The following is a 67,309-nucleotide window of genomic DNA, read 5'->3' as shown; positions in this document are numbered from 1 at the left end:
ATTATTGATTTTGTATGGAAGTAGTCACTGGTGCAGAGATGGAAAAAATGTAAATATGTTTTTGCTTCTTTGTTAGCATTAGCTGTGCTTTAAAAACACAGTAATGCTTCCTGCACACGTGTTGGAGAGTTTCTGTGTGTTTGCACATTAGCTGTAATTATCTGGTTGATCTAGATGTTCAGATAGAACTAAGTAGAGGTGCCCAAGGACACTTTTCAAATAATAGAATACCATATGTCTCAAGCAGTTGATTTTTCTCAGTGGTCATGCATTTAACAGTGTATACCAGTACTATGTAAATGGTAAATGGCCTGTATTTGTATAGCGCTTTACTAGTCCCTAAGGACCCCAACGCACTTTACACATTCAGTTATCCACCCATTCACACACACATTCACACACTGGTAATGGCAAGCTACATTGTAGCCACAGCCGCTCTAGGGCGCACTGACAGAGGCGAGGCTACCGGACACTGGCGCCACCGGGCCCTCTGACCATGTATATCATTACTTTCTGCCCATGGCACTGGGTAATCATTGGCATTAATAGTTGTTTGTTTATAATTTATTGATATGATCCTGCTATTTCTTTTGTAATTTCTGAACTCTGCACTGAATACTTGACTTCAGTAATATCATTGAAAAAGATGACATAAATTGTCATATATCAAAATCATTGCCACAAATGTCTATTTCAGGATTCTACTACCACGGTGCCATCCTAAATGACAGCTTGTTACAGGAGTGCATTTTTATGATGTTCTTCTGTTTATTTATTAATTTATTAGTTTTGCTTTTTTCTTAATCACATATTCAGTTATTCTTATTTCTTAGTAAATTTGTTACTTTCTACCAGGGGGATTGTTAGGGTTTTGAAACACTGAGCCCTAAGCCCAGCCCTGAAATGTTTTGGATTTTCCTTTGATAACAACACCTCTTTAAAGTTTTTTTTAAAATTACATTTTATAGTAAAATTTATATAACATATCAAACATTATGAACACTAAAGGTTGAATTCTTATAATGATTCAGAAATAAACAGTAAACAATAAAAAGTTCAATTTGAGTTCTTCTTGTTTGATGCAATAAAAATAAATTAAGCAGCAGGAATAAAACTTTAAAAAAAATGTTAGAATGTCGATGAAGTATTCATTTGTGAAAGTATTTATCTAGTTCAGTTTTTAAATTTTACCTGCCCTGGTCTCATAACTTCTTTCCTGTTATTTTGGTATCTCGCTGTTCAGCTCCTCTGCTCTCCGCACCTTCTCTTCTCTCCTCTGTCCTGGTTATAAGAAGAATGTAATATAAACCGTATACTAAACAGGTTTTCTTTTAGTGGATGGGAGGAGCTGTTAATGAGGAAATTAAAATAGTAAACAAAAACATGCCCACCAATCAATAACAAGGCCGGAGCCATCATACCTATTATTTATTTTTTGCTTTGCAGTTCTACATCTATCCTTGTGTAAGAAAAACGTGTTTAGTAGCCATTTTTTTTTAAATTCTTGACTTAATTTTATTTTTAGTCTCAGAACGAATAGTGAGGCAATACCATTTTGATTTTGCAACAACCACAAGTCTTAATTGAGAAGGGCACAGCTCATCCGTGCAATAACAAACCTATAATAAGCGGAGGCTATCTCTAGTTCTTTGACTGTATTTCATAGTTTAATAGCCTATAAAAATCTAATGTGTTAATCTGCTGGTTATAATTTGAAATAATTTATTTACATATATATATATGAGGATTCCTTTTATTTTTCAACTTGCATAGTGTGTTCAATACTACACTGTGACGTAAAGTATACAGCCTTATAAATATCCAGTGAAATAAAAGAAGAGTAAGCAGAGTGTAAGCCAGTTTTGTCATGCAGACAACATCAGCATGTTTTTATTAACAGGTTGATCAAAAAAACCTTAATGATCAATAAAAAGACACGGCTCTCGTGTAAGAGTATGATGAATATTGTTTAAACATGGTTAGAAACTTACATACAAAAAAGTGAAAGTAATTTAAAATTAAATGTCATAATGTTATTTCAAATCATAGAAATTGACAGCATGAAAGAAAAAAAAAGAAACTCTCTGGAGTTTGTTTGATGGTTCTCTGGAGTTATGAAACACGCTTCTCAGTCTGGAAATCTGATGGATAAGTCTGGGTTTGGTTGTTGCCAGGAGAATGGTAATTTTCTGACTGCATTGTGCCATGTGAAAGGAACTGTAATGAATATTTAATCCTCCCAAATTTTTTAAAACAATTTGGGGATGGCCCCTGCCTGTTCCAATATGACTGTGCAAGAATGCACAAAGCACTGTGTCCATAAAGACATGGATGTGCGGGTTTGGTGTTGAAGAACTTGACTGGCCTGCACAGGTTCCTGACCTCAATAGAACATCTTTGCTATGAATTAGAGCCGAGACTGCGAGTCAGGCCTTCTCATCCAACATCGCTGTCTAATCTCACAAATGGTCTTCTGGAAGAATGGTCAACATACTCCTAAACATCTCAGATGAGTTGAACGGTGGGCTGACATCATCTTAAACACTATACATTAGAATGGGATTTCATTCAAGTTCATATACATGTGAAGGCAGACGAGCAAACACTTTTGGAAATATGAGTGCAAATTTGTAAAACAAAAAACAATGATTCATTTCAATATTCATTGTCTGGTGGTGCACTCTTCTTCAGGTCTAGGAATCCCCTCAGTGATGATTACTGTGCTTTCTGGGATGTTTTCATAAATGGCTGGGTCGATCCGATCTAAAGTGGCAGCAGTGTCTGACTTTTGGGAAGCTTTTGAAAAGGTTGACGACATGGAGCGGGTGGACAGAAATGACAAATGGTCTTCTGCCAGTGCACTCTCGAGTACAAAACAAATGGACTGTCGAAATTTCTTCTGGAATTCTTCACACATGAAAACATAAAGGATGGGGTTCAAGCAGCTGTTCAGAAAAGCCAGACTCACAGTCAGAGGACCATAGATTCTAGCAATACCCTGGAGCTCTAACCTCAATTCTATGAAATTGAAAATGTGGAAAGGCAACCAACAGATGAAGAATGCAAAAATGATGGAGAAAATGACCCGGCGAGATCTGCGTCTCCTTGTTCTCGGCATGCGCATTGCACGGATACCAATGGACACATAAGAGATCACTATTATCAGGAATGGAATCACAAAGCCCATAACAAAGCGAAAAATGCAGAGAGTCAATTTGTGTTCTTTGATTGTTGCAGAATAATCACAGGAACTTTTCCCTCCGTTCCCCACTGATACAGTGCGAAAAGTGGCATAAGGAGTGCTGAAGACGCCAGCGATCACCCAGATCCCAGCTGATATAAGCTGAGCTTTGCTGACTGTGCGTTTGTTGTGTGCCCACACCACCACACAGATACACAAACAACGATCGAAACTCATGGCAGTCAGAGTAAAGATGCTGACAAACATGTTGACTACATTCACAAAGGTGTTGAGCTTGCACATGAATGTTCCAAAAGGCCATTGGTGACTCTGAGAGAGAGAAATGATCGAGAAAATAAGGAAGGCCGTGAAGAGGAAGTCAGCTATGGCCAGGTTGAGAAACCAAACCGAGTCAACTGTTTTCTGCATTTTGAATCCTGCCACGTAGATAACAAGGCCATTGCCCAGAGTTCCAGCTATAAATATCACACAGTAGATGACAATGGAGGCTGTTTGTATGTGTGTGAAAGCTGCATCTTGTTCAGGTGACTGAGTTGCATTGAAAGTGATGTTATCTAAAAGCAAAAAATGTTTTATTAAACAAATCATGTTTCCACAATATATTATATGAACAAAATAAGAGGATTTCATTACATTTGTTGCCAAATTATACACATGTAATTTTTAATTAACAAAATACAGCTATGCATTTTCATAGTTGGCTCCAACACATGTTCTATGCAATACTAACTTCTACTTTTGTGATGCACATACAGAATTCTTTGTGCAAGTTGATATTTGCATTTATCTAACTCAGTTTCTTTTGTGATTAATAACAGAACTAATAACAGGTATTCACCGTTTATAAAAGAACTCAAATAACCTTTCACAAAATGCAGTTTAAAGAGAAATAGTAATATATGTCTAGACTAAATTAACTTACCCGTCCCCATGTTCCTTTCAGCTGAGAGAGTCTGTCGTGGTTATAAGTTGATCTCTATCAGTTGCTGCTTCTACTTGCTCTCTGTCTTTGATAACGCTGCCCTCTCAGTTTCTGCAGCTGCAGATGAAGCAGTATGCACATACAGAAATGAGCAGATAATTTAATAGTAACGTCTCAGAATATGCTAATGTAACAACATTTGCCTGAACTGAATGAACATTTTTGTGATGACGCTCAAAAGGTTGGACAAATCTTACAAGAGTATTATTTATATCTGTATATTGTGCCAATGTTGTACATATATCCCTGTAGACAATCACCGATTGTGGTTAGCTACATTGTTCTTGTGCTGCACTGTACTCACATTCATGCACCCTTTTCATAGTTGGCTCCAACACATGTTCTATGCAATACTATTCAATTCAATTCAATTCAATTTTATTTATATAGCGCCAAATCACAACAAAAGTCGCCTCAAGGCGCTTCATAGATACAGAGAAAAACCCAACAATCATATGACCCCCTATGAGCAAGCACTTTGGCGACAGTGGGAAGGAAAAACTCCCTTTTAACAGGAAGAAACCTCCGGCAGAACCAGGCTCAGGGAGGGGCGGCCATCTGCTGCGACCGGTTGGGGTGAGAGAAGGAAGACAGGATAAAAGACATGCTGTGGAAGAGAGACAGAGGTTAATAACAGATATGATTCAACACAGAGAGGTCTGTTAATACATAGAGAGCGAGAAAGGTGACTGGAAAGAAAAAACTCAATGCATCATGGGAATCCCCCGGCAGCTTCTAGCTTCTACTTTTGTGATGCACATACAGAATTCTATCTAACTTTTTTTGTGATTAATAACATAATTAATAACAGGTATGAGTGCTCATTTTGAACAGTTTAACAAGAACTCAAATAACCTTTCACATATTGCTGCTTAAAGAGAAATAGTAATATATGTCTAGACTAAATTAACTTACCCGTCCCCATGTTCCTTTCAGCTGAGAGAGTCTGTCTTGGTTGTAAGTTGATCTCTATCAGTTGCTGCTTCTACTTGCTCTCTGTCTTTGATTTCTCCTCCCTCTCAGTTTTTGCAGCTGCAGATGAATCAGTATGCAAATACAGAAATGAGCAGATAGCAAAACAGTAATTTCTCAGAACACACTAATGCAGCAACATTTGCCTGAACTGAATGAACATTTTTGTGATGACAAGTCTTAAAAGAGTATTATTTTATAGCTAACTATTGTACCCTTCTTGCATATTTTTCTGTAGAGAGTCCCATTTGCGGTTACCTACATTGTGCTTGGGCTACACAAAAAGTCACTTGACTTATCAGATGGACATGAAAGACACACATATGCTAATAGTTTTAGAGATCATTTAAAAATCTTTCATAGATTTACCAATTAACATTATAGTGTATGTTTGGTATGTTGTTAACAAGTGTCAATACAAACAGTAAAATTCAGTTAAAAAAATGATGCTATTCAGTTCAATCTTATATTTATTGTCAAGGCTGAGTGGCCGGTGTATGGATTGGACCCTAATGCACACAAAATAAGATGTGTATAAAACTTAATTTGAACTAAAAGTAAGTATTATTAAGGTTAAAATTTTTTTTAAAAAGTAAACAAAAGGCAAAAAGGAGCTAAACAATAACTAAACTGGGAAAACTAACCTTAACATTTCAATTCTGCAAGTGAAAACTTCTGCAAGTTCTTGTTAGGATTGGTATGGCATTATTTTTGTGCCACTATTTTGAGCGCACGTAAAAAAAATTGAGCGCACGTAAAAAAAATTGCAGGTGCAAGTGTTGCATTTTGAGGAGAAATTTATTTTGAGTGAAAAAAAAGCTAAATTCGAGTGAAAAAAAACCTCATTGCTGCGTGCAAAAAATGTATTTCAGTGTTTGCTATTATCCACACACACACAATAGCAGCCCCTCTCGCTCAGTTTTTGCATTTGCGCTTGCTCGCAATGTGTTGCTTGCGCTCTCAACATTTCTGCCCGTTCACGTTCAACTCTTTCTGTACACCGTTATATTTGTGCCACAAAACCAGCCAATCACAGACTTGGATGCAAAAAAATCTGATTGGCCGTTTTCGTCTCCAATCAGCTCAAAATGACGAAATGCAATATCCCAGAATCCATTTCGTCCAAAGCTCAAACGAGGCAGTGGCGGAGGAACACAGAATGGCAGAGTTTAAAATATTATTCTTTCTGGGTCACAAAATAAACTTTTAAGATATTTTTATGCGAGAATGGTGCTGTGTAAACTTCAAATATTTGCTCGATTTATCAAGACATCACATATTTCCATAAGTGCTCTAAGGTTTTCGAAGTAAATCCCAAAGGTTGAATCTGTTCATCTGGACATAGCGTTTTCAATGGGAGAAACGTTTAATCACTCATCCAATTGACTTCTTCAGTCTCAGCTGACTGCTGGTTTCCACAACCTTGTAAACAGTACATTTGCACAATGACAGAAACTAGCCCACTGAATGAACAATGGGCTGTGAGGTCAGTTCCTTGATCATTAGTATGCAAATTGTCATGACCATTTTTTCAACAACCACTGATCAATGGCCGTGAGTACCATTCACAAAGAGTACGGGAATGGCTGCAATCACAGCATTGTAAGATGGTGACAGATGTACCTTTAGTCCTCCTCCTGATTCAGAGATGGTCTTTCCCTTTTCACGTAAGTGGCCTCCTTGACTCCACGCTCAAACCAGCGTTCCTCCCTGTCCAGGATGAGTACATCCTCATCCTTGAAGCAGTGTCCACTGGCCTGTAGCAGCTTTCCTTTGGTGCCGTCCCAGCTTTGACAAAAGTCCAGCTGGGATAACTACATTTACTCATGATGTGAAGGCCCTGAGTAAATGTGGTTATCCCAGCTGGACTTTTGTCAAAGCTGGGAAGGCGCCTAAAGAAAGCTCAAGCCGATCCAGGAGAGGATAACCGATGCCCAAGTGAAAACGTGTAGTGATTCCGTATGTGTCAGGAGTATCGGAGCAGTTGAGACGCATTTTTTCTAAACACCGGGTCTTTGTGGCTTTTAAACCCCAAAACACGCTGCGCCAAAAATTGGTCCACCCCAAGGATCGGGTCCCCCGACACAAACAGAGTAACATAGTGTAAATGCCAGGAGTATTGCCAGGATTTATACATCAGGGAAACCAAACAACCTCTGGCGAAGCAGATGGCACAACACAGAAGAGCTACCTCGTCAGGCCAGGACTCTGCAGTCTATTTACACCTACAGGCCAGTGGACACTCTTTCAAGGATGAGGATGTACACATCCTGGACAGGGAGGAACGATGGTTTGAGCGCGGAGTCAAGGAGGCCATTTACGTGAAAAGGAAAAGACCATCTCTGAATCGAGGAGTGGGTCTAAGGGTACATCTTTCACCATCTTACAATGCTGTGATTGCAGCCATTCCCCAACTCTCTGTGAATGGTACTTGTTGCGGGAATTGCTGTCTTGTGTGTGACTGGGTGCAGTAAGGAGTGTATGTGATGTGTGTGTGAGCATGCGCGTGAAGGAAACGCGGGAAGCGAAAGAGGGAAAAGGGAGAGTGAGTGTGTCATGGGTAGAGAGGGCGACCGGGAGCAGCGTTCTAACGGGCTACAGCTTATGCAGGGTGTTTTCGAAGTGTGCAGTACTGTTATTAAAGCCTCATCTCTTCAGTACTCTCCGGTGCCTCGGCTGATTTCTGTCTGCCTCACTACTCCACGAAAGTGGAGGGAGTTAACCCCGAAGGAGAACAAACTTCGGCCCTGGAGGAAGCATCTCCCCTCGTGTCTCCCGACCACGGTCAGGGGACTGATGGCGAGGAAAGGTTAACACTGGCGACCACGAAGGGACCCTCTCACGTTGTTAAAGGAGTGGTGAGCACTGAGAAAAACCGACAGGCTAAAGCGGCTAACGATAAAGCCGAGTGACCGTAATTACAAGTGCATTAGCCCGTAGCTAAGCTAACTCGCGATGGCCGCTGCTCGCCATTCTCGTGAAAACTACGGACTTGAGACCAATTACTCCAACCCGTTCATATCGCTGACCAGTGTCTCCGAGGGTGCCGCGAGCATTAGGGAAGCTAACAGAGACAGAGCTGTGGCTGAATGTGAACATATGAACCCATTTCTGTGTGCCGAAAGTTGTGCTAACACACACGCTAATGGAGAGGGCGTATTCGCGCCGCCCGGTGGTCCTGCCCGGCCGCAGTTTTCCCGCACGAATCCCTTCGTTGACGCTGAATGCCGCAGCTACGGCAGTGAGAGAAACACAGGCAGCAGCATGAACTATTATCCAGCTCCTACTCCCCAAACGAAAATCCACTATCCAGACTCAAACCCATTTTCCTCCGCTCACATGGACAGTTTTGTACACAGCACACCGGCTCAATTTAACGCAATGTTAAATACACCCATGCAATGTATGCCTTTCAGTAGCCTTAATGAAGCCATAAGCTATGGGCAAACCACTGCACAGCATAAACCCCGCTCGAAACCAGGCAAGACCCGCTGTGTGCCCCGTCAGCCCCCATCTGACAGTGAAGAGGACGGTGACCCTAGAGAGAGAGTCCCCACCCTACGTCCGGGCCAATATGACGGCACCACACCGTGGAAGGAATTTCTGCACAGGTTTGAGAGCTGCGCTGAAGCCAACTATTGGTCAGAAAAAACAATGACAACTCAGCTTAAATTCTGCCTAGTTGGAGCAGCAGGGGCTATTATCCACAGAAATCCCCGCTCATCCAAATGGGATTACCGCCGCCTGGTGGACGAACTGGAAACTGCATATGGCCCTTCTTCTGACCATGCAGCTGCTGTTGCTGTAGAACTGAGGCAGCGAGTGCGTAAACCTGGTGAGGCCCTGCATGTTTTCAGAGATGACATTTATGGAAAAGTGGCTGTTGCATATGGTGATAGAGCAGAGATTGAACAAGACTCCATAGCTGTTGAAGTTTTCACCAATGGGCTGGGTGATGCAGAAATAGTACAGAAGTTGCTAGAGAGGCACCCAGCCACACTTGCCTGTGCATACGAAATAGCCCACCGACACGAAACCACTAAAAGGGCTGCGTCTTATGTAACCAGTGCCATGCAGCAAGGAGCCCGTAACGCAGCTGAACGCCGGCCCCGAGCTGCCGTCGTCAGAGAAAAAGACAAAGATGAGAATGTTGCTGAGCATGCACCTGCAGCTAGCCCCACGCCGAATCGTTTTGTCCCACACACACCCTCAACAACACCGAACAATCACAGAAACTTTAAAAGGAGTGGGATTCGCTGTCATAACTGTCAAGGTTGGGGCCATGTCCAAAAACAGTGCCCTTCTCCTCACAAAACCACCAAGGCCTTAACATTGAACAGTAGCCCTTGGGACAGCCCAAAACCCACCGTGCTCCACCTTAAGTGCCAAAGCCAAGAAATGAGTATCCCCATGCGCCTCTACGAAGTGGAGGTAAGTGCTGTTTTGGACAGTGGGGCCCGGAGGAGCATGCTGCCACTGCCCTACTACAACTCCATCCACCCAGATGTGAGGCCACCACTACAGCCCTCAGTTGTTGAGACCTTACTTGGTGTGGGACCTGGGGACGTGCCGGTGCTAGGTGAAGCCCAGATACCTGTCAATATCAACAATCGACAGGTGAATGTTGATTTCCTGGTGGCAGATATAGAAGGAAATGAGGTGCTGCTTGGGCATCCCTTCCTCACTCAAGCTGAAGCACGTCTTGATTTCGGCAAACGCCGCATCATCCTGTTCGGTGAAGAGGTGCTCTACTACCAAACCGAAGCCAGTACAAAGTCACACGCAGTGAGAATAGCTAGAACTGTGGTGGTGGAACCGGGGCAAGAATATATGGTGAAAGCAATGTCGGACTCTGTAGTTTTCTCTGGTCCCCTCCCCAATCAGACCAGGAGTGACATGTTTAGCCGCATGTTCTCCTTAAATTGCTGGCTGTCTGAGTGGTGTCCCAGAAACGATGTGGGCTTCATAGATAATTGGCAAACCTTCTGGAGGAAACCTGGTCTTGTTAGGAGAGATGGCATCCATCCCACTTTGGATGGAGCAGCTCTCATTTCTAGAAATATGGACAAATTTATTAAACCCCTCAAAACATGACTATCCAGAGTTGGGACCAGGAAGCAGAGTTGCAGTCTTACACGCCTCTCTGCAGCTTCTCTCCTCCTGCTACCCCCCCAAAAACCCATCTCCATAGAGACTGTGTCTGCTTCCAAAAAGACAAAAAACAAACTAAAAACCAGCAACAAACAACTTAAACATTTACAAAGAAAGAACAATACAGTATCCACATCTGAACCAAAGAGTAAAACAGTGAAATGTGGATTATTAAATATTAGGTCTCTCTCTTCCAAGTCTCTGTTAGTACATGACTTAATAAATGATCAACAAATTGATTTACTCTGCCTTACAGAAACCTGGTTGCAGCAGGATGATTATGTTAGCTTAAATGAATCAACACCCCCGAGTCATTCTAACTACCAGAAATCTCGAAGCACAGGTCGAGGGGGCGGTGTGGCAGCAATTTTTCACACCAGTCTATTAATTAATGAAAGACCAAGACAGACTTTTAATTCATTTGAAAGCCTGATGCTTAACATTATCCACCCCAGCTGTGAAACTCAGAAACCAGTCTTACTTGTTATCATCTATCGTCCACCTGGGCCTTACACAGAGTTTCTGTCTGATTTCTCAGACTTTATATCTGATTTAGTTCTGAGCTCAGATAAAATAATTATTGTGGGTGATTTTAACATCCATGTAGATGCTAAAAATGACAGCCTCAACATGGCATTTAATCTGTTGTTAGACTCAATTGGTTTCTCTCAAAATGTAAAAGAACCCACCCACCACTTTAATCACACTCTAGATCTGGTTTTAACATATGGCATAGAAACTGAACATTTAACAGTGTTTCCTGAAAACCCTCTCCTGTCTGATCATTTCTTGATAAAATTTACATTTACAATAATTGATTACGCAGCAGTGGAGAGTGGACTTTATCAAAGTAGATGTCTTTCTGAAAGCGCTGTAACTAAGTTTAAGAATATAATCCAGCCACTGTTATCATCGTCAATGCCCTGTACCAACACAGAGCAGAGCAGCTATCTGAACGCTACCCCAACAGAGGTCGATTATCTTGTTAATAATTTCACCTCCTCACTACGTACGACTCTGGATACTGTAGCTCCAGTGAAAACTAAGGTCTCTAATCAGAAGTACATGACCCCGTGGTATAATTCTCAAACACGTACCCTCAAGCAGACGACTCGTAATCTGGAGAGGAAATGGCGTGTCACAAATTTAGAGGATCATCATTTAGCCTGGAGAAATAGTTTGTTGCTTTATAAGAAAGCCCTCCGCAAAGCCAGAACAGCTTACTATTCGTCACTGATTGAAGAAAATAAGAACAACCCCAGGTTTCTCTTCAGCACTGTAGCCAGGCTGACAAAAAGCCAGAGCTCTTTTGAGCCAACCATCCCTTTAACGTTAACTAGTGATGACTTCATGAACTTCTTCACAAATAAAATTTTTATCATTAGAGAAAAAATTACCAATAATCATCCCACAGATGTAATATTATCTACAGCTACTTGTAGTTCCATTGATGTTAAGTTAGACTCTTTTTTTCCAATCGATCTTTCTGAGTTAACGTCAATAATTACTTCCTCCAAACCATCAACGTGTCTTTTAGACCCCATTCCTACAAAACTGCTCAAAGAAGTTCTGCCATTGATTAATTCTTCGATCTTATATATGATCAACCTATCTCTAATAATCGGCTATGTACCACAGGCCTTCAAGGTGGCTGCAGTTAAACCTTTACTCAAAAAGCCATCTCTAGACCCAGCAGTCTTAGCTAATTATAGGCCAATCTCCAACCTTCCTTTCATATCAAAAATCCTTGAAAGAGTAGTTGTCAAACAGCTAACAGATCATCTGCAGAGGAATGGTTTATTTGAAGAGTTTCAGTCAGGTTTCAGAGCTCATCACAGCACAGAAACAGCTTTAGTGAAGGTTACAAATGATCTTCTTATGGCCTCTGACAGTGGACTCATCTCTGTGCTTGTCCTTCTTGACCTTAGTGCAGCATTCGATACTGTTGACCATAATATTCTATTAGAGCGATTAGAACATGCTGTAGGTATTACAGGTATTGCACTGCAGTGGTTTGTATCATATCTATCTAATAGACTCCAATTTGTGCATGTAAATGGAGAGTCCTCTTCACACACTGAGGTTAATTATGGAGTTCCACAGGGTTCAGTGCTAGGACCAATTCTGTTTACATTATACATGCTTCCCCTAGGCAGCATCATTAGAAGACATAGCATACATTTTCACTGCTATGCAGATGACACCCAGCTCTATCTGTCCATGAAGCCAGATAACACACACCAATTAGTTAAACTGCAGGAATGTCTTAAAGACATAAAGACTTGGATGGCCACTAACCTTCTGCTTCTCAACTCAGATAAAACTGAGGTCATTGTACTCGGCGCTGAAAAGCTTAGAAATTTGGTATCTAACCAGATTCTTACTCTGGATGGCATTACCTTGGCCTCCAGTAACACTGTGAGGAACCTTGGAGTCATTTTTGACCAGGATATGTCCTTCAACGCACATATTAAACAAATATGTAAGACTGCGTTCTTCCATTTGCGCAACATCTCTAAAATTAGAAATATCCTGTCTCAGAGTGACGCTGAAAAACTAGTTCATGCATTTATTACTTCCAGGCTGGACTACTGCAATTCATTATTATCAGGATGTCCAAAAAACTCACTGAAAAGCCTTCAGTTAATCCAAAATGCTGCAGCAAGAGTACTGACAGGGACTAGAAAGAGAGAGCATATTTCTCCTGTTTTGGCTTCCCTTCATTGGCTTCCTGTTAAATCCAGAATTGAATTCAAAATCCTGCTCCTCACATACAAGGTCTTAAATAATCAGGCCCCATCTTATCTTAATGACCTTGTAGTACCATATCACCCTATTAGAGCACTTCGCTCTCGCTCTGCAGGCCTACTTGTTGTTCCTAGAGTATTTAAAAGTAGAATGGGAGGGAGAGCCTTCAGTTTTCAGGTCCCTCTTCTGTGGAACCAGCTTCCAGTTTGGATTCGGGAGACAGACACTATCTCTACTTTTAAGATTAGGCTTAAAACTTTCCTTTTTGCTAAAGCATATAGTTAGGGCTGGACCAGGTGACCCTGAATCCTCCCTTAGTTATGCTGCAATAGATGTAGGCTGCCGGGGGATTCCCATGATGCATTGAGTTTTTCCTTTCCAGTCACCTTTCTCACTCACTATGTATTAACAGACCTCTCTGTATTGAATCGTATCTGTTATTAATCTCTGTCTCTCTTCCACAGCATGTCTTTATCCTGTCTTCCTTCTCTCACCCCAACCGGTCGCAGCAGATGGCCGCCCCTCCCTGAGCCTGGTTCTGCCGGAGGTTTCTTCCTGTTAAAAGGGAGTTTTTCCTTCCCACTGTCGCCAAAGTGCTTGCTCATAGGGGGTCATATGATTGTTGGGCTTTTCTCTGTATCTATGAAGCGCCTTGAGGCGACATTTGTTGTGATTTGGCGCTATATAAATAAAATTGAATTGAATTGAATTGAATTGAATTGAAAGGCAATGTGCATCCTGGTGCAGCAGCTCGAGGTGACATGATGCTTAGTCCCACCAAAGGTTTTGTTGAGAGGCACAAAGTACTTATCGCCAGAGTCCTAGTCAACGCACAGCCTTCTAAAGCTGTCCCACTTCGCCTTTTTAACCTCGGCAATAAAGCAGTAACAATTAAGGCGGGATCCATTGCCGGGCTCCTCCAGCCAGCTGAGGCCGTGGAACCCTCCGTGGTCTCCCCAGCTGCAGACTCTCTGACCAGCCCTCCTGTGGTTCCTCAGCACCTGGAGGAGCTCTATGCCCAGAGCTCCACAGACCTAAATGACTATGAACAGCTCCAACTTAAACGCTTGCTTTGCACTTATGGACATGTGTTTTCTACAGGGCCTGCTGACCTGGGCCGAACCAGCCTTGTGCAGCATGACATCATAACCCGTCCTGGTGCCCCAGTCAAACAAAATCCACGAAGAATGGCAGGGGAAAAGCAGCAAAATGCTGATCAGCAGATCTACGACAGCCTACAGAGCGGTCTCGCCCAACGCAGCTGCAGCAGCTGGGCCTCGCCTATCGTTATGGTGCGTAAGAAAGATGGGACATACCGCCTCTGCATTGACTACAGGGCTCTCAACGACCGCACCATAACAGATTTCTACCCGCTGCCCCGCATCCAGGACACGCTGGACACACTCTCAACTGACAGATGGTTCAGCACATTAGACCTCGCCTCAGGCTACTGGCAGGTTGAGCTGACGCCTAGAGCACGCAGGGCCGCCGCTTTCTGCACTAGGACAGGCCTCTTTGAGTGGAACGTCATGCCATTTGGACTATGCAATGCCCCGGCAACGTTCCAGCGGCTGATGGACCGCGTCCTGGCTGGCATGCAGTGGGAGACCTGCCTGGTCTACTTGGACGACATCATCGTGCTGGCTAAGGACGTGTCGGGGATGCTGCAACGGCTTGGCCAGGTATTCTATAGACTTCAACAAGCTAACTTGAAACTGAAACCTGCCAAATGCTGCCTCTTTCGCCGCGAAGTTGCTTATCTTGGCCATGTGGTATCCGAGCACGGTGTGGCTACCGACCCCAGCAAAGTTCAAAAAGTTCAGATGTGGCCCACACCTACATCCATCCAGGAGGTCAGACGCTTCATCGGCCTGGCCTCATATTATCGCCGGTTCGTGAAAGATTTTGCCTCTATAGCCGAACCCCTACACAACCTGACCAAGAAGAACGCACATTTTCAGTGGCATGCTGAGCACCAAGCAGCTTTCGACAAGCTGAAGTGTCGACTCACCTCTGCCCCTGTTCTCGGCTATCCACTTGACCATGGAGAAATGACACTAGACACTGATGCCAGCGACACTGGCATCGGCGCGGTGCTGTCACAGATGCAACAGGGCGTGGAGCGTGTGCTGGCATATAGCAGTCGTAAGCTATCAAGAACTGAACAAAACTACTGCACCACACGACGTGAACTACTAGCCGTCGTGGATTTCACGTCCCATTTTCGCCAGTACCTCCTTGGACGGCCTTTCAAAGTGCGCACAGACCACAGCAGCCTGCGGTGGCTAACAAAAATGAAAGAGCCAGAGGGACAGTTAGCTCGATGGCTCGAGAAGCTTGCCGAGTACGACTTTGAGATCATCCACCGCCCAGGTCGAGTGCACACCAATGCTGATAGCCTCTCCAGAAGACCCTGTCGCCAGTCCTGTCCATGCAGAGTGCAGGACCCTCCCAAACATCTCGGGGGGACCAGTCATCAGGCAGTCCAATGCGAGTTGGACTCTGACACCAGCTCCCTGTTGCTGAGTCCGGTGAGGGTGGAGGGACAACCGGCTACTACAGCGGTGTGTCTAGTGGGGGTAAGTCATAACACCACTACACCAGAAACAAAGACTTTAGACCAAACTGCTCTTACAAAGTCAGACATTTTATGTCAAAACGCTCCTACCAACACAGACATCTCAGAACAGACAATTCACACTAGAACAGACATATCACACCAGAAGATTTCCACTAATACACACACTGTAAAGCTGACTGAGAAAGTATATGTGGCTAAAACCCTTGATACTGCTTCTCTGTTTCACGGCTGGACCATGGGGGAGCTGAGCCAAGCCCAGGACGCTGATGCAGACATTGCACCCATACGCGCCTGGATGGAGGCCAGCAGTGAGCGCCCCCCATGGACTATTGTTTCACCATGCAGCCCAGCCACTAAGACATACTGGGCTCAATGGAAACGGCTCTACTTCAGAGATGGAGTTCTGGTCCGTCGCTTCTACTGCCTTGACGAGACCCAGTTCTATCCACAAATCGTACTGCCACGCAAGCTACAACCAGAAGTGATGGACCAGATGCACGAAGGGCCAGTGGGTGGACATTTTGGTGTCGAGAGGACTGTGGCCAGACTACGAACCCGATTCTATTGGTATCACATGAGGGAAGACGTCGCTCTTTGGTGCCGTACTTGTACCAGCTGTGCATCCAGGGCCCGACCCCAGAAGACACCGCAAGCTCCGATGGGAACTGTCCGGGTAGGAGCCCCTATGGAGCGCGTTGCGCTGGACATTATGGGACCACTGAATGAGACGGAGCGCAGAAACCGATATGTGCTTGTGATACAAGACTACTTTACAAAGTGGACTGAAGCCTTTCCTATCCCAGATGAACGGGCTGCAACCGTTGCCGAGGTCGTTGCATCTGAGTGGGTGTGCCGCTACGGGATACCTCAAGCACTGCACAGTGACCAGGGGCGCAATTTTGAATCTGATGTGTTCCAGGGGGTGTGCAGTTTGTTTGGCATAGACAAGACTCATACAACGCCATTCCGACCCCAGTCAGATGGCCAGGTTGAACGTTTCAATGCCACTCTCCAGAAGATCCTGGCCTCCACAGCAGAGCGTTGCCATTGGGACTGGGACCTGATGATCCCGTACGCTGTCATGGCCTACAGGGCGACCAAACACAGTGCTACAGGTTTCACCCCAAACTTCATGATGTTTGGCCGAGAACTGAGTGAGCCAGTGGACCTTGTCGCAGGTCTACCTCCTGATCCAGACAACCAACCATCAGCTCCAGAGTATGTGCAGCAAATGCGTGAGCGGCTGGAGCTGGCCCACCTCATCGCCAGGGAAGCCCTGGGTGAGTCAGTCAAGCGCGCAAAAAGGCAATATGACAAGAACTGTTGCCACACACAGTATAAGACTGGAGATCCTGTGTGGTATCTCATCAAAGGAACACGTCACATCAAGAACAAGGTCAGAAAGTTCCTCCCATCGTATGAAGGACCATTCTTTGTCCTGGGGCAATTGGATGACCTAGTTTATCGGATCCAGAAGAACCCAAGGTCTAAAGTGAAAGTTGTCCACCATGACCAGCTAAAGCATTATCGCTGCCGCGAGCCCCTGGACAATACCTGGGTCCTTGATCAAGCTCATCAGTGGTCCCCTACAGAGGTCCCACCACCAGCTTTAGAGGATGACCCAGCAGACCGTGATCTGGGTCTGCACAGTCTGTTCTCTACTGCAACTGGCAATGGCCCCAGCTCCTCTCAGCCATCTGTCTCAGTTGTAGCTGATCCCGCTCCAGTTGTGGTTATCCCATCATCCCCTCCCCATGTAGACCATGAGAATGGTGGGGGTGTGGTGGGTGAGCCAGACCACCTGGGCCAGCAGTTTCAGCGACCAACTCGTCGGCGCAGAGCTCCACACCGGTATGGAGTGTGGATCACTTAGCTTGGTTTACTTACCATAGACAGTTCCAAGTAGGACTGAAGATTCAGTTCAAGTTTAAATCGTTTCAGCCTTCTACATTGTTAGCTACAATGGTGTAAGAGAGACCTATATTTTTCATTGTTCCAGTGTTTACATTTTTTAAAAAAAAAGTGAGTTATCGGGGTTATCTACATGCACTTATCCATTTGTATTTGTGCCTTCCTAGATGCTAGGATAAGTTAGTTATTCCCGGTCGCCATGTAATAGTTACAATTGTGTAATTTCTTTTCTACTTAACAACACTTGCAATGCTTTATTTTGCACATGTATGTACACCTTACTTAAGTCAATGTCTTTGTCACTGAAGTGCATTAGTTGATACTAAACCTCACCTTATATGCGGTAATGGCTAACACTTTTATCTCCAGTGGGCTCCAAGTGGTAAAGGGGATTGTGTACCAGTTTTATGCATTACAATGCTGGAGTGGAATTATTGTTTAATTGCCATCCAGAGTGGGGGTAGTGTTGCGGGAATTGCTGTCTTGTGTGTGACTGGGTGCAGTAAGGAGTGTATGTGATGTGTGTGTGAGCATGCGCGTGAAGGAAACGCGGGGAGCGAAAGAGGGAAAAGGGAGAGTGAGTGTGTCATGGGTAGAGAGGGCGACCGGGAGCAGCGTTCTAACGGGCTACAGCTTATGCAGGGTGTTTTCGAAGTGTGCAGTACTGTTATTAAAGCCTCATCTCTTCAGTACTCTCCGGTGCCTCGGCTGATTTCTGTCTGCCTCACTACTCCACGAAAGTGGAGGGAGTTAACCCCGAAGGAGAACAAACTTCGGCCCTGGAGGAAGCATCTCCCCTCGCGTCTCCCGACCACGGTCAGGGGACTGATGGCGAGGAAAGGTTAACATACTCATGGCCATTGATCAGTGGTCTTTGATCAATGGCCATGAGAATCTGCATAATTAAGATTAAGGAACTGACCTCCCAGCCCATTGTTCCTTCAGTGGGCTGGTTTCAGTCATTATGCAAATGTACTGTTTAAAAGATTGGGAAAAACTGCAGTCAGCTGAGACTGAAGAAGACAATGGGATGAGTGACAAAACATTTCTCCCACTGAAAACGCTACGTCCAGATGAACAGAATCAAGTTTTGGAGACTTTATCAGAATGTTTTTATTCTTTTATTTTATATACAAGTGTAACAAAATCATAATGCTCTATAAAGTTCAGTGTCTTCTGACATCATTATGAATTCTGATCATTAAGAAAAAACTGGTTGATAAGCAGGAGTATTAAAAGCTTACTTAGAAACATATATAACTTTTCTCAAAGGAAATTTAATGATGGCAATCCAATTTCTAGTTTAAAAAAAGAAACAAAAACAACCCCCCTCTCCAAAGAAAGAAAGAAAAAAAAACGCTCCATGTAATACTTTGTTTTAATCAAAAACTCAATAGCTATGTTACTCTATCTAACTTCAGTTACTCTGACTATTTCTTGCTTGTCTAATGATATGACAAGACAAAAACATGTGCTTTGTGTTTCTGTGCATGAATGTACGTTATGTTATAATCTGATGTGAAAGTTTTGGATTAAAAATCAATTAATTCCTTTTTACATTGCCTTTTGTTACATTGTTTTTTGTTGCTGTGTGTTGATTTTACTCGGAGACCGGAATCTCCTCAGTGATGATCACGTTGCTTACTGGGATGTTTTCATAAATGGCTGGGTCAATTCTTTTTAAAGTTGCAGCAGGATCTGATTTTTGAGACATTTTTGAAATGGTTGATGACGTACAGTGACTGGACACATGGTCCTCTGCCAGAGCACTCTCAAGTACAAAACATATGGATTGCCGAAGCTTCTTCATGAATTCTTCACACATGAAAACATAGAGGATGGGGTTCAGGCAGCTGTTCAGAAAAGCCAGACTCACAGTCAGAGGACCCATGATTCTAACAATGGTCCAGAGGTCTGGGTTATTCACAGCCTTTAATTCTATAAAGTTAAAAACATGGAAGGGTAACCAGCAGATGAAGAATGCAAAAATGATGGAGAAAATGATTCTGCGAGATCTCCTTCTCCTTGTTCTCTGCATGCGCATTGCACGGATCCCTATGGCCACATAAGAGACGACTATTACCAGGAATGGGATCACAAAGCCCATAAGAAAGCGAAAAATGTGGAGACTCCATTTTTGCTCATGTGTCATAGAATAACCACAGTAATATGTCCCATTATGTTCCAACAAAGTTCGAAAAGTGGCATAAGGAGTGCTGCAGATCGCAGCAGTCACCCAGATACCAACACATATGAGCCGAGCTTTGCAGACTGTGCGTTTGTTCTGTGCCCACACCACCATCCCCATGGATAAACAACGATCCAAACTTATAGCTGTCAGAGTAAAGATGCTGGCAAACATGTTGACTAAAGTGACAAAGTTGTTGAGCTTGCACACGAATTGTCCAAAAGGCCACTGGTGACTCTGAGAGAGAGAAATGATCGAGAAAATCAGGAAGGCCGTGAAAAGGAAGTCAGCTGTGGCCAGGTTGAGAAACCAAATTGAGTTGACAGTTTTCTTCATTTTGAAGCCCGTCATGTAGATAACCAGAGCATTGCCCAGAGTTCCAAATATAAATATCACACAGTAGATGACAATGGAGGCTGTTTGTATGTGTGTGGAAGCTGCTTCAAGCCCAGATGACTGACCTGTTGCGAAACAAAAAAACATGAAAGCATCACAGACATTAGTTGAAACTTATAAACGCTTCTTTAGTTAAGTGTACATGGCTATGTAATTGTTATAGTTATATGTTATAGTGCTTGATTCTAACACATATTCTGTGCAACACTAGCTTCTAGTATAGTATCCAGAATATGTGACATACATACTTCTTTTATCATAAAAAAAATCACATAAAATATCAGAAAAACAAGATAAAAAAAGAAACAAAACAACAAAAAAGGTTTGATTGTGTTAGCAGGTTAAAAACATTATATATATATAAAATATATATATATATATACAATTTTCAAGTGCATATAATTCTATATTACAGTGCTACATGGGCTACAGTAGTTGCTCAAGATAGAGTACCAGATTATGTGAAGTACTCACAGAATTCCTTGTGCAATTTCACATATTTATTTATTAATTTCTTAATTTCTGTTGTGATCAGAACTAATAACAAGCAGGAATACTCATATTAATCATTTTAGCAAGAAATCACATTGACTTTCACTTAATGCAATTTAAAAGAAATGCTCATAGATGTTTAAATTGTCTTACCTGTCCCCATGGTTCTTTAGCTGAGAGAGTTTGTCTTTATTCCAAGTGGATTTTATCTTCTTTTTGCTTGCTGTCTGTCTTTGCTTAACCCTCCCTCTCAGATTATGCAGCTATAAATGAGGCAGTATGAACATGCAGAAAAGAGTTGGGAAAAGAAAACAGGAACACTCTAGAACATGCTAATTCAGCAAAAAAGAAAAGCAAACTTAAATCAACAAAAGAACTCAACAGGTGGAATAAGCCTTACAAAGGTAGCATTCATATCAAAGCAATCAAACCAATGTGATTATGTTGTTTACTTCACCATACTGAGTAACTTTTTGTAGCAAGGTCTTGAAGACCGGACCTGAGTATTTCAGAAATTACTGCAGAAACTGCTGCATATTCTACAGGAATTTTCCCACACAGCCATCTTTAGGATTTACAGAGAATCATCTGAAAAAACATAACGTGAGTTTTCATTATGTGGTTTGGAATCACCAAGATGGAGAGGGACAACGTTCTCAGCAGCACGTTTACTCTCTGCACCTCAACAACAAAAACAGTTCCTGTGTAAAGCCTTCATGATACTTCACTGGCCACTCAGAAGCCAAAAAATCCTATACTAGGAGAAATGCAGGAAAACCAACTAGGTAGATTCAACACATACATCAACACATTACTGCTTTGAAAGTGCATGTGTAAACATTCAGATATGTAAAGATGTAAATATCAAAACATGTAACCACCAAATGGGTAAATAACTAGCTCTATAACCCTCATAAACACCTCTTTGTGTATCAAATGACATATACGTTTTCTTCTACACTTTACAAAAATACAAAATCCAACGTGCTGTAGTTCCCCGGGGGGGAAATGCCTCATTGATGCCAGTTCAGTGGAGAATAGCCAGACTGCTTTAAACTGATAGGGAGGCAAAAGGAAAAATAGCCATTCATTACAACTAAGGTATGCAGAAGACCATCGAAGAATGCGCATGAAATATTGAGACAGTTGGGTAACATCAGCGAAAACCGACACCAAGTGCCATTCCTGTCAACTAAGAATGGGAATCTTAAGGCACAATTCACCTGGGTTACCAAAATTTAACAATAAAAGACAACAAAGCTTTGCCAGGTCTGATGAGCCTCAGTCTCTGTTATAGGATCAGAATTTGGTGTGAATATTATGACAGAATGGACCCATTCTTTTGCACACTTAAATACACTAAGTACCAACCGAGCATTGTTTACATACCACAGACTACTGGAGGATTGCTGTAGTTTCTTGAACTAGTTTAACATGAGTTCACTGTACTCAAATGGCCTCCACAGTCACTAGATCTCAACCTATGCCGACAGATTGGATGTGTAAGCATTATTAAAGGTCATAAAACCTGTCTTGGTGGATAGAAGGCTGTCACATTATATTGGTCAAATTAATGTGGGAGGTACCAAATGACTTGGAAGAAATATTATTTTATTTTCACAATACGATTAATCTTTTATTTACAGATTTTTCCTGGAGATTCTTTAAAAGTCCCACAATTTCATTTTCTCAATAGTTAACACAAACGTCTCAAAATAATCTGTGCATGTCTGAGTACAATTCCAATCCAGAAAATGAGTGGGTGACAAAGAGATGTTACATCTAACAAATACTGAACTTACTGACCAGCTAGAGATAGATCCCAAGAGGACAGCTCCAATACCACAGTTTCAAATGTGTCTGCATTCATTTTTAGTATTTGTGCTTTTCTTTGTTGTCTTTTGTTGTGGAATTTTGTAAATAAAGTCTGCAACACTGAAAGAGCTGTGATCAAACTGTCACGGACTGTAGTAGGACTCAGGCGCAGAGCAGAGGTCAATGCAAGGAACAATGTTTATTTACAAAGTCACCAGGTACATATATATACAGTGAGGGAATAGCGGGGGTCCAGGGTCATAAAGGAAAGTCCGGGAAGGGAATCACGTTCACAAAGCTGAGATTCACTAACGTGTCTCACACAATCATCCAGCGATGAGACTGTCTGCGTCCCGGCCTTAAGTGTCCAACCCGTAATCGGTGCCTGATGAGACACAGGTGTGTACGCCGAGGGCGGGAGCCCGCAGTGAGCTCCGCCCTGGCGGGGAGGCGAGAGGATAACGTCCACAAAAACACGTGGCCTTGTCGAGCCGGCCGGGCAGACACGGGGACCATGACACAAACTATCGTTTCAGTTACAACAGTCTTTTGTCCAGTCTCGGCTGTTGCTGAACAAACAAGACTCCCACTATCCTTTCCCAGGCCACCACCTGGCGCTGGCCTGCACTTCATCCTTGTGAGCAAAACAGTTAGCAGATAACAAAGTGAAACATCGTTAAGCCTAGCTAAGCAGTTTTCACAAGCTCATGCTGACACATACTTACTTCATCTTAAGCAGGTTATACAAAAGTTTATACAGAAATCATACAGTGAAGATCTACCAAAAGCAGCATTAGAGCTTGTGAAGCTTCAGATACTTTAGACACAATAGCCTGCAGAGACCTGGCCTGATGAAGTAGCTCGCCAGAATCGCAATCATAAACAAAATTATATTTATCACGAAGGTTTTACCCAAATGAGGAATTTGTCTGCTTGTCATAGTGCAACCAGTGGTACAAAACTGAATACATCTCTCTCTCTCTCTCTCTCTCTCTCTCTCTCTCTCTCTATATATATATATATATATATATATATATATATATATGTCATCAAATTCCTGTAACATTTCTTCCTAGAAAGAAAAAGGCCCAGTCAGCATTTACTCACATTTGCACAGAAGCCTTTTATATGGTGTTGTTTTGTTTCCATGGCCACTGTGTCTATGGAGATGGTGTTTGCTTGGTATTGCAGTTCTGTGTGTCTCAGTGCATATTGAATCCTTAACCAGATTCTAAGCAGTACCAAACATTACAGTGATTTGCTGTCATGTCATTGACTGGTTAGAAATTTGCCTTAACACGCAGTTTAACAGGCGTGCCCAATAAAGTGGCTGATGAGTCTAGGTTGTTGGCTTTCCAAAATCTAATTTTACTGACACTTCAGATCCTCCATGAATGCCATCCATTAACTTGCTTATATAGAATTAAAGAAACATTAGACAAAGAAAAGTCTTTGGCATTTCGAGTTTTTATATACACCTATTTCATTTCTAAACAGCTTGACAAAGGGAGTGATCACAGATGACCAGTTTTGGGACAATGTGTTCAAAAGGATGGGTTGTCAGGGTTGAGCTTGTTAGCCAACTCTGAATACACTGCTTGTCCTTCTTCTAACATTTTCACACTGGAGAATGGAAAACTGGGTGTGAATGTAGCATCTGTGGAATTGTTTTTCTTGAGCAATATTGGATTTATTGGAATTTTAACAATGACTGAGTTTAATGTGCTAAAGGGACAGATAAATATTCTATAATTTTACAGTTTTTGAATCTAATAATGTAAATCATACAGCCGTCATTGTAGGATTGCAGTTTTGCGTTTAGCGATATTGCAAAATGTTTTTCAGTAACCTTGTGGTAAGAAAAAAATGTAACAATGCTTTTATTGCTACTGAGTTCCATTTTTAGTCTTAGCGTGAATAGTGAAGCAGGTGTTGTTCTGATAATAAAAAAACCACAAGAAAAAAGAAGCGAGCACAGCACATCTGTGCAGCAAGATAAGATAGATGCTGTTTAAATCTCAGGTTCATGTACCACACTTCATAGTTTAATAGCTTACAAATAATATTAATGTTGGTCATTTTTGGGGACCTGTTTTCATTGTTGTTTTGTTTTAAAAGTGATGTTTTTTTGGTTTGTGGTGTACTTTGATTTACGCAATGTGTTCCATTTTGCAAATGCAAGAAGTATACAGCACCATGATATCCTGTAAGATAAAACAGCGGTTGCCAGGGCGCAAGTAAGGTTTGTCAGTCAAATTCACCCTTTTATCATGTTTTTCTTCACCAGACAAAAGAAAAATGCAAAAAGCTCAATCACTGTTCAGTCACTTGTCACAATTTTATAGATGTTGATAGTAATTTACATGGTTAAAGAAGCTAGAGCAATAAAATGTAGACATATATATATATATATACAAATATAAAAATGACGTAAAGATTTTGACATTCAAATGATAGAAATCCAAGATCTTCAAAACCACAGCATAGAAGTCTTATTTTCTTTTTTTTTTAAAAATTGTGTTATATGTTACATTAATTGATTAATCAAGAACTTAATCTTACTGATTTGATTTGATTATTGTTTCATGCATAATTATATTGTGCCTTACCCTTGTACGACTCCCATAATAATTAGAGCCAGGGTACCAACATTACATGTTTCAAAGAGATGAGATGAACATCTTGCATTATTGATTTATTTCATCATCTATTGGTGAGATCTTATTAAGTGCTCAGTGTCTTTTCAGTGATTACTACTTTGCTTTCTCTGCAGGATTCAAAAGCAGCTGGGTTGATCTTCTCTAAAGTTGTGGCAGCATCTGACTTTCAGGAAATCCTTGAAAATGTTGATGACATGGAGTGAGTGGACATAAATGACACGTGGTCCTCTGCCAGAGCACTCTCAAGTACAAAACATATGGATTGCCGAAGTTTCTTCATGAATTCTTCACACATGAAAACATAGAGGATGGGGTTCAGGCAGCTGTTCAGAAAAGCCAGACTCACAGTCAGAGGACCCATGATTCTAACAATGGTCCAGAGGTCTGGGTTATTCATAGCCTTTAATTCTATAAAGTTCAAAACATGGAAGGGTAACCAGCAGATGAAGAATGCAAAAATGATGGAGAAAATGATTCTGCGAGATCTCCTTCTCCTTGTTCTCTGCATGCGGATTGCACGGATCCCTATGGCCACATAAGAGACGACTATTAGCAGGAATGGGATCACAAAGCCCATAAGAAAGCGAAACATGTGGAGACTCCATTTTTGTTCATGTGTCATAGAATAAACACAGTAATATGTCCCATTATCTCCTAATACGGTGCGAAAAGTGGCATAAGGAGCGCTGCAGATCGCAGCAGTCACCCAGATACCAACACATACGATCTGAGCTTTGCAGATTGTGCGTTTGTTCTGTGCCCACACCACCACCCAGATGGACAAACAACGATCCAAACTTATAGCTGTTAGAGTAAAGATGCTGGCAAACATGTTGACTAAACTCACAAAGTTGTTGAGCTTGCACACGAATTGTCCAAAAGGCCATTGGTGACTCTGAGAGAGAGAAATGACTGAGAATATCAGGAAGGCTGTGAAAAGGAAGTCAGCTATGGCCAAGTTAAGAAACCAAGTTGAGTTGACAGTTTTCTTCATTTTGAAGCCCGTCACGTAGATAACCAGAGCATTGCCCAGAGTTCCAACTATAATTATCAAGCAGTACATGATAATGGAGGCTCTTTGTATGTATGTCGAAGCTGATTCCAGTGTAGATTGACCTGTGAAGTATTGTATTATTATTTTAACACATAATATAATATAATATAATATAATATAATATAATATAATATAATATAATATAATATAATATAATATAATATAATATAATATAATATAATATAATATAATATATACACGCACACACAAAATAAGTGCTTTGCAGATTTTATATATGTATATTAAAGTATTGGCACATGATCTATGCACCATATTACAAGATCATGTGAAGTACTTCTTTGTGTAACTTAACATGTGCACAGCTTTAACTAAATTTCTGTTTTAGTGAGAACTGACAACAGGCATGTAAGTATCTTACCAGTCCCCATGTTTCTTTTAGCTGAGCGATTCTGTCTTTTCTCTAAGTTGGTCTGAGTCTCCTGCTGCCTCTTCTAGAAGTCTTTGATTACTCTTCCCTTTTAGTTTACGCAGTAGCAAATGAAGCAACGCACGCAGAAATGAGCTGATAAAAAACTAGGAACACCCCAGAATATGCTAATGCTGCAACACTTTTGTAATTATGCTTCAAAAGTGGGAGACGCCTTACATGTGTAATACTGTACAAGGTCTGTCTTGTATAGTGTGTGATTTCCTACATTTTAGTTCTGCTATGCAGTACATTGCAACCACTTTCACTATCCTACCCAATCACCCTCACTCTCTGGCTTATCAGATGGGAATGAAAAACAACAAACCAACAGTAGCTGTTTTAGAAATCTATTGTTCTGTTTGTCACAAATTCACCAAACATCAGTATTGTGTGATTTGCTAACATCAAATGTCAGTTGTAATAGTAATAACTAGTAAAATACTAGTGCGATTGTTATTCATTTACCGATAATATTGTAATCATTGATGGAAAGATGGGAAACGTGGTGTGCTCTTATTTATTTTGCTAGCAGTATATTAAAGGGAAGCCTACACATGTGTGTTTTGCTGATTTATTTATTTTTTTCTTAAGCTTCAGTTATTAGCATATAATAATCAATAATAAGAGCCAGGGTACCAACATTACATGTTTCAAAGAGATGAGATGAACATCTTGCATTATTGATTTATTTCATCATCTATTGGTGAGATCTTATTAAGTGCTCCGTGTCTTTTCAGTGATGACTACTTTGCTTTCTGTGCAGGATTCAAAAGCAGCTGGGTTGATCTTCTCTAAAGTTGTGGCAGCATCTGACTTTCGGGAAATCCTTGAAAATGTTGATGACATGGAGTGAGTGGAGATATGTGGTCCTCTGCCAGGGCACTCTCAAGTACAAAACATATGGACTGCCGAAGCTTCTTCATGAATTCTTCACACATGAAAACATAGAGGATGGGGTTCAGGCAGCTGTTCAGAAAAGCCAGACTCACAGTCAGAGGACCCATGATTCTAACAATGGTCCAGAGGTCTGGGTTATTCATAGCCTTTAATTCTACAAAGTTCAAAACATGGAAGGGTAACCAGCAGATGAAGAATGCAAAAATGATGGAGAAAATGATTCTGCGAGATCTCCTTCTCCTTGTTCTCTGCATGCGCATTGCACGGATCCCTATGGCCACATAAGAGACGACTATTAGCAGGAATGGGATCACAAAGCCCATAAGAAAGCGAAAAATGTGGAGACTCCATTTTTGTTCATGTGTCATAGAATAAACACAGTAATATGTCCCATTATCTCCTAACACGGTGCGAAAAGTGGCATAAGGAGTGCTGCAGATCGCAGCAGTCACCCAGATACCAACACATATGATCTGAGCTTTGCAGACTGTGCGTTTGTTCTGTGCCCACACCACCACCCAGATGGACAAGCAACGATCCAAACTTATTGCTGTCAGAGTAAAGATGCTGGCAAACATGTTGACTAAACTCACAAAGTTGTTGAGCTTGCACACGAATTGTCCAAAAGGCCACTGGTGACTCTGAGAGAGAGAAATGACTGAGAATATCAGGAAGGCCGTGAAAAGGAAGTCAGCTATGGCCAAGTTAAGAAACCAAGTTGAGTTGACAGTTTTCTGCATTTTGAAACCCGTCATGTAGATAACCAGAGCATTGCCCAGAGTTCCAACTATAAATATCACACAGTAGATGACAATGGAGGCTGTTTGTATGTGTGTGGAAGCTGCTTCCAGCCCAGATGACTGACCTGTTGTGAAACAAAAAAACATGAAAGCATCACAGACATTAGTTGAAACTTATAAAAAACACATCTTTAGTTAAGTGTACATGGCTATGTAATTGTTATAGTTGTATGTTATAGTGCTTGATTCTAACACATATTCTGTGCAACACTAGCTTCTAGTATTGTCATGTTCCTGGGTCTGTTGACCCAGCGTTTTAAGTTTTAGTTTATTTGGATGTTGTTTATGTTTAAGTTCATTAGATTAGCGAAGTTCATTTGGTTATTAGACTCCTTGTGTTTTCTTCCCATGTATTTAAGTTTCCCCTCACCCTTTGTGTTTCATGCTGCGTGTCTTATGTTATCAAGTTTGTATTATCGTGTCTGTCTCATGTTTCCTGTTTTATTTTGAAGGAGTCATATGTTCTTTGTTCATTGTATTTAGTTTCACTTCTCTTGTCCTGTCATTAGGCTCATGTCAGTCAGCTGTTCCTCCATGTGTTCCCACTTCCCCTAATCACCTCCTGTGTATTTAAGTCCTCTGTTTTCAGTGTGTCATTGTCAGGTCGTCTGTTGTCCACGCCATGTTTCCTATGCCATGCCATGCTTCCAAGTTTCTTGTCTAGGTTTTTCTTATTGTTTGTTTAGATTTCCCAGTTTAGGTTTGTGTTAATTTTGCTTCAGTTTGCCTTGCCCTTTGTTTGTACCTTTTTTACCAGCCATATTAAACGGCTCGCTTTTTGTTAACATTTCAAGTTCTGTTCCCTGCTCCTTGGAGTCTGCGTTTTGGGTCCTTTTGTCAACCCCTACAGTCTGCCCTCGCCAGACAGTGACAAGTATAGTATCCAGATTATGTGAAGTACTCACAGGATTCTTTGTGCAATTTCAGATATTTATTTCTTAATTTCTCTTGTGATCAGAACTAATAACAAGCAGGCATACTCATATTAATCAGTTTAGCAAGAAATCCCATTGACATTGGTAAATGGTAAATGGCCTGTATTTATATAGTGCTTTACTAGTCCCTAAGGACCCCAAAGCGCTTTACATATCCAGTCATCCACCCATTCACACACACATTCCCACACTGGTGATGGCAAGCTACATTGTAACCACAGCCACCCTGGGGCGCACTGACAGAGGCGAGGCTGCCGGACACTGGCACCACCGGGCCCTCTGACCATCACCAGTAGGCAACGGGTGAAGTCTCTTGCCCAAGGACACAACGACCGAGACTGTCCGAGCCGGGGCTCGAACCGGCAACCTCCGATTACAAGGCGAACTCCCAACTCTTGAGCCACTGTGTCGCCCTCAATTCACCCTGAGCCCTAGCTCAAGCCCAAGCCCTAACATTCACTTAATGCAATTTAAAAGAAATGCTCATAGATGTCTAAATTGTCTTACCTGTCCCCATGGTTCTTTAGCTGAGAGATTCTGTCTTTATTCCAAGTGGATTTTATCTTCTTTTTGCTCGCTGTCTGTCTTTGCTTAACCCTCCCTCTCAGATTATGCAGCTATAAGTGAGGCAGTATGAACATGCAGAAAAGAGTTGGGAAAAGAAAACAGGAACACTCTAGAACATGCTAATTCAGCAAAAAAGAAAAGCAAACTTAAATCAACAAAAGAACTCAACAGGTTGAATAAGCCTTACAAAGGTAGTATTTATATCAAAGCAATCAAACCAATGTGGTTATGTTGTTTACTTCACCATACTGAGTAACTTTTTGTAGCAAGGTCTTGAAGACCTGACCTGAGTATTTCAGAAACGTAACGTGAGTGTTTATTATGTGGTTTGGAATTGGCAAGATGGAGATGTCTTGATGCATTCTCAATCATCCAGGAAAGTAAATCTCCAAAAGTTGAATCTGTTCATCTGGACGTAGCGTTTTGGTTTTTTTTGTGGGAGAAACGTTTTGTCACTCATCCAAGTGACTTCTTCAGTCTCAGCTGACTGCAGGTTTCCCCAAATCTTATAAACAGTACATTTGCATAATGACTGAAACCAGCCCATTGAAGGAACAATGGGCTGGGAGGTCAGTTCCTTAATCTTAATTATTCAAATTCTCATGACCACTGATCAACAACCACTGACCAAAACCCACTGATCCTATGATTGAGAATGCATCAAGACGTTTTAACCCACTTTGGCAAGGACTGCCTAAAGCTTGTATGTCAGTATGAGCAAACAGCATGTAAGATGGCGGACTACGGGAACCACCGGAGATTCAGCCTCAGATGCAGACAAAACAGGATTACTCCTAAAAGTCTGCAAATGAGCTCTTCAGTTAAAGGCTTCCGGGCAACAAAAATCCTCCAGAAGGCACAGCATCAGTTGCTTAATGAACGGGTGAGGCAAACAAATTTTACCATCGACATGCTAAAATCTCAAGAGGAGCGGATCCGACAGAGACTGACAATGCTTTAAGATGAGAATACTCTTAAAAAGGTGTTTGACTTTACTGAGAAGGCTTGTCTAGCACAGCACAAGAAGTCTAAGACCAGGCAACAAAGGAAGTTTGACTTACTTGTTGTACGTCGGAAACCACCGCAAACCACCGACACAAGAGTGTCCTCAGTGACCAGAAGAGACAAGGAGGCAACACGGAGGATGTGGATAAGTGGGTGAAGAATTTGTCTGACAGACAGCTCACCCAAACAGAGAAAAACATCCTTGCTAAAGGGTTGAATTTTGCTGTCACACCGAGACAAATCCCGCTAGTGGAGCTGATCACAGACACAGAAACAGCAATTCGTAACAACAATATTGCAGAAGTGGAAGCAGAGCAACTACGGACGAAAATTTCAGCCTGTCTCAGCAATGCAAAGCCCCCAGCATCCAACATCACCATGGAGGAGAGGAAGGCACTCACATCACTTAGTGATGATAACAACATTATCATCCTTCCGGCAGACAAGGGTAGGTGCACAGTATTGCTAAACCAGAAAAACTATCATGAGAAGATTTTGTCACTACTCAGTGATGAAAATACTTATGAGCCACTGAAACGAGACCCAGGAAGTGGCTACAGGAAGAGGGCGATAGACTGTCTGAAGCAGTTAGAACAAGACAAGGCTATTGACCGGACCTCATACCACAGGCTATACCCAGGGGAGTCTACACCAAGTCTGTATGGTTTACCAAAAATACATAAACAGGGTGCACCTTTAAGACCAATTGTCTGCATGATCAACTCTGTCACCTATAACATCTCCAAGTTTCTGGCTTCGATCCTCAACCCGCTGGTGGGCAGCTCTGAACACCACATCCATAACACCCTGGATTTTGTTGAGAAGGTGAGAGATGTCATTATGGAGACAGATGAAACCATGGTCTCATACGACGTTACATCTCTCTTCACTTGCATCCCTGTCACAGAGGTAGTCCGTAAGAGATTACAGGATGACACCAACCTCAGCAACAGGACCACTCTCAGCATCGACCAAGTGTGTTTGCTTTTGGAACTGTGTCTTCATTCCACCTACTTCACATACAAGGGTCAGCTGGACTTTTGTCAAAGCTGGAAATGCACCTAAAGAAAGCTCCAGCCGATCCAGGAGAGAAGGACAACCGCTGCCCAAGTGAAAACCTGTAGTGATCCCATACTTGTCAGGAGTATCGGAACAGTTGAGACGCATTTTTTCTAAACACCGGGTCTTTGTGGCTTTTAAACCCCAAAACATGCTGCGCCAAAAATTGGTCCACCCCCACCACAAACAGAGTAACATAGTGTACGCTGTTAAGTGCCAGGAGGATTGCCAGGATTTATACATCGGGGAAACCAAACAACCTCTGGTGAAGCGGATGGCACAACACAGAAGAGCTACCTCATCAGGCCAGGACTCTGCAGTCTATTTACACCTACAGGCCAGTGGACACTCTTTCAATGATGAGGATGTACACATCCTGGACAGGGAGGAACGATGGTTTGAGCGTGGAGTCAAGGAGGCCATTTACGTGAAAAGGGAAAGACCATCTCTGAATCGAGGAGTGGGTCTAAGGGTACATCTTTCGCCATCTTACAATGCTGTGATTGCAGCCATTCCCCAACTCTCTGTGAATGGTACTCAAGGCCATTGATCAGTGGTCTTTGATCAGTGGGTTTTGGTCAGTGGTTGTTGATCAATGGTCATGAGAATCTGCATAATTAAGATTAAGGAACTGACCTCCCAGCCCATTGTTCCTTCAGTGGGCTGGTTTCAGTCATTATGCAAATGTACTGTTTATAAGATTTGGGGAAACCTGCAGTCAGCTGAGACTGAAGAAGTCACTTGGATGAGTGACGAAATGTTTCTCCTACAAAAAAACAAACAAACGCTACATCCAGATGAACAGATTCAACTTTTGGACAAGATGGAGATGGATAATGTTCTCAGCAGCACATTTACTCTCTGCACCTCAACAACAAAAAACAGTTCCTGTGTAAAGCCTTCATATACTTCACTGGCCACTCAGAAGCCAAAAAATCCTATACTAGGAGAAATGCAGGAAAACCAACTAGGTAGATTCAACACATACATCAACACATTACTGCTTTGAAAGTGCATGTGTAAACATTCAGATATGTAAAGATGTAAATATCAAAACATGTAACCACCAAATGGGTAAATAACTAGCTCTATAACCCTCATAAACACCTCTTTGTGTATCAAATGACATATACGTTTTCTTCTACACTTTACAAAAATACAAAATCCAACGAGCTGTAGTTCCCCGGGGGGGAAATGCCTCATTGATGCCAGTTCAGTGGAGAATAGCCAGACTGCTTTAAACTGATAGGGAGGCAAAAGGAAAAATAGCCATTCATTACAACTAAGGTATGCAGAAGACCATCGAAGAATGCGCATGAAATATTGAGACAGTTGGGTAACATCAGCGAAAACCGACACCAAGTGCCATTCCTGTCAACTAAGAATGGGAATCTTAAGGCACAATTCACCTGGGTTACCAAAATTTAACAATAAAAGACAACAAAGCTTTGCCAGGTCTGATGAGCCTCAGTCTCTGTTATAGGATCAGAATTTGGTGTGAATATTATGACAGAATGGACCCATTTTTTTGCACACTTAAATACACTAAGTACCAACCGAGCATTGTTTACATACCACAGACTACTGGAGGATTGCTGTAGTTTCTTGAACTAGTTTAACATGAGTTCACTGTACTCAAATGGCCTCCACAGTCACTAGATCTCAACCTACGCCGACAGATTGGATGTGTAAGCATTATTAAAGGTCATAAAACCTGTCTTGGTGGATAGAAGGCTGTCACATTATATTGGTCAAATTAATGTGGGAGGTACTAAATGACTTGGAAGAAATATTATTTTATTTTCACAATACGATTAATCTTTTATTTACAGATTTTTCCTGGAGATTCTTTAAAAGTCCCACAATTTCATTTTCTCAATAGTTAACACAAACTTCTCAAAATAATCTGTGCATGTCTGAGTACAATTCCAATCCAGAAAATGAGTGGGTGACAAAGAGATGTTACATCTAACAAATACTGAACTTACTGACCAGCTACAGATAGATCCCAAGAGGACAGCTCCAATACCACAGTTTCAAATGTGTCTGCATTCATTTTTAGTATTTGTGCTTTTCTTTGTTGTCTTTTGTTGTGGAATTTTGTAAATAAAGTCTGCAACACTGAAAGAGCTGTGATCAAACTGTCACGGACTGCAGTAGGACTCAGGCGCAGAGCAGAGGTCAATGCAAGGAACAATGTTTATTTACAAAGTCACCAGGTACAGATATATACAGTGAGGGAATAGCGGGGGTCCAGGGTCATAAAGGAAAGTCCGGGAAGGGAATCACGTTCACTCTTGCTCCTCTCTTCACAAAGGTTCACACGTCGGGTTGGTCACGGCTCCGAGGAAACTGTGCACAGAAAAAGGTGGGTTACGCTAACGCAGAAATCACAGACAAACTTCACAGACAAACTTCACAGAGCTAGAGATGACAAAGCTGAGATTCACTAACGTGTCTCACACAATCATCCAGCGATGAGACTGTCTACGTCCCGGCCTTAAGTGTCCAACCCGTAATCGGTGCCTGATGAGACACAGGTGTGTACGCCTAGGGTGGGAGCCCGCAGTGAGCTCCGCCCTGGCGGGGAGGCGAGAGGAGAACGTCCACAAAAACACGTGGCCTTGTCGAGCCGGCCGGGCAGACACGGGGACCATGACACAAACTATTTATTACTGTGCAGGAGAACACACATACACACTCCCAAACATGACAGGTTCGTAGTAATGAGCATTCTAACCTCGGGACACGCACGTTTATAACATCCCACAAACTGTATATCATTTCAGTTACAACAGTCTTTTGTCCAGTCTGGGCTGTTGCTGAACAAACAAGACTCCCACTATCCTTTCCCAGGACACCACCTGGCGCTGGCCTGCACTTCATCCTTCTGAGCAAAACAGTTAGCAGATAACAAAGTGAAACATCGTTAAGCCTAGCTAAGCAGTTTTCACAAGCTCATGCTGACACATACTTACTTCATCTTAAGCAGGTTATACAAAAGTTTATACAGAAATCATACAGTGAAGATCTACCAAAAGCAGCATTAGAGCTTGTGAAGCTTCAGATACTTTAGACACAATAGCCTGCAGAGACCTGGCCTGATGAAGTAGCTCGCCAGAATCGCAATCATAAACAAAATTATATTTATCACCAAGGTTTTACCCAAATGAGGAATTTGTCTGCTTGTCATAGTGCAACCAGTGGTACAAAACTGAATACATCTCTCTCTCTCTCTCTCTCTCTCTCTCTCTCTCTCTATATATATATATATATATATATATATATATATGTCATCAAATTCCTGTAACATTTTTTCCTATAAAGACAAAGGCCCAGTCAGCATTTACTCACATTTGCACAGAAGCCTTTTATATGGTGTTGTTTTGCTTCCATGGCCACTGTGTCTATGGAGATGGTGTTTGCTTGGTATTGCAGTTCTGTGTGACTCAGTGCATATTGAATTCTTAGCCAGATTCTAAGCAGTACCAAACATTACAGTGATTTGCTGTCATGTCATTGACTGGTTAGAAATTTGCCTTAACACGCAGTTTAACAGGCGTGCCCAATAAAGTGTCTGATGAGTCTAGGTTGTTGGCTTTCCAAAATCTAATTTTACTGACACTTCAGATCCTCCATGAATGCCATCCATTAACTTGCTTATATAGAATTAAAGAAACATTAGACAAAGAAAAGTCTTTGGCATTTCGAGTTTTTATATACACCTATTTCATTTCTAAACAGCTTGACAAAGGGAGTGATCACAGATGACCAGTTTTGGGACAATGTGTTCAAAAGGATGGGTTGTCAGGGTTGAGCTTGTTAGCCAACTCTGAATACACTGCTTGTCCTTCTTCTAACATTTTCACACTGGAGAATGGAAAACTGGGTGTGAATGTAGCATCTGTGGAATTGTTTTTCTTGAGCAATATTGGATTTATTGGAATTTTAACAATGACTGAGTTTAATGTGCTAAAGGGACAGATAAATATTCTATAATTTTACAGTTTTTGAATCTAATAATGTAAATCATACAGCCGCCATTGTAGGATTGCAGTTTTGCGTTTAGCGATATTGCAAAATGTTTTTCAGTAACCTTGTGGTAAGAAAAAGATGTAACAATGTTTTTATTGCTACTGAGTTCCATTTTTAGTCTTAGCGTGAATAGTGAAGCAGGTGTTGTTCTGATAATAAAAAAACCACAAGAAAAAAGAAGCGAGCACAGCACATCTGTGCAGCAAGATAAGATAGATGCTGTTTAAATCTCAGGTTCATGTACCACACTTCATAGTTTAATAGCTTACAAATAATATTAATGTTGGTCATTTTTGGGGACCTGTTTTCATTGTTGTTTTGTTTTAAAAGTGATGTTTTTTTGGTTTGTGGTGTACTTTGATTTACGCAATGTGTTCCATTTTGCAAATGCAAGAAGTATACAGCACCATGATATCCTGTAAGATAAAACAGCGGTTGCCAGGGCGCAAGTAAGGTTTGTCAGTCAAATTCACCCTTTTATCATGTTTTTCTTCACCAGACAAAAGAAAAATGCAAAAAGCTCAATCACTGTTCAGTCACTTGTCACAGTTTTATAGATGTTGATAGTAATTTACATGGTTAAAGAAGCTGGAGCAATAAAATGTAGACATATATATATATATAAAAAATATAAAAATGACGTAAAGATTTTGACATTCAAATGATAGAAATCCAAGATCTTCAAAACCACAGCATAGAAGTCTTATTTTCTTTTTAAAAAAAATTGTGTTATATGTTACATTAATTGATTAATCAAGAACTTAATCTGACTGATTTGATTTGATTATTGTTTCATGCATAATTATATTGTGCCTTACCCCAACAGACTTATACGACACCCATAATAATTAGAGCCAGGGTACCAACATTACATGTTTCAAAGAGATGAGATGAACATCTTGCATTATTGATTTATTTCATCATCTATTGGTGAGATCTTATTAAGTGCTCCGTGTCTTTTCAGTGATGACTACTTTGCTTTCTCTGCAGGATTCAAAAGCAGCTGGGTTGATCTTCTCTAAAGTTGTGGCAGCATCTGACTTTCGGGAAATCCGTGAAAATGTTGATGACATGGAGTGAGTGGACATAAATGACACGTGGTCCTCTGCCAGGGCACTCTCAAGTACAAAACATATGGATTGCCGAAGCTTCTTCATGAATTCTTCACACATGAAAACATAGAGGATGGGGTTCAGGCAGCTGTTCAGAAAAGCCAGACTCACAGTCAGAGGACCCATGATTCTAACAATGGTCCAGAGGTCTGGGTTATTCACAGCCTTTAATTCTATAAAGTTAAAAACATGGAAGGGTAACCAGCAGATGAAGAATGCAAAAATGATGGAGAAAATGATTCTGCGAGATCTCCTTCTCCTTGTTCTCTGCATGCGGATTGCACGGATCCCTATGGCCACATAAGAGACGACTATTAGCAGGAATGGGATCACAAAGCCCATAAGAAAGCGAAACATGTGGAGACTCCATTTTTGTTCATGTGTCATAGAATAAACACAGTAATATGTCCCATTATCTCCTAACACGGTGCGAAAAGTGGCATAAGGAGCGCTGCAGATCGCAGCAGTCACCCAGATACCAACACATATGATCTGAGCTTTGCAGACTGTGCGTTTGTTCTGTGCCCACACCACCACCCAGATGGACAAGCAACGATCCAAACTTATAGCTGTTAGAGTAAAGATACTGGCAAACATGTTGACTAAACTCACAAAGGTGTTGAGCTTGCACACGAATTGTCCAAAAGGCCACTGGTGACTCTGAGAGAGAGAAATGACTGAGAATATCAGGAAGGCTGTGAAAAGGAAGTCAGCTATGGCCAAGTTAAGAAACCAAGTTGAGTTGACAGTTTTCTTCATTTTGAAGCCCGTCACGTAGATAACCAGAGCATTGCCCAGAGTTCCAACTATAATTATCAAGCAGTACATGATAATGGAGGCTCTTTGTATGTATGTCGAAGCTGATTCCAGTGTAGATTGACCTGTGAAGTATTGTATTATTATTTTAACACATAATATAATATAATATAATATAATATAATATAATATAATATAATATAATATAATATAATATAATATAATATAATATAATATATACACGCACACACAAAATAAGTGCTTTGCAGATTTTATATATGTATATTAAAGTATTGGCACATGATCTATGCACCATATTACAAGATCATGTGAAGTACTTCTTTGTGTAACTTAACATGTGCACAGCTTTAACTAAATTTCTGTTTTAGTGAGAACTGACAACAGGCATGTAAGTATCTTACCAGTCCCCATATTTCTTTTAGCTGAGCGATTCTGTCTTTTCTCTAAGTTGGTCTGAGTCTCCTGCTGCCTCTTCTAGAAGTCTTTGATTACTCTTCCCTTTTAGTTTACGCAGTAGCAAATGAAGCAACGCACGCAGAAATGAGCTGATAAAAAACTAGGAACACCCCAGAATATGCTAATGCTGCAACACTTTTGTAATTATGCTTCAAAAGTGGGAGACGCCTTACATGTGTAATACTGTACAAGGTCTGTCTTGTATAGTGTGTGATTTCCTACATTTTAGTTCTGCTATGCAGTACATTGCAACCACTTTCACTATCCTACCCAATCACCCTCACTCTCTGGCTTGTCAGATGGTTATGAAAAACAACAAACCAACAGTAGCTGTTTTAGAAATCTATTGTTCTGTTTGTCACAAATTCACCAAACATCAGTATTGTGTGATTTGCTAACATCAAATGTCAGTTGTAATAGTAATAACTAGTAAAATACTAGTGCGATTGTTATTCATTTACCGATAATATTGTAATCATTGATGGAAAGATGGGAAACGTGGTGTGCTCTTATTTATTTTGCTAGCAGTATATTAAAGGGAAGCCTACACATGTGTGTTTTGCTGATTTATTCATTTTTTTCTTAAGCTTCAGTTATTAGCAATTGTTTGGTCGACCCAGCTGCGCAGGTAGGACACACGAGAATACACAGCAGGGGTGTTGACATTGCAGTTAGAGGTTCCCCAGGACACAATACCAGTGAGGTACCATACACCACTGCTCTCACAGACCAGAGGGCCACCAGAGTCACCCTAAAGTAGACAAAGGGGATGTTTTTACTTTGTTGATATAAAAGACAAAAATATATTTTTATCATGCTCTTGATATTATTCAGCAGTGATGCATTTAATTTCTGCATTTTCTGAAAATTCTGAGCTACCCCCTAAAATTTGACCTTCTAAGAGTATTTCTGATCATTGTCACAATCATTTTGAAGTGGTTGTTACCTGACAGGAAGACACTCCAGAAGCACCAGCACAGATCATGGCATCAGTGATTCTGTTGTAACCCCAGTAGCTCTTGCACTGTTGAGGGCTGATCAGAGGCAGGGCAGTCTGCTGGAGGAAGCGAGGGCTTGCTGAGAAAAACAAAAAAAGAATAGGAAGAAAAAGAATGAGTCTAATTGCAAAGCAAGTCTTTCACATTTTTCTCCGGGAACTATGCAGCAGTGTATATTATTCATTTATTTATTTGCATTACCTTTTTGTAAACTAAGTTTTTTACAGCAGTGTATTGTTAAATGATTATCTCAATTTACCCTTTGGAAATAAACTCACATGTTACTCCAGTCCGGCCCCATCCAGTGGTGACACATTTGGTTCCAGAGGGGAGGCTGCTGGTGGAGGACATCAGGCACACAGGTGACACACGGGAAGTATACTGTGCTGGGGAGGACAGCCTCAGAAGAGTGATGTCATTGTTAAAGTTCTGGGAGTTGTAGTAGGGGTGAGTGATGGCCTAGATGAAGAGGTGAGGATAAACCACACACAAATATAATACGATTCAGACAAGGGCTTTGATGAAGACAACTTTCATTTGTGTTGTATTATAGCTCACCCTAGAAATGTACATGACCTGAATTGGCTCGCTATTGTACTGCCGATCATGTTCTCCCAGGATCACACGGTGGCGTGATGGACTAAAAAAGAAAGAAATAAATCAGGAGGATGATCAAAGTGTTGGAAGACTTATTGTGTTGTTACAGCACTCAAGTGACTTACTTCACACCGCAGTGAGCAGCAGTGACAACCCAGTACTGGTTGATCAGTGAAGCTCCACAGAAGTGGAATCCAGTGCTATCCTGCAATAAAGAAAAAAAATATCTGTAATAAACTTCTACATTTTAATTTAAAATGAAATAAGTTGTTGTAAATTGTGACTGTAGCAAAACCACATTGTTTGTGAGTAGTAAATAACTGAAACTACCTGAAGCGAAACCTGCCAAGGCCAGGAGCCAGACACAGCATTTTCCCCGTTCACAATCTTGTTGTATCCACTCACTTGGGGCTTGATAGCAGGCACTCCACACCCTGAGACCCAGTGACATAAAAAAAAAAGCTCAAAGTTATTTGACAAAAAGTGTCAGAGTTCATTCTGTGTGTATTTTTGTACTTGTCTTTTTTGGTGGTGCACAAAACGCTTAACTGTGTTTCCCATTTACGCACACAGCTGACCAGTGTGTAAAGTGTTTACTTTCCTTTTGTACAGCTAGTCAAACAGCAAGACCACAGATCTCAGAGTGTGGTAGCAAATGTCTTTGTCATGAAATCACAAATCACTCACCCAATGCAGAGGCCACAAGAGCAAAGCAACTGATGATCAAGAACATGTTTGTGTTTCGGTCGTGATTCCTGAGTTTCAGATGTGGGGCCCACTTGCTTTTATATGCACATCCAATATGCTTGACCCTGAACTGCATGTGTAGGTCTTCATGCCCCACCCACAATCCCCCCTTCATCTGCCCACAGTATGGGAAAATGGCATCTGGTGATAAACTCAACGTTTTTGCTGAATTCTAAATTCATTTTGCTAAAAGGCAAAAGCACCAAGTTGTCATGTTATAGACAGGAAAAACCTTTCATTGACTTTTGATCAAGATGTTCCAAGGTACATGCTCTTGCTTGCATCTTATCTTTCAAACTCACACATTTGCAGTCAACATCTCACCTCTTTTTAACACCAACCTTCTTTCATTGTGGCAATATTTCCTGTAAATATTTCTTATTAATAGGCAGGAAAAAGATATTGATAAGATCACATGTGGTTTGTTTACAGGAACCAGTTTTATCTGCACATTTCTACAGCTGCAAGTTGAGTGTCTCTGTGCATACCTTAGTTTCACCATAAATGAGAAGATACACACGTTACAGTTTTCAAATCAGAATTTTACTGTTGATATTTATTGATTTTTTGCATAAAAAAGCATTGATACAAAGGTGTGACTTTTAAACTATCTAAATATGCATCTGGATATTGAATGTGATGTGTGCTTAGATATTGCAAAACATTTGTTATAAACTTGACTAGATATTTATCAGATGTGTACTAGGTAAGGTAAATATCTATTGGCAAATAGTAAAAAACACTGATTTCAGTCAACTTCCTCGATAGTTGGGCCAGAAGAGGAGCCACCTCCTGCACCGCCAGGGAAGCCACCGGGCATTCCTCCTGGCATTCCTCCTGGCATGCCCCCTTGATATAGTTTGGAGATGATAGGGTTGCACACCTTCTCCAGTTCCTTCTGCTGGTGATCATACTCCTCCTTCTCTGCCATCTGGGGAAAGAAAAGAGCAAATATATTTTATGACAGAAGGTTTTGTGGGTCAGGAGTTGACAGGAAGCATATGACAGGAAAAGGAAGAAGGATATTGATTCATAACTTTGATACAATGTAATGCTTACTGCTTTCACAATTTTAGATAAAGAGGAACCTCGGTCTGCTTTTAAGGCATGGCTTTTTACCTGGTTTCTGTCCAGCCAAGCAATGACTTCGTTGCACTTGTCCACAATAGTCTTCTTGTCCTCTGGGCTGATCTTGTCTTGGAGTTTCTCATCCTCTACGGTGCTCTTCATGTTAAAGGCGAGAGATTCAAGGGAATTCTTGGCTGTCACTTTCTCTCTCTGGACTTCATCCTCAGCCCTGAACTGCTCTGCTTCCTGCACCATGCGCTCAATGTCTTCTTTGCTCAACCGGCCTGTGACAGAATTACATTTTTTTTCCTGCATTCATGAATAGGATTTGATTTTTTCATAATAAATTTGCTGCTGGATATATGAATTAGTATGTATTTTTTCGTAATTATACCTTTGTCATTGGTGATAGTTATTTTGTTCTCCTTTCCAGTGCTTTTGTCCACTGCAGACACATTGAGAATGCCATTTGCATCAATGTCAAAGGTCACCTCAATCTGAGGAACCCCTCTGGGAGCAGGTGGAATACCAGTCAGTTCAAACTTCCCAAGGATGTTATTGTCCTTAGTCATGGCTCTCTCACCTTCATACACCTGAAAACAATTATTCATATTGTAGCTTAAGGTAGCTTGTAGCTCAGAGTCAGGTTTTAGTGTACACAAGTACCTAGAATGCAGCTGGGCATAAGGGTTAAACAGTTACACAACTTTAACCCTGATGTACCTGAATGAGCACACCAGGCTGGTTGTCTGAATAGGTGGTAAAGGTCTGGGTTTGCTTAGTGGGGATGGTGGTGTTTCTCTTGATAAGGACAGTCATTACTCCTCCAGCTGTCTCGATTCCCAGGGAAAGGGGTGTGACATCCAGCAGGAGTAGGTCCTGTACATTCTCAGACTTATCCCCAGCCAAGATGGCGGCCTGCACAGCTGTGGAGATTTTCCACAAAGTTAAACTGATTATGGTTTCAGTCAGCAGCTCTGTTTTATTGAGCCATAGCTGAAATATATAGTGATAAATGCTGCAGAGACCCACCTGCACCATAGGCGACGGCCTCATCAGGGTTAATGCTCTTATTGAGGTCACGACCATTAAAAAAGTCTTGGAGCAGCTTTTGAATCTTAGGGATACGTGTGGAGCCGCCCACCAGGACAATATCATGGATCTGTGTTTTGTCCATCTTGGCATCCCTCAGGGACTTCTCCACAGGCTCGAGGGTTCCACGGAACAGGTCTGCATTGAGTTCTTCAAAACGGGCCCTGGTGATGGAAGTGTAGAAATCTGTACCTTCGTAGAGCGAGTCGATCTCGATGCTGGCCTGGGTGCTGCTGGAAAGGGTACGCTTGGCGCGTTCACAGGCTGTGCGGAGGCGACGCACGGCTCGCTTGTTGTTGATGATGTCCTTTTTGAACTTGCGTTTAAACTCAGCTATGAAATGGTTCACCATGCGGTTGTCAAAGTCCTCACCGCCCAAGTGTGTGTCACCAGCAGTGGCCTTCACCTCAAAGATACCGTCCTCAATAGTCAAGATTGACACATCAAAAGTACCACCTCCGAGGTCAAAGATAAGCACATTGCGCTCTCCACCAACCTAAATTGAGAGGAGAGAATTACAAAGAGGAAGCCAAAATAGCAAAAGCTGAACATTTTAAGATTAGCTTACCTTCTTGTCCAGTCCATAAGCAATAGCTGCAGCAGTAGGCTCATTGATGATGCGCAGTACATTAAGGCCAGAGATGGCCCCAGCATCTTTGGTGGCTTGACGCTGGGAATCGTTGAAGTAAGCTGGAACTGTGATAACTGCATTGGTCACAGGCTGTAAAGAGAATAAGACACTAAGTTAATATTGCTTCTTTTTTTTTAGATCTGAAACTGCAAACATGAAAACTGTAAGGAATCACTTTATCTAACTATAATTTACTATACAGACACCACTAGATAACCTGGAGAACCTGCCTCATGTCAAAGTCATTAAACTTCAGTGCTATTATATTTTCGAGAAGTATTCATATTTAGAAAGATTAGCCAGTTTAGTTTGCTGATAGTTGCAGGGTTTTTTTCCTGCATAAAATGCAACTTTTCCACCTAATTTCAACGATCCTGTTATCCATTCACTTTTATCTACCTTGCCAAGATATGCTTCAGAAATCTCCTTCATTTTGGTGAGGACCATCGAAGATATCTCCTCTGCGTAGAAGGTTTTGATCTCACCCTTATATTCAACCTCCACTTTAGGTTTGGATGACTCATTAATGACTTTGAAGGGCCAGTGCTTCATGTCAGATTGTACCACGAGATCGTCAAACTTACGACCAATCAGACGCTTTGCATCTGGAAACAGATTTAATAGAAAAAATTTGAATTGGTTAATGTAATGTTCAGTTTGGAGTGTATCGACAATATTTACGTGGTTATAAAGTGAGGACACAAAGAATACTTTTATTTGATCACTGCTTCAACTGATTTGTTGGTTGGGTATTGGAGTTCTTACCAAATACAGTGTTGGTTGGGTTCATAGCCACCTGGTTCTTGGCGGCATCTCCAATAAGTCTCTCTGTGTCTGTGAAAGCCACATAACTGGGTGTCGTCCTGTTTCCTTGGTCATTAGCAATGATCTCCACTTTGCCGTGCTGGAAGATTCCCACACAGGAATATGTGGTGCCTAGATCAATACCCACTGCTGGTCCTTTAGACATCTGTGACACAGAAGAGAAACGTAGTACTGCAATCCCACATTTTTGCACATACTCAACATTATTGAGCCAAGGATTATAATCCGTTTGTATTTTTATAGTTCTAACATTTTCTGTGTGAAAATGTTATTTAAAATGTTACTGTAAGCATCTAGAAAGGTGAACCTGGTGCTGTTACATAAGCCCAGACACCACTACCACGTGAGGTCCGGTTTGCGGTGGTGTGCTGTCACAGTACCACAGTGACTTAAATGACCAGCTGACACTTGAAACACATACTACTGCTCTTCTGCCTTGGCAACATAATACTAGAGTGTCTTACTCAAGCTTTTAAATGTGCTACACTAATCCTGCAGTAGTGACCGGTGTATCTATTTTCCGACAGCTGGCTTTAAATAGCTTTCACTTATTATATAGAGTATCCTCATGTCTGCATAGTAATGAATGGACTGTGACAAAATTTTTTAGGGATCAGTTAATCAGAGTCTCAAACCTGGCCTGGTTCCTTTTAAAACTAATGATGTGAAAAAAGAAATGGACAGCATTGACATTCAGAAGCAAAACTACTGGATTAGCAAAGTAGTCCTCTTATTATCACAGTTCTTGGAGTCGTGTTTTGAATTAACTGCCAAACTAAGGGAGCAAGACTCTTTTAGGAGCTGTGAAAATCACAAACACCCAGTTGATTATTACACTAAATCATAGAGCATAACGTTTCTTGGCTTATCTCCTGTTTTTTTTCTGTAAATGTGTCAAACATTGTTCCTCCAAGGCCCCAGATCTGTTGCAAACAGAACTTGTTATTGAATTATCACTTGTTATCCAGTTGGGTAACACAGAGCAGAAAAGGCTGACAAACTGTTGTGGCAGCACCGTACCAACATCTGAAACTTGTTGCAAGACTGTTTTTTTTACATGGAAATTAACCACCCACACAGAAACCACCCATGACCTTTGTGGAAATTTGAGAAACGTGAGCACTTTTCTTCATAGAAAATTAGATTTATTGTCATGCGATTGTTTGAAAGGAACCATGCAAGCCTCACTTGTTTGTGAATTTGACTTCTGCCAGTTAGACGTTGAAAGCAGTAAGCAAGACAGACTATGAAGCAAGGCCAGAAAGCAATTTCTGCTTTTTATTCTTGTTACCTTTGCTGTTGAATTTTCAGCGCTTGACAGTTTACAGAATTAAAATGATGCTTTTTTTTCGCTCAACACCCAACACGGCCGTCTGAGCTTCTCTCCAGCACTTCTTTCCCCTCTTCTGGCAGGCAGACTAAGAGGACGAGTGTCAGTTCCCCAGTCCCCAAAGAGCACCGTGCAAGGAGAGAGGGTGTCAGGTGATCCCATTGAGGAAAGTTCTCGACCCACGTCTTCTCTCTCCGAATCTCCAAATAGATTTCTATGTAAAAGCCTCTTTCTATTTTTAACTCTGCGGTTCTCTCCCAGTTGTACAGAACATGCTCTGTAATGAAGAAAGGTAGTTCCTGAACATTGATAATTAGGTTGACATACTCCATAAATGGTGATGAGTGAGGACACCGTTTTTATTAAAAATAGCTAGTAAATATTGCAGAACTCCCTCAGCTATTAGTCAGTTAAATCAGAAGCAAATGGTGCACATTAACTCACTTGAGCAGAACTATTTTTTTTATAGCACTGACCTCATTTGTGATAATCGTCTGTAAAGTCCATCTTTTTTATGTGTCTGAAGTTGCAGAGTTATTCAGATTTGATGTTAAGGCTTCTTAGAGGATCTTTTTTTGCATTCCTACATATCAAATGACTTTAATTCAGCTCAATCAATTCACATAGTAAAACAGGGTCTTTCAAAACACAAGGTCATCTTTTATTTTAAAAAATTCAAAAATGTAAATGAAACAGGCTTATTCACCAGCAGAATAAAAATCTTCAACACTTTTACTGAGGTACGTTTTTTTAAACATTCATAGTGTAGTGTGCATGTTTGTCATTCTCTATTTAGGACAGTTATGCAATGTGGTTTCTTGGACACTTGTGGTACACATGCTGTAGGCCCCTCTGACACATGTATCATCTAGCATTAAATACAACTGCCAGCGAAGAGACCGGGCCTATTTATAAACTGCTAACAACCTGGGAAAAAAAATAAAACAAAGCTCCTACTGTGAAGTAATAAAAGATTAGACCTTACATAAAAAAATAAAATAAAATAAAAAAATCACCGCACAACAACTCGCACCCAGTGTTGGTCAACTATAAGACAATAAATAGTGTACACGTACTCATAGTGATGAGTGAGCAAATTTAAAGTGAGCAGCAACCAGCAGTACATTAGTGTTTCCCTCAGACAAAAAAGTAAGTGGCATCAAAAAGTGCATGTAGGGATCAACTGTCAGCTACAGATTACAACCTGTGAGATCATTAAAAAAATAAAATCATTTTAAAACAAATAAACTACGGAGATGATAAAAAAAGTCCTCGTGCTTGCTCCGATCAGGCCTGCAACGACCGTTCGTAAAATCCCAAGCACAGCGCTTGCAGTAGTTGTAGAAATGATGCTCTGCTTTCTTCAGTATACTGTTCAGGTCCAGTGTCCCCTGAAGGCTGCACAAAGCACACACACACACATTAACTAACACATGCACATCTTATTTGTGATGAGCCGTGTGATGCAGCAAAAAAACAAACCCGTTAGTATATTGGAGGAGCTGAACGTCATCTGGGCACTGCAACAGAGACTCTCTGTGCTCTAAAAGGATGGCGGCACAGATGAAGAGCTCAAAGGTGAAGTCAGTGTTGATCGCCTGCAGCTCTGACTCTGAACCATCTTCTGGCAATATCACAAGGCAAGGGCATAATAAGAAGTAGCAAAGAGGTTTGTGTTTTTTGTGGGGTTTTTTCTACTTTTTCTTTTGTGTTTCCGGGCTTTACCTGTGCTGAATTTCTGAGCAACTCTTTCCTGGTAACGAGCTCGGTCGACTTGCTGTGAGATGAGCTCCAGGTGGTCACAACTCAGGATCTCGAACAAGCGTAGTGCTTCGCTGTGTTCAAACTCCCTCTGGAAACCAAGCAGCAGCCACCTTAAAGGAGGGGCAACACGTGCTTACATGTAAATAAGACGTTTGTGTGGGGGGAAAACAAAACAAAACAAAAAAAACCTTGCAAAACTGCATTTGAAAACTCAAAAAAAATAAAATAGAGCACAGAAAAACAAAGCTTTGCAGATCTACCTGTGACAAAACGTAAACCTCTCCATGTTGTCTTTCACCAGATGAGCATAAAGCGGAGGGTCCAGTTCCTTCAGCAGAGCTGCCTCCAACTCTAGATGTTAAACAAAACTTTTATACTTAAACTATTAATTACTACAAAACATTTTTTTTTGTTTTTATAGAGACTTAATTCTATTTTAATTGGATTTTGGGCTAATATGATTTTGTTCTGCATATCTGACCTACCATCAAATTTCTACTCTGGAAACAAGGTTACAGTGTCTTTGTTTGACCACTAGGGGTCATAAAGTAACATATTACTTTTTAGATAAAAGGAAAAAAAGCAGGCAGTGCTTGACTAAACTATTAAAATAAGGGTGCATATGAGCACAACGGTGCCTAAGCTGAATGAAATGTATTATCTGAAACAGAAAAGGAAAGTTTAATTTACAGATCTTACACCATGACAACAGTGGGTGTGGCAGATATAAACAAAACACTATTTGGTGTCAAAGTATTTTTTTTAAATATCTGTTTTGTTATCGCTACCTATTTTCCTGTGTAGACCATCGGCCCTGAAGTCCCTGGAGAATTTCTCCATGTAGCACGAAAAACTCCAGAAAGTGTCAACCTCACAGTCGAGGACCTCCAGGAATCGGCTGCACAGGTCATTCATCCCCTGGGCATAACTGACCTCTGGATTTACAGCAAAGGGAGCAATGCATAAACAGTTAGCCTCTTTTTATGGCTCAACAAACAACCTTTAAATCCATCTGATCCAGACCGAGTCAGCAAACCTGACACAGGGTCGTTTACCTGGATGAAAAGCAGCATAAGTGATAAGGATTTCTCGCAGAACCAACAGATTGCCTAAGCCTTCATTCCTGCAAACATGCACAGACACAATCAATATTAGTATGTTATAAATAAGCAGAATTAGTTCAACACAGCTGCCAAAACTTGTTTTGATGCGTAACACTGGTGATGCTTTATGCCCCAAATTAAACCTTCACTCATGGAGAGATTGTCAGATGTGACATTTAACTATTAAGTCTTCAGTTGAAAGTCAGTTAAACAATTTTAAGTTTCTAAGAAAGTAAACAAAGTGAGGGGTTTTTATTCAGTGTTGTCCACTTAGTCATCATTTACCCAACTTCACTTTTCCTTAATAGAGCAAGCTGGATTCCTACCCAAAATTTAAATGTTTAAAATGATTAAGCTTGTCCAGAACAAAATGCAGGTGACAGAAACTGCAAAAAAGGCAGTTTAATTATGAACATTAAATGCTATTCATACCCAGTAACACTGATTTGGGTCATTTGCATAGAAAAGAGATAAAATTTTGTCAAAATGCATTAAAAATGTACAACCACATTTTTTAAAATCATCTGTTGGTTAACAGCATTTATTGGCTGTATTTAAAAGTGTGAACATAAATATCTTATTAATGAAAGGCCTTCAGAATATTTCCTTTTCTCCTACTTCCCAACCACTTTTCCAGTTCAGTGTCACACTGGTCTTGGAGCTCCCTCAGATATCTGTAGCCTCGATTCAAAAACTCATTTTGAGCCGCAGTTAGTCCAAATTTAGAATCTGAAATGTAGTTAAGACTGAAGAATCTACACATCATCATCTCTAACATGATGCCAATACATGACGCATTTTTCCAACCAGTGAACAAATGATTATTCACTGACCATTGTGTCATGTGTCTAAATGTTGTCTCATGGTGAGGTACAGGAGCTGCACTGAAGCAGAGAGGAGGCTACAGCACATCAATTAATACAGCTCAGAAGATCACCAGGTCCTCTCTGCCCTATTTGACTTGTTCACTTCCTGCTGCCTCAACAGTGTGTAAAATATTTTCAATTCTATTCTATTTATATAGTACCAAATCACAACAATAGCTGCCAAGGTGCTTTATATTGTAATGTAAAGACCCTACCATCATAGACCGAAAAACACCCCTATGAGCAAGCACTTTGGTGACTGTGGGAAGGAAAAACTTTTAATAGGAAGAAATCTAAACCTAAATAGAAAGTTTTAAGCCTAATCTTAAAAGTACAGACAGCGTCTGTCTCCCGAATCCAAACGGCAGTGGTTCCACAGAGGAAGGACCTTAAAGCTGAAGGCTCTGTCTCCAATTCTACATTTAAATATTCTAGAAACCCCAAGTAAACCAAAAGTCTGAGAGTGCAGTGCTCTAATGGGGTGACATGGTACTATGAGGTCTTTAAGATAACATGTGTCTTTTTGTATTTTACAAGGATTTTGTAACAGGGAAGCCAAAATAGGAGAAATATGCTTTTTCTAGTCCTGGCAGTAGTCTTGCTGTAGCATTTTGGAACAACTGAAGGTTTTTTAGGGAGTTTTCGAAAAACCTTATAACGAATTACAGCATCAACTTGAGACAGGATATTTTTAATTTTGGAGATATTGCCAAAATGGAAGAAATCAGTCCTACATATTTGTTCATTATGTCCATTGAAGGATATGGCCTAATTAAAAAAGACTCGAAGATTCCTCACAGTGTTACTGGAGATCACGGTACATGCCATCCAGAGTAAGGATCTGGTTAGACATCGCATTTTTAAGATTTTTAGGGCTGAACACAAAAACCTGAGTTTTATCTGAATTCAGAAGCGAGAAATTAGAGGTCAATAGAGGTCATTAGAGGCAGATCGTTATGTGTATTATCTGGTTTCATGGAGACCTGGGTATCATCTGCAGAGCAGCGAAAATGTATGCTATGCCTTCTCTGTAAACAGACTGTACAGAACTGGTTCTAGTGTGGAACCCTGTGGAACTCCATAATTAACCTTAGTGTTTGAAGAAGACTCCATTAATATGAACAAATTTGAATCTGTTAGATAGATATGACTCATACTACTGCACAGCACATTACCTTTAATACCTACAGGATTTTTTAATTACTGTAATAAAACATTATGGTGAACAGTATTTAATGTTGCACTAAGGTCTAGCACAGGGGTAGGGAACTCCAGGCCTCAAGGGCCTGTCCTGCAGGTTTTAGATAAATAAAGATTAATTCATTACAAGGCCTCTGGAGAATTCAAGACATGTTGAGGAGTTTGTTTTAGCCATTTAAATCAGCTGTGTTGGCCCAAGGACACATCTAAAACCTTCAGTACACTGGAGTTCCCCACTCTAGCAGGACAAGCAGATGTATGAGTCCACTGTCAGAGACCATAAGAATATAATTTGTAACCCTCACTAAAGCTGTTTTTGTAATGAGCTCAGAAACCAGACTGAAACTCCTCAAATAAATCATTCTCTGCAGATGATCTGTTCCACTACTTTGTAAGATTTTTTTTTTTTTTTTTTTTTAGATAAAAGGAAGGTTGGAAATTGGGTTACATTTTAGAGGATCCATCACATCCTTGTTCTGACTGATTCAACTTGCTCACCTCTGGCATCAGCTACAGCGACTTGTAGATCAAAGGGGACCAAAAAGAAACTGTTTCTTCTCAAACACCAGTACAACGGCAAACTTTGCACCGACTCCCCTCTCTACCACATCCTCTTTTATTAAGAGTCTTCTTCTTTGTGCATTAAGTTCTCTCCTGTACAGTACCACAATGAGTGGTATCTTAAATTTTTAGAATACTCTGTATATTATATTTATCTATACTCTGTCTAATATTGTAGTTATTTGTTAAGTCACTGTGAAATTACAAAATACTTATCTCTACAACTCTCAAATGTACAACTATATAACTCTGTACCATAACCACATTACCTCATGATCATGACCTCAGTTATTGTCATTCTGATGGTAAGCATAATTACTCAAAAGGATTTCTTACAAGCATGTTTTGTATTGTCAAAATAAATAATTTACCATATAAAGATTTTAAATATGTTAGATTTAAACTCTTACCTCTCCTCCAAAGTCAGACTGATTTGAAGGTCAGCGTGATGATAATAATGCTGTATAGAGTTATTTAAAACAGTTTTTCTTAATGCCATTGTTTGTATTGCCAACATACATAGGCATATAACTAATGATATATGGGATGATATAATAATGGGATGATATGAATTCCCATATATCATGATATAATGATATATGGGAATTCTAAATATCACATTAGTTTGGACCCCTTCTTCCAGTCGAACTTTTATACAAACAAATTTTATCACAAAAAAAAAAAAGAAGCTTAAAATTCCAGCATCTTTGTTCATATAAATTATACTGCTCTATGGGGATTCTAAATATCAAGTTATAGCTTGCATACAAATATCATGCCACATTTTACCTCCGACCTCAATTTTACATTTCCAATCTGTCTTCATATCATGCTGAAATTAAAAAGTGTTTTATCTTTAAAGAAAGTGTTTTTTATGACTTTTATAAAGGGGAATTAGTATGCGTGTTGACCTATATAGCCCATTTGTGTTGGCCTATATGCGCAGGTTTCATCTATATTTACATCATATGTTATACTACTTATGCTTGAACACCTGTTGATGCACAGCTGTTATTTTTCAACCTAATAATGGGTCACTTTTGGGTCACTGTGACAGTTTTGTGTTCCATTTTGACAGCAGCTTGCTGTATAATGACAATGAAAGGCCTCTAATTCAAAAGCTTTATACAGTTTTATTTCATTTAAACAGCAATTGGTACAGTAATATGCAACAAATCTATGTAAAATTGAAATCTCAATAAATTTCAGTGCAGGTGTGGACTACCTGACAGCTGTCTCAATGCTGACAAAGTATCAGTGTTAGAAAGATGGAGACCACAGACTTACAGATTCTGAACTCAAAATAAATATGTGCTGCCCAGCGGTGGGTGTCTCTGACATTACACTGATGACTCAGTGTTAGTAAAACCCTTGTTTGAAACACACACACGCACAGAGAAATAAGTTAAACAGGACTGTAATGTTTGATTTTAATATTTGGAGGGGTTGAAGTTATTCTGTGTTAACTGTGACACTTGGTATTGTATCAGAAGAACATTTTTAAGGGAATGTTTAGCTGCTTCAAACTGCTGAGATAATCAGATGATCAGAAGTGTAAACAACAACTGCCATGATGCCTTAGCACTGCTCAAAACTATTTCCAAGGTGCTCCAGGGGACATTTAACCGCATACTTTATTATGGTTTTCAGTGTTGGTTTCAGAACCTATATGGCTCCAAAATGTTAAAATGCTTTGCTGCCTCCCCAACATGGATAAAAACCCCTCTGTAAAGTTTATTTTTTAGCACATGATGGCTCTTTTTGGCTATTCATCTGTAAACTCTCTCCATACTCTTTCACGTGATTCTTGCGTAGGTGGTACAAGAAGGTTGTCATGTTTGAGTCTGTGGTTAGGACCCATTTGCGGCATAATTTGCATAGTACAGTTTTCTGGTCTGTGTCAGACTTTTTATACCCAAACCATTTCCATGCTACAGAGGTAGCCCCTTGTTTAGGAATAAGGTCCTCAATTTGTTTTGACCGGTCCTTCTGTTTGGAGCTACCTTGTTCTGCGTCATCTTCACTGGCCATGCTGGTATTTTCTGTGCCTGCATCCACGTGTTGACTGTAAGCGCCATTTATAGTTACTTCACGTTTTTATTTGAGGTAATTTTTTTGATGCATATTCTGAAATTTGATCTTTGCAAATAATGTATTTTCCCATCATTTCAGCTTATTTTGAAAAACATCAACAGGATCTTGAGCTTTATTGTGAAAGGTTTATGTGGTAAATAAACAAGCGTACGGCGGAGATACACGATGGTTTTACCGTCATTGTTACTAATGAACCGATGCGTAAAAACAGTCGCTTGTCCGTCCATAGTGTGATTATTTTAAATATACGAGAAAGAGAGAGAGAACTTCAAGACATTATTATAGCCACTACAGTGACCATCAAAACGATGACAAAATATTGCCGTAAACAGCTTATTTTGCGACACCACGAAACAAAAATAGTGTGTAATGTGAAACGATAGATGTTTTCATATCGTCATCCGATATGTATATCATCATATTGAACAGCCCTAACTGTCTTGCCCCGAACCTTTTAGAGAGCAGAAACTCACTTTGTCCTTCAATTTAAACAATTGGATATTGCCAATTTTATTTTTTGCTGCTGGATGCTGTGAAAAACATCTGGTGCTTGATCAGTGGTGACAGACAGACAAAAGTGTAAGCAGACCTCTTTAAAGAATTATCAAAGTTAGTTAAAAAAACAAAAACATAACTGATAAACACTTACTGGTAATAGCTCAGGTCTCTGTTGGTTCGGGGCACATCTTTATCAATGATTCGAATGGCTTCCTGCAGCTCCTCGCTGTCAAATGTGACCCGCTCAAACAATATCTGTTTATAGGAAAAGTTAGTACAAAGAGGTAGTAGGTAAATGGCAAACCCTTTAACAAATTTAGATCCTGTTGTTTCATTTGAATAAATATACTGCATTTATTTTATTTCCCTCACTTTAAACTGTTCTTATGTTCTACAAAGAAAAACCAAAGGGAACATTTTAAATATAACTTAACAAAAAACAATGCAGAAAAATAGTGAGTTGAGACAAGTATGTGTAAAAGAAGCAAAAAGCCAGACATCAGACAGGTCACAATAATACTCACGGATGTTTAGTTGAACTGACCTGTGCCTGAAGCTCCAAAAAAGCCATTCTAACTTTGACCGCCTCTGACCTGTCCTGAGATTGTTGCTGGGTCTGTGCCTGTCTCTGGTCAAAGTACCTGACGGCTGCCAGCAACTCGGCTTGATCACATATAAGATATTTAGGGAAAAGAGTGAGAAATCAGGGCAGTTAAAAACAAACAACAATAGAAAAAAAATTTGAAAAAGAAGGAATCTACGTGGCTTTTAATTGACAGCCGTACAACTTACCATCAGTACCATTGAGGTGCATTCGCATGGCTGAGGGGAGGAAGTGCTGCCATTTTCTCTTCATCTCCTGATAACGTACGACCAACTGGTCCTGCAGCAACGAGCGCTCTAAAGCTGTTGAACCACACGGGTACATCCCGAACAAAAACCGCCACGCGAGGCCACGCTCAGATGGACACACCCCACCTGGACAGAGAGTGCAGACCTTTCGATCATTGTCAGTGGACAATTGTGCTTGAAGATAAAACATTACATGACCTCCTAACATTTAATTAAACCAGTCACCACTGGTCTGAAAGAGAGCATGGGAAGATCAAACCTGAAAGAAACAAATTTTAGATGTAAATCAAAGAGCAACACGACTGCAAATACATATTTTAGTGAGCTTGAGCCTGCTGAGACAAATATTTAAGAGGCCATTTGTAACGTCTTATTTTGGAGGTTATTTAGTCTCTGGTGGAGTTCAACATCCTCCATAAAGAGGACAGATTCAGCAGGATTGCTGGAGTGCTGATAAGTTCTGGCATGAGATGACAGTCTTCTTGCATTTAAAACACTAAAAAATACAGCTAGAACACAGACGTATTCTCTCCGTCTTTGCTTCTTCTAGTTCACAGCATATGTTTATGGAGCCATTGACACTCATGTGATCTCACTCCTAGAAATCCTACCAACCCTATAAATGGAGCCGCTTTATCACAGTAGTCACGTTGGACTTCTTTGCTCCAGGGGGTCTGGTGAACAGTGAAATGTTGGGACTTTACAGAAGCGTCTGATTGTGCTTTTCCCCAGAGGCAAAGCGTCACCTGATTTAATCTTTAGGAATGAAAACCCATTTTAAAAAAAAAAATCGTGTTAAATATTTTACCGTACACCAAAACAGTGCTAAAATGGACACATGTATATTTTGTCAAAACATTATAGCCCATTTTTATTTTTCCAAAGAGTAAAATTAAATTTCTCTAAAAACACACATTGAGCGAATGCAGTCACGCCTTTTATCAGCAGGTGCGGTGCATTCAGGTTTGTTCAGAACAACCCGAGGCCCCAGGAGCAGTCGGTGTGAGAAACTACAGCTTTAAATCCATCTGCTTCATGGACTGCGCTTATTGCCAGCCCCTGTCCTGTTATACTGTATCAATACAGAAAACGCAATTATCTCTCAAACTTATAATTAACTAGATGAGAAAAGAGTTTGCCCCTTCTAAACGTGGATAATTAGATATTTAAAGATTTCTGCTTGGCCTTCCGTACTCACTAAAGTATTAAAACGGAAGTGCGGACAAGCAGTCTTACGTCATGTCTCCTGCAAAACTTCACGAATCAAGTTTACATTAAAAACTACTTGCAAGTAAGTTGTGCGTTTTAGAAACCGTTTTTGAAGATATGCATCCTCAGTCTTGACTCGTCGACCCTCCCCTCGGCGTCCATGACTCTGGGTAAAGTGAGGCGCGCTACAGCCAGAGCAGGAGAGCTGATCGCTGCTACTCTCCTCTGAGAGCCTCCATCCAGCTGGGGGCTGCTGGCTGTCAACCGTTCCTCTGCGGTCTGCCTTAGATTTCCTGTGTTTAGATCTTCCATGTGTGGCTGCGGGTTTGAATCACGCAGGGGTGAAGTTTGTCATTCGCGCTGCATCCACATAACAGGCAACATAATCATCCTCCTATGGCCCACTGCTTCCTAAACAACACAGCTTGTCTCCCTCCGTGAGCTACAACTGAAATCATTCAAGACTCATTTCCAGCAGCGTGGTCGAGTCGTTTTAACTTTGCTAAACCCGTCGTAATGACTTTCAGGAAACAATATCCAGCGAACATAACTCTCATTCAGCCATCTGGGAGTCATATGACTGCACCTTTAAGATCCCAGTTTGCCCCACATTCCAGGTGGAGTCCAAACCCATGTGCTAAAGTTCACAGTGGACTTGTGTGTATATCTTGCTCCATCTAGTGGTTGTATTTAGCAAATGTCCCCCAGAAGAGGGATTTCGCTAACTGGCTTATCTGAGTATTTCCCAAACCGTTGACCACTGGGGCTTTCACGCAAAACCATCTCTAAGGTTTGCAGAGAATGGCCTGGGTAAAAAAAAGAAAATATCCAGTGAGTAGCAGTTCATATCAGCTATTTCTTCGAAGTGATAGGAAGGAACTCCAATAATCACTACAGCCAAGGGACACAGACGAGCATCTCTGGACACCCAAGTACATGAACTGCAGCAGCAGAAGACCAAATTTTTCATTACAATAGAAAACTCTAAAAATGTCTGGTCAGAATTTGGAGAAAACAACATAAAAGCATGAATCCATCGTGTCTTGTATAAGTAGTTCAGGCTGCTGCTGGTAACAAAATGGCGGAAATATTTTATAACATTAAAAAAAAACCAATTTATGATTATTTAGATTTGAAAGCTAACTTGAATATTGATGCAGGCCATTTTATCCCCCTGTGACCAAAGTGTATCCATCTTGACTGCTACCAGCAGGTTAGCATACCATGTCAAAGAGCTCTAATCATATCATAACTGGTTTCTTAAACATGACAAGTTAATTCATATGAATTCATTGTTATGTTTAATGACCCCTGCAGTCACCAGATCTCAATTTAATAGAGCACTTTTGGGAGGTGGTCGGCTGGGAGAGTCTCATCATGGATGTCTAGCTGACAAATCTGCAGCAACTGCGTGATGATGCAACTTGCGCATCTTGCTGAATCTATACCATGACGAATTAAAGCAGTTCTGGAGGCAAAAAGAGGTCCAACTCAGTATCAGCAAAGTGAACCTAATAAAGTGGCCAGTGAATGTTGCTACCACATATATTTTGTGCATAATCAAGCCACTCCACACACCAAATAGTACCCAGCTTATGGTAAGAAAGCTGCCACTCTCTCCAAAAGTTGATTCTTTTCCTCTGGACGTAGCGTCTTCAGTGGGAGAAATGTTTCGTCACCCATGCAAGTGACTTCTTCAGTCTTACCTGACTGCAGGTTTCCCCAATCTTATAAACAGTATATTTGCATAATGACTGAAACCAGCCCACTGAAGAAAAAATGGGCTGGGGGTTCAGTTCCTTCAACATAATTATGGAAATTCTAATGACCATTGATAAACAACCACTGACCAAAACCCACTGATTAATGGCCATGAGTACCTCGCTCAAACCAGCGTTCCACCCTGTCCAGGATGTTACATCCTCATCACTGAAACAGTGTCCACTGGCCTGTAGGTGTAAATAGACTGTAGTCCTGGCCTGACGAGGACTGCAGTCTAGATGCAGTCTACTACCACTCATTCACAAGGGGTCACCAGAGTAGGTGGGTCCATATATTTGATTTGACCTCTACGCTGTGCAATTTTTGACATCAATACAAATATTTGTCTAGCTATAATTACTTCTTGTTACAAAAAATATCACATTACAAATTCACAGAATCTCTTCTGTGTGATAAGGAAAAACACAAACCAGGTCTAATCCAACTTGCAACTCAAGTCTTTTTTTTCCAATAACATAATATCATCTATCCTTTGTTCACGTGCCATATAGTCAGGTGTAAAGCTCAATCCTCCTCAATTAATAGAAATTATAGTCTGGTTTAATATTTTTGACAGAGTGGAAGGGCAACTGTAAATGCACTAGACTACACTGTTGGGTTAGAAATGACAGTTTTGCAAACACCTCTCTGCTGTTGTGACACTGACCTGCTGTGTTCTTCACAAATGTTAATCAGAGAGAAAAAAAAGGGAGGAGTTCAGCAAAGTGCGACTTTTACACTTTGGTTAATATGTAAAAATTAAATGATATAAGAGAAGGAAGAGAGTGTTTCTGATATACAGTATATGTGCTTAAAATTTGATCGCAAAGTTGAACATAGGTTTTGTGGGGACGGCGTTCACTTTTCTTTCCCAACTTCCTTTTTTTTTTCTTTTTTCAAGTGATCATTAGAGTGCAACAGGAAACAGACCCATGTCATTTCACATCAGTGCAGAGATCTAATACATACTGAGAAAGCACAAAGGAACATCATTTTCTTACACCTCCCTCCTCTCACAGTGAGTATTTACTATGTGCTAAATAGTAGACTATAGGCAATTTGCTGTACAGTATGTTGGCTACATGTGATGAAAATTCTGTAAAACTGAATCGGGATTTTGTCTACTAACCTGTGACTGTCTTGCTTTGGCTAGATGCAGCTGCCAGGCCTTATTGGTTTCATTTCAGTATTGATTCTGGCTTGTAATTCAAAAGGTGAGTGAGATAATAAGCTCATGTGTATGATTTAAATTGGAAATGCACTTTCAGTATGTAGTAAATATGGTACTTGGAGCACTTTATATGCTTCTCATTTACACAGATTCATATACTAATGATGGTGAAGCTGTCATATAATGTGCTTTTCTAATGCTGGCCTTGCTTTTGTAATAAATGATTTGTTCTACAATGTAAATTATAGCTTTAAAATTAGCCTTTGAAAAATAAATGCAATTCCTGACTTGCTTTGTTTTTATTTGCAGATACAAAATGGAAAATAAAGGTCGAAGGAAACATCCCAGCACAATCTGGATCAACCGTTACCATACAATGCAACTTTAGCTATCCAAAGGAAATCACCACTAATAATGTTACAGTTTTTTGGAAAATGTCATCAGTAGATGACAAAAGTAACTGCAGTGATGGGGAAAAAAACAGGAAGGCATTTGTTTTTAACCCAAATAATGACTGTGTGCTTAAGAAGTACAGAGGAAAGACTAAGCTCATTGGAGACCCGAACAAGGGCAACTGTTCTCTCCAGATCACCGACATCACAGATATTGAGCAAGCGATTTATGTAAGAATTGATGTGCAGGAAGATAAATACAGTTTCATCAAGCACCCTGTCCATGTCTCATTTTCCATAAATGGTCAGAATTTAAATTAATTATTTTAAAAATTTAATTTAAACTATGCATTTATCAAAAAAAATGAAATTAATAGCTTGCATGTTTCCTCCACAGGGACGGGGGCTTCTAATCCAGGTATTAACTTCATTTCTGCATTATTTATATTTAAATTGAACAGAGCCTTTTTAAAAATTTGCCATCATGCTGTGGAATATTTTTTCAACAGGTACCGATTCCTCTACGACTCAAAACCTTTTACCCACTAAAGCAACAATAAATAAGTTTAATATTCACATGGTTTGTTGAGTATGTCACACTCTGTACTTCAGCTTTCTTTACTGAACGTATTATTTTTTGCAGCAAAAGCAAATGAAAACGACACGAGCCATGCAACAATACTGTCTGTAGCCATCCCTGTAGCAGTTCTTGTGGTGATCATTCTTCTTGTTGCTGGGATATTTATTTTTATAAAATACAAGAGGTAACTTTTTCATCATTTGTAAACCGAATGTGTGGCCTACAAGCAGCAAACTTGAATGAGCTTTATTTCCCAGATTGATATACTTGATGTACATAGTTTATCATCTGGATACTTTTCAGGCAAATGTGTGGTATGTAAAGCAAAGCATTTATGTAATCAAAAGACATTTAAATGTGGAAATTTAACTTTCTGTGAAGCATATGTACAGTACAAGAGAGAAATAATCCAAAGCAGATTATATTCATTTATCATAAACATACCAGAGTGCTTCGAATGTTAACTTTATTGTTTAAATTTTAGTTATCATGTACAAACAACCGCAATAACAGTAATCATAATTGTCCCAGGTCACGCAGTCTCACCAGGGAGGACTCTGGATACTATGCAAACTTTAGCAGAGCACTATCAAACCCACCCAAAAGGTTTGCATTAATGGAAAAAGTATACCACACATGTGTACCCATCTAAGAAGCTTGACATTTCTTTTATTTTTAATTGAATGTGTCATTATGATGAATCCAAAAGTAATTATTGTAATTTGGTTTTGTACCATTTGATACATTTGTGTTATCAGGATATAATTATGCATTTATTTGATGCACAGTGATAAGATTCTGATGACCTTTTCCCTAACCTGGCATTTTTGATTTCTTGCTCTCTTTCTTTTTTTGTTCTTTTTAGAGAAGTCAGTTGTGACAAACAAACTAAGAAGCTGCCTGAAGGGAAAGCTATTGATGATCCTGTTTACATCAATGTCAAGGTACAATGCCCACACTGACACAAGTTTTACTGTCCCAAGAAGTTAACAGCAAAGATAAAAATGACTAAAGCCAACTTTTATGTAACCTCTTGTCTCTGCAGGCTCCAACAAATCACTTGGCTCCAAACAGCAGTTGTGCAGACAATATATATGCAAATGTGGATTACAGAACTTAGAAGGAAAGCTGCATGTCATTAGTGTACGATGCTTTCTACACATGTTCATGTGTATGTATTACTATGTGCCTCTATACATTTCAGGCAGGTCTTAATATTTTTTGTCTTTTTTGAGAGTGTTCACATATGCCCAAAAAAACCCTGACTAGTCGCTGTGGGTTCAACTGAAGGGTGAAAACACTCTAAATGACAAAAAAAAAAAAAGCCTGCACAGCATTGCAAAACAATGATAATTCCCTTTTTGCGTACTTGTGATTGCAGACCTTCAGATGGTCAGACAAGAATGTTGTTTCAAAACATGAATTTATGTAAAAATGATATAGCATAAAATCAGAAGTGAGATGTCAGTGTTAGAGATGGGGAACAGTAGGCACACAGTAACAATAATCTTTCTCCAACCCTAACAACATTACTTTTGTCAGAAAAAGTCTTCTCCTAGCCTTACTTGTGGCATATTGTGTAATTGGAGAATACAAACCTGTTAGGATTGAAAATTAGGAAGGATTTCATTTTTTTGTCAAATGCTTTGGGGTTTTTTTTTTTTTTAAGAAATCTGCCATTGCAATGTTCTTGCCCAGTTTGCCTAATACAGGCAATATATGCTGGTGAGCATAACAATACTGTAACCAATACTGATGACAGTAACTTTGCCAAATAGTCTGTAGCAATAAATAAAAACAGCAACTTTATTAATATACTTGATCTTATGCAGTTCTTTTTTTTTTCTTTTTTTTTTGCTTTACATCAGTGTCTTTGACCTTGGTAAATAAACCTGCCAGTGTTACACCACCAAGTAACTAAGGAAATGAAATCAAGCATCAGTTTTGCAACTTTGCGGCAATATCGCTTGAGTGGAGTTCTCTTTTCGTTGGAACTTTGGAACCCATTTTAACTAAACTAGTTAAAATACAGAAGTGAAGGGTGAAAATTACATTCACTTTGGGTACATCCTGTGTCATGTCTGCTGAAACTTATTTAAAGGGTTGAAAAAGATGGATGGACTGCAGTTTTAAAGAGAATTAGCAAAATTTGTGGAGGCTATTTGTAATTTAAACTGAGTGAAACTGTAACTGGTGCTAATACCTTTTACTTTCTGTTTTAACTTTGATGGGAAATGCTTACTGAGAGGCAGAAGTCCCAGAACGTTGCAATACTTAAGAAGTGTAGTGAAAACTCTGTTATGTACATGCACTGACTATTCAGATAAATTGAAGAATATACAGTCATGACGGAGTGTACATTATTTTAGTATCACTGAAAGTATTGGCTGCATACATTTAATTGCATTTAGGAGCGAAATGTAATGTTTGGATGTTCTTGGACTCAAAACCAAGTTCAAGACAAACAACACGTGTCCTTGTATCAACTTTTAGCCAGTTCAAGGGGCATTAAAAATGAAGCACTGATTGATGTTCAAATAATTCAAGGTAATCTTGCCACAAGCAGAAGTAAGATCTCATCATTAAAACAAATCAAGTCCATTCACTGATATTTTCACGTAAACCAGCATTGAAAGTAAATACAAGGAGGCTGAAAAGATTGTGCTGACGACTCAATGTTCTCGACCTTGGCTGTATCAGTGCCCTGATTACTGGCACTGGCTTATCATCATAGCTGGGAATCTGTTTTCTTCCCACAGCTTGTCTTTTAGGCTGTTTTCATGCACTAAACTAAAGAAATGTACAGGTCAATATTATCTTCAAATGTAGAAAAGTGAGTTACATTCATTATTTACACATTTACTTTATAAACACTAACAAGAAAACGGTGTCCAGAGAAACATACTTAATTGGCCATCAATGAAAAATACGTACAATAAAGAACATTCTACATCTTCTATGTGAGGGTAGAATGTTGTGTTATGTTATGTAGAATGTTGACTTAAAAATGTAACACAATGCATACAACAAAGGAAGCTAGGACAAGAAACACTTACTTCCTCTGATTTAAATGTGGTAAATGTATCTTTTCTAGTACCACATTTAGATGTGGTAACATTATAAATGAACAGTTCATTACATCATTATGCAGCTTTTAGTTTTAAAAAGGCCTGCAGTAACATCGCATGGGAGCCTTTTTTTAAACAACATGTGTTTGTATACACATCTTCATCTACAGTTTCATGAAACTGTAGCTTTTGTGCACTCCTGGGTCACAGCGTTCTCTGAAATGTTCATTTGCTTGCAAAAAGACTAACCAAAATGTAACAAGTTAAATGCCAGACTGCTGGCTACATTTTGCAACTTTCTTGGTATCAAAAGCATCTGCTGGTAAACACATAGTATGAGCAATCAAAAAACAAAAATGCTGCTCATGCATACAACAGTTTTTGAGCGTAAAAATAGACTATAAATATGGCATCCAAATCTCACACGACTCCAAATCTCACAAGGACTACAAGTTCAGTCAGTGATTAAAACAGATTCAGAGGTGAGTGAATAATTGAAATATTTGCAAAAAGTACAGCAGTGGAAATCTGCCTTTAATACACCTATGTGTATTTTTTTCTCACTCCTTTATGCTTTTTAACTCTTTTATTTTCAGGTCCTAATCAGTGATGGAACTAAAGTTGTGCCTTTCATTTCTGATGTTTTGTGGTGAGTGTCTAACTTTAATGTGGGGGAACCGCACACTACCTTTTACATAACATAACATAACAGTATAATTCAGTGCTATCTTTTTTATTAGTGATTCATGATGTCCAGTCAGCCAAAAGTCAGTGGATGGCACTTGTACCATCAACCATTCCAGCTGTGCAGGGCTCCTGTGTGGTTATTCCCTGCACCTTTAATTACCCCAGACCTTGCTCCAAAAAGATCATAAACAGCTGGTTAGGATTCTGGAAGAAAGGGAACAAGGTTGTGGCAACCTCTATCCAAAAATGGAAACTGCTGTGGAGTACAAAAAACGAACTCAATTTCTGGGAAAACTGAAAACACAGAATTGCACGATGCTACTGGATAGTGTCCGGAGCACTGATGTTGGACCTTTTGAATGATCAGGTATATGCCACCTGCTCTATTTTTCACTCCTGCCCATCTATTCCTCCTCAATTCTCCTGGAGTCACACTGGAGTCATCAAAAGCCAGTCGAAGAAAGTGAATGCATGGAACTGGCAAACAGTGTCAACTCTGACCTTTCCGCCTTTATCCACCGATTTCAACAAGCCTTTAAACTGCACAGTGTGACACAGAGGGGGGAAGGAGGCACAAAGCTCCATTATTCTTCTAATACGAGCCCAGTGCATGATCGAAGTATAACTTCTTACTCTACACAGTAAATTAATTCAAGGTTTTAATTTAGCATTTGAGGTATATAGCGTCTTTAAACTACTTAAAGTGAATCTTAAAACAGATAGCTTTGCTATTTGTGAAGCCCAAGGGGTTTTGTGATTGTTTGGTTTAAGTGGACGTCAAAGAGTGTGTCTGCACTAAAAACACATATTTTAGTGTTATCTATGGTGAATGATAAGTGATCAACAGCTTCTCCTTCTTAAAGTTGTATTTCTCCAAATGTTTATGTTAAAATACAGTTTAAAAAAAAATGATACATATATATTCTTAAATAATATTCTTAGAAAGAGGTGTTGTTATGTGACAATGTGAAAATAATAAGGTAGTTATGAAACATATTTTGCAATTCAGAAACTTTGCGTCCACAAGAGTACTGTCAGGGACTAGAAAGAGAGCATATTTTGACATAATCTGTAAAGATCTGTATAGAAATACAAAATTAATTAACTTTTTTCATGTATGATTTAAAGTAAATCAAATGAAAGCAAAATGGCATCAGTATGAATGCCTTGGATCAGACGGTCACGGTCCTGGGTCGGTGACCAAGTGTTTTATGCATTGTTATTTTATGATTTTCTTGTAGTTTGAGATTTCTAGTGTTTAGTGTTCTTTTTGTTCTGTGCCAGTTTGTTTTCTGCTTTACTTTGACAGACGGTGCCCTACGTTAGCGTTTCTAGTTTGGTGTCTCCCTGTCCTGTTGATGTCAGCTGCGTCTTCCAGGTGTTTTCCCTTTGCCCTGCTTTCCTCTTGTATTTAATGTCTGTGTCTGCTCCTGCTTGTCGTCACATCGTATCCTCATTCTGACCTGTGTAGTTCAGTTTCATGCCCTCATCGTTCTGTTCCATTTCCTAATTTAAGCCTGCAATAAAGCAGTGGATTTTTTAGCTTAAATTCCACCTCCACGAGTCTGCATTTTGGGTCCTTTTTCCTGCCTGCCCGCACACAGCCATGACACAGACCTGTTTCATCCATCCATTCGCTTTCACTAAAACTAAAATACTCAGAAATGCCAAACACAGTTGTTGAGGTCTCTCAGCACCTTTCTCAGATTTCAGAACTGTTCCAGAGTTTTAGATGACTTGATTATGGACATTTATTACAAATCCATCTGAGTTTTCTGACCTTTCCCTCTGGTTCTGGGTAGTTATATGAGTAGAGGATCACAACTAATCAACCCAGGAGAATTTTCACTGAGAATGGCACATCAACTGTCTAAGATGAGCTTTCTGTTTGGGGATCTGTGATAAAGTACACAATGAAATATGATAAAGTGAAGCACAGAAATAAAACAGCCAATAAGACAAGAAGAGTCTAAATGAATGGCAAAATACAGAAAAGCTTAACTAATACTGAAAATATTCTGGACAAGAACTATGAACAGGACAAAAACCGAAAACAGACTGTTTAAGTCTACATCTCATCTCCTAAATATATTCACTATCCTTAGCTTTAAAGTAAATTCACATGAGCTCACCCCTTCTGTTCCAGTGCTATTTACAATGAAAACTAATGTACACACTATATACAGAACTCAGACAGTCGAAAAAGTCACAGGCACAAATGTCACAGGTTTTGGAGGCCAGGGTCAGGTCTGCTGCTGCTGTCAGTGGCTGCCCCGGCCCCGGGACAACTGCTGGTGATGGATTTTGAATGCGACCACATGATCAGCGGACCAATCGGCAGCCGTCAGCTCATCCAATCCGGGGCCTGCAAAGACTTAAAGACACAGACAAAAACAGCCACCAAAACAGATTATGGACAGGGCCATAACATGCATATACACAAAAAACGAATTCAGCCACATTGTGTAAACTTTCCAAAGTTATAGCATGTGACAGGTAAATAAAACACATAGTTTTGCATGAGTATTTTCAAAAATTAAATGTTTTACTCACTCTGAAGCAACGTGTTTGTGTCGTTTCACTGAGAACAGAACAGGAAGTCTGACACAATAAAAGAGGAAGTGCGAAGGTACTCTTCAAAATAAAAGCGCAAAGTAAAGTGGCTTTGCCGGCATTTACAGTGACTTGTATGGTTTACATTCTGCTTTTAATAGTCACTGCATCCACTTTATCACAAACAAAACCTATCTTTTGTCTCATATGCCACAGAGTGAAGATGAATTATTACATTATTTTCAGTATTTTTTCAATTAGCAAATTAGTACTTAAATATTTTTCTGTGAGATCACTATTGTGGCTATTGAGGCTACTTTCAATTTTGGTGAAAAAATGTTTAGATTTTGCTCTTTATTTTTGCCCCAAAAATATTGTGGTAATACATTTATCTCTCATGTTCTGCTCATTTGTTTGTTTGATCCTGCTCAGCAGAAGTAGCTATAGTGGTGACGTGTAAGAAACACACATTGGTGTGATACTGCCATGACTGGATTAACTATACTTAAACAAGGTCTACAGCTAAGAAAGTCACAAGATGTTCTATTTCTGCTTTTATCTGAGCTTTTTATTACCAAGATAGGCCTGAAGCAATTAAAATATTGTATTTTATAGAATTATTTCACTGGACATGCACAATGCCAAAAAAAAGACATTTTATCTTTGAGCTCATTTAAGAAAAAGGAAGAAAAAAAGGTGATCCAGCTTATCTGGTTTCAGTTCCTCCTCAGTGTTTATGCCGAGAGAATCTCTTTGCATATGAACTCTGTGTTATTCACACATGCCTCCGATCCATCTTCCTACACAAACCATTTCACATATGTGCCTCATGTTGATGCACTCCTTGGCTAGTTTGTGAATTAAAGTGAGAAACTAGTGTTCAGGCTTAACTTCTATTGTTCTTGCAAGATTGTTCACTGTTCTTAGCCTCAGTCATATAATCCTGCATTAGCCACAACCTCCATTTAGCCATACCCTGACTGCCCTTTGCTGCAACTTATTCCCATTCTGACCTTTGGTTGTAAATTATATTGTGAGTATGTTTTAATATTGTGCTACAGATGACTGTATTTTTTTAGAATCACCTCCACTCTAATATAAGCAGCAGCGTCACATTGTAGCTGAAATGTTAATCAATGAAGAACTCATTAAACTGTAAATTTTAAAAAAAGATTTATTTTTTGCCTTACAGCACCATCTTGTGACAAATATTAATATTCTCACTAAGTACTGATATTTTTCTGACATATTTCTGAACACAAATTGCATCATTTAGCGGACTTTGTTCACGTGTGTACACTGGCCTTCAAAATCCAACACACCGACTACCATCTAGTCTTACTCATGTTGTACCTGTTGAAACTTTTTGTTGGCACCCTCGTCACTGCTGGCAGGACGAAGTACCTGCAGTCCATTAAACCAACATACAGCTTTTCC

General features: G+C 40.2%; 7 protein-coding genes, 1 long non-coding RNA gene and 2 pseudogenes across 8 annotated transcripts; 2 read left to right on the top strand and 8 right to left on the bottom strand.

Moving 5' to 3' along the window:
• Positions 1-2,662: 2,662 nt before the first annotated feature.
• On the bottom strand, positions 2,663-4,171 carry LOC102795802 (formyl peptide receptor 2-like). The gene is made up of 2 exons (XM_006801490.3): positions 4,125-4,171; positions 2,663-3,756 (listed from the first exon to the last, which is right to left on the bottom strand). The coding sequence occupies exons 1-2, from the start codon at positions 4,132-4,134 to the stop codon at positions 2,663-2,665; spliced, it is 1,104 nt and encodes a 367-aa protein (XP_006801553.2). The 5' UTR covers positions 4,135-4,171.
• A 14,769-nt stretch (positions 4,172-18,940) lies between these two features.
• On the bottom strand, positions 18,941-20,880 carry LOC102796390 (C3a anaphylatoxin chemotactic receptor-like). Its single transcript, XM_035912352.2, has 2 exons — positions 20,777-20,880; positions 18,941-20,196 (listed from the first exon to the last, which is right to left on the bottom strand). The coding sequence occupies exons 1-2, from the start codon at positions 20,784-20,786 to the stop codon at positions 19,148-19,150; spliced, it is 1,059 nt and encodes a 352-aa protein (XP_035768245.2). The 5' UTR covers positions 20,787-20,880; the 3' UTR covers positions 18,941-19,147.
• Positions 20,881-25,162: 4,282 nt separating this feature from the next.
• Positions 25,163-26,176, bottom strand: LOC148100512 (chemerin-like receptor 1; annotated as a pseudogene).
• A 1,120-nt stretch (positions 26,177-27,296) lies between these two features.
• On the bottom strand, positions 27,297-29,826 carry LOC148100511 (chemerin-like receptor 1; annotated as a pseudogene).
• Positions 29,827-36,816: 6,990 nt separating this feature from the next.
• LOC148100510 (chemerin-like receptor 1) lies at positions 36,817-37,835 on the bottom strand. Its single transcript, XM_087847762.1, has one exon. The coding sequence runs from the start codon at positions 37,818-37,820 to the stop codon at positions 36,822-36,824; it is 999 nt and encodes a 332-aa protein (XP_087703888.1). The 5' UTR covers positions 37,821-37,835; the 3' UTR covers positions 36,817-36,821.
• Positions 37,836-38,554: 719 nt separating this feature from the next.
• LOC102788042 (chymotrypsin-like protease CTRL-1) lies at positions 38,555-40,643 on the bottom strand. The gene is made up of 7 exons (XM_006809649.3): positions 40,508-40,643; positions 40,151-40,254; positions 39,946-40,025; positions 39,782-39,863; positions 39,502-39,682; positions 39,172-39,302; positions 38,555-38,976 (listed from the first exon to the last, which is right to left on the bottom strand). Exons 1-7 carry the CDS (start codon positions 40,641-40,643, stop codon positions 38,815-38,817), a joined length of 876 nt encoding a protein of 291 aa, XP_006809712.3. The 3' UTR covers positions 38,555-38,814.
• A 445-nt stretch (positions 40,644-41,088) lies between these two features.
• On the bottom strand, positions 41,089-45,637 carry hsc70 (heat shock cognate 70). Its single transcript, XM_006809650.3, has 9 exons — positions 45,475-45,637; positions 44,124-44,328; positions 43,758-43,963; positions 43,296-43,448; positions 42,668-43,223; positions 42,359-42,561; positions 42,030-42,228; positions 41,687-41,919; positions 41,089-41,498 (listed from the first exon to the last, which is right to left on the bottom strand). The coding sequence occupies exons 2-9, from the start codon at positions 44,326-44,328 to the stop codon at positions 41,316-41,318; spliced, it is 1,938 nt and encodes a 645-aa protein (XP_006809713.1). The 5' UTR covers positions 45,475-45,637; the 3' UTR covers positions 41,089-41,315.
• A 587-nt stretch (positions 45,638-46,224) lies between these two features.
• Positions 46,225-56,254, bottom strand: si:dkey-238d18.4 (TBC1 domain family member 15). The gene is made up of 10 exons (XM_006809651.3): positions 55,765-56,254; positions 54,392-54,577; positions 54,144-54,262; positions 53,751-53,854; positions 48,333-48,400; positions 48,066-48,212; positions 47,538-47,628; positions 47,239-47,387; positions 46,996-47,137; positions 46,225-46,911 (listed from the first exon to the last, which is right to left on the bottom strand). The coding sequence occupies exons 1-10, from the start codon at positions 55,970-55,972 to the stop codon at positions 46,743-46,745; spliced, it is 1,383 nt and encodes a 460-aa protein (XP_006809714.3). The 5' UTR covers positions 55,973-56,254; the 3' UTR covers positions 46,225-46,742.
• Positions 56,255-58,366: 2,112 nt separating this feature from the next.
• LOC118456026 (uncharacterized) lies at positions 58,367-61,363 on the top strand. The gene is made up of 8 exons (XM_035916410.2): positions 58,367-58,439; positions 58,575-58,635; positions 58,902-59,288; positions 59,382-59,402; positions 59,628-59,748; positions 60,096-60,170; positions 60,430-60,508; positions 60,610-61,363. Exons 2-8 carry the CDS (start codon positions 58,575-58,577, stop codon positions 60,682-60,684), a joined length of 819 nt encoding a protein of 272 aa, XP_035772303.2. The 5' UTR covers positions 58,367-58,439; the 3' UTR covers positions 60,685-61,363.
• Positions 61,364-62,982: 1,619 nt separating this feature from the next.
• Positions 62,983-64,876, top strand: LOC148100509 (uncharacterized). The gene is made up of 3 exons (XR_015719737.1): positions 62,983-63,114; positions 63,229-63,281; positions 63,373-64,876. It is a non-coding gene; the product is annotated as an uncharacterized LOC148100509 (long non-coding RNA).
• The last annotated feature ends 2,433 nt before the right edge of the window (positions 64,877-67,309 follow it).

Source organism: Neolamprologus brichardi, chromosome 11 (assembly GCF_056152115.1).
Source record: "Neolamprologus brichardi isolate AB-2024 chromosome 11, ASM5615211v1, whole genome shotgun sequence".
Classification (NCBI taxonomy): domain Eukaryota; kingdom Metazoa; phylum Chordata; class Actinopteri; order Cichliformes; family Cichlidae; genus Neolamprologus; species Neolamprologus brichardi.
The sequence above is the reverse complement of the archived record's forward strand: the minus strand, read 5'-3'. Positions and strand labels throughout refer to the sequence as shown.

Bases quoted from the DNA above. Each gene is read 5' to 3' on its own strand.
- LOC148100510 (XM_087847762.1), bottom strand. From the start codon at position 37,820: ATGTACTGCTTGATAATTATAGTTGGAACTCTGGGCAATGCTCTGGTT.
- LOC102788042 (XM_006809649.3), bottom strand. From the start codon at position 40,643: ATGCAGTTCAGGGTCAAGCATATTGGATGTGCATATAAAAGCAAGTGG. The intron at 40,255-40,507 runs GTGAGTGATTTG...ACTGGGTCTCAG, and splicing joins TCTTGTGGCCTCTGCATTGG to GGTGTGGAGTGCCTGCTATC. The intron at 38,977-39,171 runs GTAACAACCACT...TGTCTACTTTAG, and splicing joins CTGGAGTGTCTTCCTGTCAG to GGTGACTCTGGTGGCCCTCT.
- hsc70 (XM_006809650.3), bottom strand. From the start codon at position 44,328: ATGTCTAAAGGACCAGCAGTGGGTATTGATCTAGGCACCACATATTCC. The intron at 43,224-43,295 runs GTAAGCTAATCT...CTCTCAATTTAG, and splicing joins CTTATGGACTGGACAAGAAG to GTTGGTGGAGAGCGCAATGT. The intron at 42,562-42,667 runs GTGGGTCTCTGC...AAATCTCCACAG, and splicing joins GGCCGTCGCCTATGGTGCAG to CTGTGCAGGCCGCCATCTTG.
- si:dkey-238d18.4 (XM_006809651.3), bottom strand. From the start codon at position 55,972: ATGGAAGATCTAAACACAGGAAATCTAAGGCAGACCGCAGAGGAACGG. The intron at 48,213-48,332 runs GTAAACGACCCT...CTGTAAATCCAG, and splicing joins TTATGCTGCTTTTCATCCAG to AGGTCAGTTATGCCCAGGGG. The intron at 47,629-48,065 runs GTAGCGATAACA...TTTAACATCTAG, and splicing joins TGGTCTACACAGGAAAATAG to AGTTGGAGGCAGCTCTGCTG.
- LOC118456026 (XM_035916410.2), top strand. From the start codon at position 58,575: ATGCAGCTGCCAGGCCTTATTGGTTTCATTTCAGTATTGATTCTGGCT. The intron at 58,636-58,901 runs GTGAGTGAGATA...TTTTATTTGCAG, and splicing joins TCTGGCTTGTAATTCAAAAG to ATACAAAATGGAAAATAAAG. The intron at 59,749-60,095 runs GTAACTTTTTCA...TAATTGTCCCAG, and splicing joins ATTTTTATAAAATACAAGAG to GTCACGCAGTCTCACCAGGG.